The following is a 67,098-nucleotide window of genomic DNA, read 5'->3' as shown; positions in this document are numbered from 1 at the left end:
GAGAGACAGCAACAGCCTGCGGGCGGCGCCAGGCAAACGTCCGCTGCAGGTGTTGGGGCGAGTTCCGGGCCGGGAGGGAATCGACTCGCCTGCCGTTCGAGTCCGTGGCGTTTTGACCGGCCGTCACACAGTCGAGCGGACAGTTTCCGAGAATCTGTCTCTCTCGCACTCACGGGGCGTCCGGTGCAGGTGCGAGGGAGACAGCGACCCTCGGGAAGAGAGTGCAGGAATGCGCGTGGGCGAGAGCGGCCTTCACGTCTCGTCTCCGACAGTGTAGCGGCTGCTTCGCCTGGCTTGGCCTGCCTGATGAAGATGGAGGCCTCTAATTCGCTGTCAGTTTGCGGTCTCCAAAACGGCGGGGGGGACTGCAGTGCTTTCGTCGCTCTGTCTCTCTCGCACTCGTGGGGCGTTGCGTGGGAGTGCGAGAGAGACGGAGCGGTGTTCAGAATCCGTCTGCCGGTCCGCTCGGGCAAGTTCTGCGACAGTTCTCGATTTAGCCGGCGGCGGCTTCGGCCGCGTCGACCGCGCACCGCGCGCGAAGCCCGAACTCGTTCCGCTAGCAGGCCAAGGCGGGCCAGCGCCAGCACGGCCAGCACCAGGCGCAGGCCCGGATCAAGGATCGGCCGCTCCACTTTGACGGTCTAGTTGACGCACAGTGGGCCAGAGGACCTGTGGAGGCGGCCAAAATTCTAAACGCGGTTTCAACTCCAGGGTCGCTAAATGGGACTCGAACCGAACGTGTGACACCACCAATGGATTCCTCGCTCGAAGAGCAATCACTTTGTGGGGTCACACGGGGTCACCAATGGGTTGCTCTCAGAACAAGGAATCCATTGGTGGGGTCACATATTCGGTCCGAGTCCCATTTAGCGACTGTGGAGCTCAAAACGCGTCTAGAATTTTGGCCCCCACCACACCGTCTTCTGGTCCACTGTGCAACCCTTGCACCGTGGGAATTTCCGTCAACGCATGTGCCGGCAGGCAGCAGAGTCATTCCGAGAGGCTCTCGTCGCTCTGTCTCTCTCGCACTCAGGGGACGGCCCGCATAGGAGCGAGAGAGACAGAGCGACGAAAACGACTCTCGGAATCGGTCTAGAGAGAGGCGCCGCGACACCGGCTGGCTGCACACGGCGCATCAAGTCGGACGAGAAACGGTTCGGACAGTCTTCAGACAAAAGGCGCCAACAATAACAACAGCAACACAATCAAAGCTCACGAATCCGCGCCGTTTCCACCATTTGCTGCCAAGACCGACTTTCGTCGTTAGGACTAGAACAACAGCGAAAAACGGACAAACATTTCGAAAAGTAGAGAAAACCAGAACGAAAAGAGGTGTATCAACTTGGCCCCGGGCGGACTACCCCCTCTACTGCCAAATAGAGCGCGTGTGTTGCGGCGCGTATCGGATATTCACCTTATCTACCCCCCCCCCCCCCCCTGGCTCCCACTGTACCTTGCGGTGTATCGGAAATCACACGCCCTAGCCTTCGTGCGGCTGTGTGTGTGTGTGTGTGTGTGTGTGTGTGTGTGACGGCAGTCAGTTGTAGCGTAGCCGGACAATGCGAGGAGGGGGTGGGGGCGCATGAGTGGACTTGGCAGCCCTTGGCCGCGGCCACGGCGGTGACGTCCGTACGTCCCGTCAGCATGCCGTCGGCGAGCTGCGTGGCCCCAAGGCCCGAACCGGGCCAGGCAGACTGATTCCCAGAGTGTCGCTCTGTCTCTCTCGCGCTCATGGCGGGTCCCGTGTGGGGGCGAGAAAGATGGGCCTACACTGGGTGGAATCACTCGGCCGGGGGCTCGCCCCGTCTGGGCCGTCTGCCTCGCTGGGGAGGGGCGCGGCACAGTGGGCCAGAAGACCGGTGGAGGCGGCCAAAACTCGAGACGCGTAGCGCCAGAGACGCTAAACGGGGCTAGAATCGAACGTGTGACCCCACCAGTGGATTGCTCTTCGAACGAGGAATCCATTGGTGGGGTCACACGTTCGGTTCGAGTCCCTTTCGAGCGACTCTGGAGCTCAAAACGCGTCTAGAGTTTTGGCAAATTTCACCCTAAGTTTCACTCCTCTTTTCCTCGCAAGGAGAAAGACGGAAGGGTTGCGCGTTGAAATTGGCGAAATGTGGCGGCCTCGGTGCCGCCTGTCGTGGCAGAGTGCATCTGAGGGCAGTGCAGCAGACTGATTCAGAGATCGCTCTGTCTCTCTCGCACTCATAGGGCGTCTCGCCTAGGTGCGAGGGAGACAGAGCGACGAAAACGACTCTCGGAATCAGTCCACAGGGCACCACAGGGCAGTGCGGTACACTGGTCGCCATGGCTACCGCACCACTGTACCTAGCAACCCGGCAAGGGAAGCCATGCAGGGCGCGGCGGCGCTGCGCATGCAATACACCCACGCGTTTGAGGCACAGCGAGCTCCTCAAGCCTCGAATGGCAGTTCGGGGCAAAATAAATGGTCCCCTAGTGCCGGCCCGTCTCTATACTCTCTCCACCTCTCTCTCTCTCTCTCTCTCTCTCTCTCTCTCTCTCTCTCTCTCTCTCTCTCTCTCTCTCTCTCTCTCTCTCTCTCTCTCTCTCTCTCTCTCTCCCGCTCGGACACACACACGCGCGCACACACACACACACACAAGGACGCACTCATAAACTGCATCGAAGTGCACAGCAGTTGGCACAGATACCTCGACAGGGCTGTAACACACGTATTTATTTCCATGTCACTTGCTCTCGAATGGCCTGTAACCGGAGTTACGGCCCGGAAATGATGCGCACTCCGAGTAGCGCACTACCTTCTCCCACGTGCATGCGACGCGTTTAAAATGTGTGCCCGCACTAACAAACCTCCCCCAACCGAGCTGCTGCACAGTGGGCCAGAAGACCGGCGCAGGCGGCCGAAACTCAAGACTTGTTTTGAGCTCCAGAGTCGCTAAACAACAGGACTCGAACCGAACGTGCGACCCCACCAATGAATTCCTCGTTCGGAGAGCAATCCATTGGTGGGGTCACACGTTTGGTTCGAGCCCCATCTAGCGACTCTAGAACTCAAAACGCGTCTAGAGTTTTGGCCGCCTGCGCCGGTCTTTTGGCCCACTGTGTGCTGGCTCCAAGTTGACGCGCCGGAGCCTGGGCTTACTCCAACTAGCAGCCTCCGTCCCCTCCTCTCTCTCTCTCTCTCTCTCTCTCTCTCTCTCTCTCTCTCTGACGCACGCACACAAAGTCACACACGCACAAAAGCGCGCTAGCAAACCACTTAAAGGCACTTGGCTTGGGACTTCCCTGCCGCCGCCGCGTCGGGTTCACATCTTTGCATTGTGCGCGCCTAAGCCTGGAGACCTCAGCAGGTGTGGCCCTCCTCTTATCCGCTTAGACAGGCGGCTGTGCGACCGCGCACTCGCACGACCCACCGCACGGATTCATCCTGTCTACTCGCCTTCGACCGCGTCTCAAAGAAATTCAATCGCATCTGGGAAAAAGTTCTTGTTTTACAGGCAGAAACTCGGGGTGGTAAACAGGCGCCTGATACCCTGTACGCAAAAACTGTGTACGTGCAGTACAATATGCGAACGTAAAATCATGTTTGGGTTACATGGGCCAAATTTTGGTATTTTAAGGCCGTAATACACGTTTTATGCACAGCAATTGTTGTACTTTGAAAGTACAATAAATTCCTGATAAAAAATTTGCCAGGAGTTTGTGTACTTTTGTTGTAGTTTTTTTTTTGCAGTGTTGAAGTGGTTACCCACCACGCACCGCCAGAACGACTCCATTTCAGAAATGTTGATCTCCTAATTCAGTTGTCCGGCGCGTGTACGCCACGAGGTATCGAACAAAAAGTCGACCTTTTTTCGGGGCGGCATTCCCTGCCTTTGTGCGGCGCGCCGAGGCACGCCAAGGCAGAGCGGCGTGCCCACGGCGTGCCCACGGCGTGCCCATTCAGGGAGAGCGATTCATCATTTTATTTCTGGAAGCGTTGCCACTGTGTTGCCACTGTGTTGCGCGCCACACCACCGTTAATGCAGCACGAAGCGTGCATCACGCCGCCTGCACTGCATTGCACTGCATGCACGGCCATCGACCCGACCCACCAATCCCGACAGAGTCCGTCGTGCATTGCACCCGGAAAAAGAGTGCCTCACTTCCCCATTTTTTTTGTTTGTTTGTTTTTCGAGCTCACAAAAGTTGTAGACATACATGCACTCTCAAACATGTTCCTGTTTAGTTTTTTTTTTGTCCTCATTCTAATGTTTGCTATGTTCTGGTAACACTGGTGAAACTAAAGCGTAGTATTACCCTCTGTTTTCAAGCGTAATCAGTTTACGCTTGAAATCAAGAGTTACACACTCATCCGCCAAGATTCGCCCTATCTAAATGCATGGCGAAATTTACAGAGTATACTTCATTTCAAGCGTAACGTCTCCAAGCGTAACTCTATGCTTGACTCAAGCATCGAGTTACGCTTTAGTTTTACCAGTGTAGGCTGACCAGTGCATTGCACCGTGCGACGCTGCTGCACTGTGTGCCAGCCGAGCCACTCCACTGCCGTCGCTCTGTCTCTCTCGCACTCTTCGGGACGAGTGCGGACAGAGACAGAGCGACGGAACGGGCCTTCTTCCGACTCGGGACTGTGAGGACGGGCGAGATCCGAGCCAAACTAATGCGGCCGTCAAATGGGGCGTGTAACAACGCTCATGAACATGGCGAGCTGCTTGAAACTGCACCGACACACCACTACCACTGTTTCTTTGCACTCACACACTCACTCACACACACACACACACACAGACACACTAGGAGGAGCCACATGGTGTTTGCCGGCGGCCAATATTGGGACAACCGACGCGCTATAGCGTTACTTGTCGGTCCCGAAAGCGAAGGTCGTTTTTCGCCCCCCATCTAACGACGCCCGATGCCCGGCCGATCCACAGTAATCCCGTTAATTATTAAAATAGATAACAGGGCGCGTGCCAAGAGCACCGGCGGCGCGCAGAGACACACGACCCGATATATTAAAATAATAGAACTTCATACTGCGCTGTTGCCGCTATGCCGCAGGCCGACGTACACACACACGCGCGCGCGCGCGCACACACACACACACACACACGCACCAAAGCACGCACTCACACACACGCGCACACACACACACACGCGCACACACACACACACACCAAAGCACACGCAGGGTGTAACCCCGAGCCCCTCTGGGAAGACGTCCAATTTTTTTCTCGTCCCTTTAAACGCGGCCACAGGTGTGAAAACGATTCCTCATCGTAGCGACGGCAGACCGCGGCAGACTGGGGAGGAAGCGGCGAAGAAGCAAGGCACGGAAGCGAATTATTGTCCTGGTTTTTGTTGTTTGTTTTTTCGTTTTTACTCAAATAAACATTCGTCACTGACAAGTACAGTGAATGAAATAAAAAATAAGAAACCCAGGTTTTCTACTTATTTATTTTTTCCACGAGGAGGAAGGAACTTTAAAAAGAGACAAGAAAAGAAATGGCGGAAAATGGAAACTGCAACAGGGATGTTGGGCGTCGCGCAGCGGAGAGGGGGGAGTGACGCGGTGCGAAGAGGACCGCGTCAGAGGGACGCGTCGGGCGGCGCAGAGAGAGAGAGAGAGAGGGAGAGAGAGAGAGGCCTGCCGGTTACAAGTGTTCAAAAATAAACGACGTAATAATCCCAGATGTTGCAGTGGCCGTCAGTAGTGGGACAGTCGGACGGTAGTGTAGCCGGCCTACGACCTGGGCCGACCTGGGCGACGTGCATGGACCGGGCAGAACCACAAAGTGGATGGAACTTTGCCGCCAGCGCGACAGCCTATAGACGACGGACACAAAGCCTCCCCGTCGGGGTGCACGATGCACGACGCACGAAGGACGAGGAAAGAAAGAAAGAAAGAAAGCACATAGGCGGAGAATCGATGACAGCGCCGACAAGGTACCGTCAAGGTACCGCCACCCTACGGGCGCCACTGCATAGTTTGCCGCACCCCGCCCCACCCCGCCCCACCCCGCCGTCGCGGCGTTCCCTTAGACACACGTCGAGGCGACACACAAAGGAACGCCCCGAAGTAATTACACGCCGACTGTTTTCGCGGAAACAAGTTTAAACCGCGGTTGCCTTTCTGCGGCCCTTCCCGCCCTGCCGGCCACAACAATTTTGACCGCGAAAACGACCATTGTCTGGGCAGGTCAGACGCTTAAAGCTTATCTGCTGTTCTGGTCATTCTTCTTTGTGTTGTCGTGTTGCCTAGGGACCACAAAACTCCAAGAACTTATTCCTGGGAGCACCAGGGTCCCTGGATGTGCATGCGTTCAAAGCTCCATCAGTACAGAAAGTTTTAACTATAATACACTGTTAAAAAAGCCGTACATTTCAAGGAAAAGGGTACGGCTAGACCATACCTCACGATGTACAGAACAACCGTACCCAAAAACTGTGCTTCCCATAAGAGCCCATGTTATGAAAAACCGTACTCCGTACCCCAAAAGCCGTACTGGCTGAGTACGGTGGTACTTGGCAAATTGTCTTCCAGACTGTGCCAGTACCTTTTCCCGTGGTTTTTTTCTACCGTGTACCTCTCGGCAACGCAAACAAAAAAGGGACAAAATGTTTTCATATTTTGTTTAAATCAACGAACGTTAATGAAAGCAGATGATACTCGTTTGGTTTTCTTCTAGGTAGTTGTTCGGGATTAATTGTGTAAGAAATAAAATAGATAGCCCAATAAATAGACCTAAGCGAGCTGGGAGCTGGCCAGTGGTGCGAGCCGAGCTGTGGTTTGCGCTGCTTGCATCGGCTTGCACCCTGCACCGATGCGCCGCGCCCCGAGCTATGCCGAGCCTTGAGGCATTGTTGCTGTTCTGTGCGCTGTACCCGGGGAGGGACTGTGCGAGAGGAGGCAGGGCATTGTTGGCCGGTGCCGCTCGCGCTGTACCTGGGAGGGATTGTCGATGTTCCGCGCAGACTGCCTGCCATGCGACACTCACGATCCCGCCCGGCAGCCACCACCCTAATATTATTGTTAAGATACCGCTTGATTTCTGGATTTGGGAGTAAAAGCACGCTGACACCTTTATGTGTCTAATAGTTTTAGATATGTTTCAAGTGTAGTAAAGGTATCATCTGCTAAAAACCTACTTTTTTTAATTCTCGCAGGTTGACTCCATACAGTGTTACCCTTCTCTCTAGAGAGGAAGCTTCCTCGTCCCGTCGTCCCATCCAGGTGCGAGAGAGTGCAAAACGATCCTGCCCAGGCAATTAAGGAACCTCCTTCTTTGGTCCTCAAAAAAAAAAAATATGAAGGAAAAAAGGCGGCTCCGCGTCGTGCTCCTGGACGCGTGCCCGCGTGCGTTACGGCGCGTTGCGTCAAAGTGGGCGCGGAGGACGCGGCGCAGGCCGTGCAGCACGACGGGGAGGGGCGCGGACGTCGGCCACGTCAATCAGCCCCCGCCACCCCACCGCGGCACCGTGGGGCAAACTCCCGGACGCGTTTTGAGCTCCAGAGTCGCTAAATGGGACTCGGACCGAGCGTGTGACCCTACCAATGGATTCCTCGTTTGAAGAGCAATCCATTGGTGGGGTCACACGTTCGGTTCGAGTCCCAGCGACTCGTGAGCTCAAAGCGTGTCTAGAGATTTGGCCGCCTGCGCTGTTCTTCTGGCCCACTGTGCGCGCGCGTTCATCGCGTTTGGAAAATTCAGCCGCGCGCGCAAACTTTTCCGTGTTCCGGCGTGGCAGTTCCACCAGCCCTTTGCCGTGCTTTTCGAGGCCGATTGCAAGAGAGAGAGAGAGAGGGGGGGGGCGGTATGGGTAGTGCTGTGCGGGCGCTCGGGCCGCCAGCCATGCCCGAGGACGGCACCGTGTTATCGGACGAGTCGCAGTGTATCGACTGATGCCCACCGCACATCGGCATCGCCGCCCTTCCCTACACTGGAAAACGGAAAAGCCCCAGCCGGGGGGAGCCTTTCTGTGCGATCCTTCCCACGAGGCGCCACTGTCTAAAGAGTGTGTATCGCTTGTCCGACCTTCTTTATTGTGCGACCTGGCCAAAATTCACCTGCCGGTGAAGCGGCCAAAAATTTTGTCCGACCAGTTTTGTTGTACGACCTCCGTTTAGTCCGATCCGATAAAGAAAATTTCAGCGAAAGAGGGCACACCGGTGAACCGGCCCTCTTCCTTGCGGGAGTGGTGCTCAACAGACAGTTCCTCCATCTCACCTCAGGAGCAACCTTGGGGTTACAACCACCGCAGTGGTCCTCATTGGTCACGTCATCTGTGGTGTGGAGGAGTCCTCTCATAGTAGCGCAAGACCTTCACTCTAAATGTTGTATACTGAAGATTCTCTATATTATGGTGAAAATGATCTATATTATGGTGGTGCAACTGACTTCATAACATACCATTGAGAATTCACTGTATCTTATAGGATATTTTGACAAATTTTGTTTGTATTATGGAAAAAAATCTCCATCATATTATGGTGGTGCAGCCTTTCACCGTATGACCTTTACAGTGTTTCACTGCGGAAAATTCCGTAGTTTGCCGAAGACGGGACACTGGAGGAGAGCGGCGAAGACTGACTGCAAAGTGTCGCCGAGCAGGGCAGCGCTGCCTGCGCTTCATGAGTCGTGACACCCGCAGCGCCGCCCTCAAGGAAGCTGCTCTCCGCGGACTTGGCCCGCCCCCTCCTTTGCCCCGCCCCTCCCTGCACTTCTACTGCCGTGACCAACTTTATTTACACACACACACACACACACACACACACACACACACACATGGGAGGTCCCGCGAGCACGTTTTTATCCGAACGCCATGACGACAGACTGTGTGTACCCTTGGCGAAATCAAGTTCAAGGTGAAGGCATCGGCGGCGCCACCCTCGGCACGCCCCGCCCCGCCCCGCCCCACCCCCGCCCGCCCCGCCCCTGCCCCCCCCGCCCAGCCCCGCCCCGCCCCGCCCCAATACCATCCGGCGCATCGAGTGCCTGGACGGCGGCCCTTCCAGACTCCAGCGCCTCCAGCAGCGCCAGTGCGCCGCCTCCATCTCCATCTCTGTCGGACGGCTCCGCTCGGCCGCAAACGTGCCTCCCCGCCAGGCAGCCAGCCAGCCACTGCATTAGTTATGGAGACGTCGCGCCGACCTCCCGGCGCGCCGCGACGCGCCGCTGCTTGCCGGCGCCTCGCATCCAGGACTCGCCGACGGCACGCGTCTCTAACAACGCTTGTTTTTTGTTTTTGTTTTTTAAGGCACGAAGTAGCCTAATGGTATCCCCAGAATTCAGCCGGCGCGAGATTCAATTCGTGTGGCCCCTTATGCATTTTGAAAGTTTTCTATAACTCTTTAATGAGATTTTGCAGACTAGTAGAACTTTGAACGGTGATTCTAATGTTGAAATATGGTTAAAAAGTTAACGACCAGTTTCGAGAAATTTGCTTTCAAAATCGCTGTTTCCATGGCAAAACTCGACTTGTCAACCAAAAAGGAAGGGAGTGGGGGAGGGGAGCCGAGCCGGACTCGACCAATAGCAGAGCTTCTTTTCGCTTCTGTACAGCTTTCCCCAAAAACGCTCGCTTTTTTGGGAAATAAGGTATGATTTCCCACAACACCCACTGCCCATCATTTACACCTTCCCTCACTCACTCACACACACACACACACACACACACGACAGCGTGGTGGTCGTTGTGGCGGTCTCTGTCACCTGCCGGTTTCCGTACGTAAGTGCTTTTTCTACTGCAATTCACTTGCTCGTGTGTGAGTGTGTGTTTTTTGTGTGTGAGAGACAGAGAGGGAGAGACGCACAGAGAGAGCACGCGGGCTCGGCTCACCGCACAGAACCTTCGTCCTCGCTCCATTTCCAAGTTGCGCCGCTGCTACTCACTATTACCAACTTTGCAATCCACTATTCTGTCGGGACCAAAACCAGGCCGGCCAACGGCTCAGCAGTCCAGTCTCGGGGGACGTGACTGGCACCGCTGCCCTCTCTCTCTCTCTCCCTCTCTCTCTCTCTCTCTCTCTCTCTCTCTCTCTCTCCCCCTCTCTCTCTCTCCCTCTCCCTCTCTCCCTCTCTCTCTCTCTCTCTCTCTCTCTCTCTCTCTCTCTCTCTCTCTCTCTCTCTCTCTCTCTCTCTCCCCCTCATCCAGGGCCATCCGACTGTCCGAGGGAGAAAGGCGCCGTGGAGTCAGCCCGGCAAGCTGCGTACTGATTCCGAGAGTCGTTTTCGTCACATCACTGTCTCTCTCACACTCATTACGGGGCATCCCGTTGAAGTGTCAAGTTAACTGTCGACAGAGTTGCCCACCTGAGCATGTTTCGGCCTTTGCTCTCGAGCGTTGCCCCAGTGGGCAGGCTGAGGATGGCAACCCTTTCGATACTGGTGCATTGTGGGAATTTTCTGCCTCCTAATGTGCAGGCTCGGACTGGCCAGGGCAGACAGGCAGAAAAATCTGCCGGGGCCATTCGGGTTTGGGACCAGTAACGTCAGAAAGTTGGTCAAAGAGTCCTAGTATATATAGGACGAAAGTAGCCCTTTTCGCTGATTTTGGGCGGCCACTGCGTCCGATCTAATTGCGGTCAACGGCCTCCCTCGACGCCCTAGTATTCTTAAGACCCTACTCTTTCATGCCCTGTATCGGGAAGACGTTGACCACAACGATTTTGGCTTTGACCGCAACGATTTTCCGACCAAGTTGGTCAAAAAGTCGTCGAATCTCGGAAATTTGCTGATTTTGCTGACTTTGGGTGGCCACTGTGTCCAATCTAGTCGCCGTAAAAGGCCTCCCTCGACGTCCTAGTATTCTTAAGACCCTACTCTTTCATGCCCGGTATCGGGAAGACGTTGACCACAACGATTTTGGCTTTGACCGCAACGATTTTCCGACCAAGTTGGTCAAAAAGTCGTCGAATCTCGGAAATTTGCTGATTTTGCTGACTTTGGGTGGCCACTGTGTCCAATCTAGTCGCCGTAAAAGGCCTCCCTCGACGTCCTAGTATTCTTAAGACCCTACTCTTTCATACCCTGTATCGGGAAGACGTTGACCACAACGATTTTGGCTTTGACCGCAACGATTTTCCGACTAAGTTGGTCAAAAAGTCGTCGAATCTCGGAAATTTGCTGATTTTGCTGACTTTGGGTGGCCACTGTGTCCAATCTAGTCGCCGTAAAAGGCCTCCCTCGACGTCCTAGTATTCTTAAGACCCTACTCTTTCATGCCCTGTATCGGGAAGACGTTGACCACAACGATTTTGGCTTTGACCGCAACGATTTTCCGACCAAGTTGGTCAAAAAGTCGTCGAATCTCGGAAATTTGCTGATTTTGGGTGGCCACTGTGTCCAATCTAGTCGCCGTAAAAGGCCTCCCTCGACGTCCTAGTATTCTTAAGACCCTACTCTTTCATGCCCGGTATCGGGAAGACGTTGACCACAACGATTTTGGCTTTGACCGCAACGATTTTCCGACCAAGTTGGTCAAAAAGTCGTCGAATCTCGGAAATTTGCTGATTTTGGGTGGCCACTGTGTCCAATCTAGTCGCCGTAAAAGGCCTCCCTCGACGTCCTAGTATTCTTAAGACCCTACTCTTTCATGCCCGGTATCGGGAAGACGTTGACCACAACGATTTTGGCTTTGACCGCAACGATTTTCCGACCAAGTTGGTCAAAAAGTCGTCGAATCTCGGAAATTTGCTGATTTTGCTGACTTTGGGTGGCCACTGTGTCCAATCTAGTCGCCGTAAAAGGCCTCCCTCGACGTCCTAGTATTCTTAAGACCCTAATCTTTCATGCCCTGTATCGGGAAGACGTTGACCACAACGATTTTGGCTTTGACCGCAACGATTTTCCGACCAAGTTGGTCAAAAAGTCGTCGAATTTCGGAAATTTGCTGATTTTGCTGACTTTGGGTGGCCACTGTGTCCAATCTAGTCGCCATAAAAGGCCTCCCTCGACGCCCTAGTATTCTTAAGACCCTACTCTTTCATGCCCTGTATCGGGAAGGCTATTGACCGCAACTAGTTTGGGAGCGGTAGCCTCACAAAGTTGGTCATGAAGGGTAAAAACATAATGATGATCCGGGGCCTTTTGGGGTCTTATCCGCTGGGGCCTTTTCCGGGCCAGTCCGAGCCTGCTAATGTGGCAACACTGCGTTTCAGGGCGCGTTCCAAGTTCCAGGTCCAGGGACCAGGGGCCGCCTGCGAACTCCCGCGTAGGCAACACGCGCGCCTCTCTGCTCGGCGGGCCTGCCTAGCCGCTGGACCGCAGGGGCTCTGCGACGCTGCACGGTGGGCCAGAAGACATGCGCCGGCGGCCGAAACTCTAGACGCGTTTTGAGCTCCACAGTCGCTAAACGGGACTCAAACCGAGCGTGTGACCCCACCAATGGATTCCTCGTTCGGAGAGCAATCCATTGATGGGGTCACACGCTTGGTTCGAGTCCCATTTAGCGACTCTGGAGCTCAAAACGCGTCTAGAGTTTAGGCCGCCTCCACCGGTCTTCTGGCCCACTGTGCCTCGGGGCTGCCGAAGCCATCCGCCACAACAGCGATTGAAAGAGAAGTCCGTGCTCCCTGGCGGCGGCCTGGCCAAGGGCCCGGCGGGCTGGCGGGCCTCGGGGGACGCATAGACGGATGCGGACACCACCGCGACGACTGCGGGGCCGAGGGGCTTCGCGGCGAGACTTCCCGACGAGACAGTCGAAGGCCGGGACGACGCTAAAGAGAAACAGATGAAGCTGGCCCCGCGATGTACTGGTGTAGTAGAACTGCCGAGGGCTAGACCGAAGGGCGGTCGGGCACGCCGACCAGACTGCCACAACAACAGCAGCCTAGCAGTGTACTGGCCAGGGCTCGGCCGAAGGGCGGTCGGGCACGCTGCGCCCCAAAGGCCGAAAGCGACCAGACTGCCACAACAACAGCAGCCTAGCAGTGTACTGGCCAGGGCTCGGCCGAAGGGCGGTCGGGCACGCTGCGCCCCAAAGGCCGAAAGCGACCAGACTGCCACAACAACAGCAGCCTAGCAGTGTACTGGCCAGGGCTAGGCCGAAAGCGACCAGACTGCCACAACAACAGCAGCCTAGCAGTGTACTGGCCAGGGCTCGGCCGAAGGGCGGTCGGGCACGCTGCGCCCCAAAGGCCGAAAGCGACCAGACTGCCACAACAACAGCAGCCTAGCAGTGTATGGCCAGGCTCGGCGAAGGCGTCGGGCACGCTGGCCCAAGGCCGAAGCGACCAGACTGCCACAACAACAGCAGCCTAGCAGTGTACTGGCCAGGGCTCGGCCGAAGGCGGTCGGGTCTACGCTGCGCCCCAAAGGCCGAAAGCGACCAGACTGCCACAACAACAGCAGCCTAGCAGTGTACTGGCCAGGGCTCGGCCGAAGGGCGGTCGGGCACGCTGCGCCCCAAAGGCCGAAAGCGACCAGACTGCAACAACAGTTGAGACAGCGCGCAACTCAACTCGTCTTATTGGCACCATTCAAACAACAAACTCGACCCAGCGGCCCTCCGTCTGGCAGTCCGGCCGTCTGGCCGGGGGCATCGACGAGGCTGGGCCGGCCCACCTGCAGGGCCGGGCCAGGGCCTCAGCCAAACAGACCGACTCCGAGAGTCGTTCCCATCGCTCTGCCTCTCTCGCAAGGGTAAAGCACGAGGGGGTAACAACTGGTAAATTTCGTGTCAGCCGGATTACGGATTACCCCGGATTACCCCGGATTATCCCCAAATTACCTCCGGATTACAACCAAAATAATCCTGGATTACCCCGGATTACCCCGGATTACCTCCCAATTTGCTGTCAGCCGGATTCCAGAAGTCGTTACCCCCTCGGTAAAGCATCCCGTGTAGGTGCGAGAGAGACAGTGCGACGAAAGCGGTTCTCGGGATCACAGCCACGGCCTCGGCCAGCTTAGGTCAGCTGGTCTCGGTTGCACACTCACTGCACAGTCAGCCAGAAGACCGGTGTAAGCGGTCAAAATCCCGGACGGGTTTTGAAATCCAGAGTCACTAAATAGGACTCGAATACCGAACTTGTGACCCCACCTATGGATTCCTCTTCGAACGAGGGATCCATCGGTGGGGTCTCACGTCCGGTCCGAGTCCTTGTTAGTGACTCTGAAGCTCAAATCGCGTTTTGGCCGCCTACGCTGGGCTTCTGGCCCACTGTGGTCCATTTGCCTGGCCGCTGGGTCGCTCTCTGACGATCCCCGCCAAAAAAAAAAGAGTTTCATTCCGCTGTGCTTGTGGGGAACATCATCGCCGAGGCCCCGGGCGGACCTCTGCAGACTGATTCCGAGAGTCGCTCTCGTCGCTCTGTCTCTCTCGCACTCATGGGGCGTCCCCTCCAGGTGCGAGGGAGACAGAGCGACGAAGATGACTCTCGGAATCAGTCTGCTGCCTGCTGCCATCCTACGCGGGCGGGGCCAAGGCGGGGCCGCCGCCGCGTCGTCAAACGGAATGAGAAGCAAGGAGTGAGGCAGCGAGGCAGCGAGGCAGCTCAAAGGCACCAACCAACCTCCCTGACGGCCCAAAGACCGGTAGAAATGGATTATAAATAAAAGGAAAACCGGCAGGAATGGACAATAAAGAAAAGGAAAACACACGACAGGTTGCTTTTTGCTTTCTTTGCGGTGTCTGGTGGTTTTACCCGTTTTACAGTGCTGTGCCTCCTGTGCTGTAGCTAGTGTACCAACGGCCCGCCAGAGGCAAGCACCTGACACCGTAACGTTTCATAACGTTTGTCCGCTCAAGGCAGTTAACGCCCGTTAGCCCGTCGGTGAGAATGTCACCTTGCACTTCGAATCGCATGCCAAAGCTTGGCCGGGGATGGGGGGGCCACCCCGCACTACCAGTGCTCCCACGGCCGCAACAGCTGCACGGCCACCAACACCTGCAGAGTCGCTTTCGTCGCTCTGTCTCTCTCGCACTCGTGGGCGCCTCGCTGAAGTGTGAGAGAGACAGAGCGACGGAAACGACTCTCAGTCTGCTGCAGCAGCTGCCTGCAGCTCCGACACTGTCCGACACTCGGACATCGAAAGCAGCGAGGCGGCGAGGCGATCTGAACTGACCGGCGGGGCGGCGGCCTGGCCTGTCAGTCCGAGAGAAACCACTCTCACTACCGTCACCGCATCCCCGTCCCTCCCACTGCCACTCCCACCTGTGCCGGCCCCTGGCACGCCCCTGGCCCGCGGCCCGCCGCTCTCTTGGCGTCGCTCGGCGTCGCTTGGCGCCTCGCCGACGGGGAGCCCGTGGGGCCGGCGTGGCGCTGCTGGCCGCAGGCAGCCTGGGGCAGCCGCAGACCCCAGTCGCCAGGGCCCGCCAGGGCTGGGCCGGGGCCCTGAGGACGAGGAAGCCCCCGCAAGTAGCTACAAGCTCTGCGAGCTCTGCGGCCAGCCCCGCCGCCCCGGCTAGCTCAGGCGGCCAGTCAGGGCAGCCAGCCGCGGGCCGCCCGGCGGTCGACGCGATCCTTCACGCGGCGCCCACCGCCAGCCGAACACGCAGCCCGGGTCACGTGTCGTGTCGTGGAGCGGCCCCTACCTGACTTGCGATGCGAGCACGGCGTCGGCAAGCTTAATCCATGTGCTGGTGCCCGGCGGGCTGTCCGGCGGGCTGTCCGGTGGGCTGTCCACTGACACGCGCGGGGGTCGCGGACGACGGCCGGACCGCGCGCGCACGCCACTGGCGCACGGCACTGGCGCACGGCACTGGCACGCGACGCGGACGCAGCGATACGCCGGTGAGCCGGCAGACCCGCAACACAACGCCTTCCCTCGCCTGCCCCGTCTCCTCGTCCTCGGCCTCGTGCTCGCAGTGGCAGGACCAACGCAAGACTGAGGCGCGCGGCGTCGCGGCGGCGGCACCACAGCGGCGCCCCCGGCCCCCCGAGCCCCCGCCCCCGCCCCCGCCCCCGGCGCAGCGCAGCCAGCCCCCCACCCCCGGGCCGAGCCGCCAGCTGCAACCGCCGCGACCCTAGACCCCCCGCCGTGCCCCGCCCTGCCTCGCCGTGCCCCGCCGGGAGACAAGCGCCCCCCATGAGCCCCCCATAGCCCCCCACACAGACCAACGCCACTTGACCCAGTGACCCCGTGCGGGGCTGCCTGGCCTGCCTGCCGTACGGGGTGCCCTCCGGCGCGGCGTGGCGTGGCGTGGCGTGGCGTGGCTGGCGTGGCCTGGCGTGGCCTGGCGTAGCGTGGCGTGGCCTGGCATGGCGTGGCGTGGCCTGGCGTGGCGTGGCCTGGCGTGGCGTGGCCTGGCGTGGCGTAGCGTGGCCTGGCCTGGCGTGGCCTGGCCTGGCGTGGCCTGGCGTGGCGTGGCCTGGCGTGGCGTGGCCTTGCATGGCGTGGCGTGGCCTGGCGTGGCGTGGCCTGGCGTGGCGTAGCGTGGCCTGGCTGGCGTGGCCGGCTGGCCTGGCGTGGCGTGGCCTGGCGTGGCGTGTGCCTGGCGTGGCGTGGCCTGGCGTGGCGCTGGCCTGGCGTGGCTGGCCTGGCGTGGCCTGGCGTGGCCTGGCGTGGCGTGGCCTGGCGTGGCGTAGCGTGGCCTGGCCTGGCGTGGCCTGGCCTGGCGTGGCCTGGCGTGGCGTGGCCTGGCGTGGCGTGGCCTGGCGTGGCGTGGCGTGGCCTGGCGTGGCGTGGCCTGGCGTGGCGTGGCCTGGCGTGGCGTGGCCTGGCGTGGCGTGGCTGCTGGCTGGCGTGGCTGCCTGGCGTGGCCTGGCCTGGCCGGCGTGGCCTGGCGTGGCGTGGCCTGGCGTGGCGTGGCCTGGCGTGGCGTAGCGTGGCCTGGCCTGGCGTGGCCTGGCCTGGCGTGGCCTGGCGTGGCCTGGCCTGGCGTGGCGTAGCGTGGCGTGGCCTGGCCTGGCGTGGCGTGGCGCAGCGTGGCCTGGCGAGGCGTGCGCTCCACCGGAGCTGCAGGACGAGGACCCGCCACTCTCGCTTTTGTTAATATACAGCAGCCAGGCGGCATGCTAATTCGGGCGTGTGTTTGTGAATGCACATTTTTAGCAGGTGATGTATGAGATTGTCGAGAGAAGTATCTGCGTAAGTGGATCAGCTTTCAGGTGTGGTTGCAGTAGTAAGGAGACGTGACCAGCAACCACCGCCGTGAGACCGCCACATGATGCCAGGGCCTCAAGCCGAGGTTCAAGTACAGTGGTTTGGAGGGTGAAGAGTTTTCGTTGACCGGTGTTCAACTCTTAACGACAATTGTCCTCTAAAATTGTTCTTGTTTATCTGTTGTTGTTGTTGTCGTCGTCGTTGTTGTTGTCATTCTTGTTTATCGGTTGTTATTATTCTTGTTTATCTGTTGTTATTATTCTTGTTTATCTGTTGTTGTTCTTGTTTATCTGTGGTTGTTATTCTTGTTTTGTTTTTGTTTTTCAGCAGGTGTAACAAACCCTGGCCGTTCTTTCCGCACCTTCTTGAAGCCCTTTACTATTCTACTTTTTGAACGAACGAAGTAAGAAGAGTGGCGGGCGGTGCTGCAAAGCTCGTGCTGAGTGCGGAAGGCGTGGAAGGCACGGAAGGCGCGCTCTCCCCCAAGATGCCCGTGACCCTCGCCAACGACGCCCTCGACCCAGGCGGAGCCAGGCGGCCCGCTAGCGGCCAGGAGGCCAGGCGGCGTCACGGCCCGGCGAGGCTGCGGGGCTGGCCATTAGTGTAGTGGACCGCCTTCCTGCTGTCTCTCTCGCACCTCTTCGGGGCGCCTGGGGGCGCGAGAGAGTCGGCCCGACGAGAGCACTTTTGTTCGGCCGCGCCCGCCACCATGCCGCCACCACCGCACGGCGCCGCACTCAGCCAGTGTACTGTACTACAGCCCCTTGCAACAACAGACCCAGTATATTAAAAAAATGTTTTTAAAAAAATTTAAAAAAGTTAGTATGGGTTTACATCATGCAATTTTATCTACTTTTTTCGTATGTGTGTTTTTTTTTTATTCTGATGTGCTACAGCTGCTAAAATTCTCACGGCGCTCGCACAACATTCGTTGTATGGAGAAGCGGGACCGGAAGTGGAGTCAGTTGTCTGAACTGCGCGCTATGCGCGCCAACAAGTACACCAAGTACCCCTCCCCTTCGAGTCCAGCACGCAACACGTGGAAGTGAAGTGGCGCGGGGCGGGGCGGGGTGGAGGGACTTGGGGGTGTCCGTCCACCACGGCTGCATCGACGCGCGGCCTCCTGCCGTGCCCACAGCAACCGTGCCAAAAGCCTTGAAATTTTAAAAAAATGGAGGGAAACGTTTGGTAGGGTCATTGATCAGTGAGGTCAGAGGCCGGCTGCAATGATTTTTGTCAAAATGCTTGTTTCGGTCCACCAAGGTTAGGTTAGGTTAGGTTAGGTAGTCAAGTAGTATATATGGCGCGGGGAGGGGGGAGTGAATTTTTATAAGAAGCAATCTGACTTCTAAAATTATTTATTTGAGTGTCACTAGTTGACTGAGGTACATACTATTAATTATGAATAACTTAAAAGATACTTTACAAACGACTGGACGTCACACGCACAAGCACACGCACAAGCACAAACTCACACACATTTGTCAAAATAAATAAAATAGAGAGAATGACTTTTTTTAACGATAAACATAACACCACGAGAAATACAGTGCACATGAAAATCTTCACGATGAGTGAGAACGCACTGTGGAAATACTGAGAAAGTTGTCCGTTCAATGAAAACGTCATCTCCAAACGATCAAACCCCTGGTTTCGCTAGGAAAGGATCTTGATCCCGGAAGTATAACCAACTGCCAAGTCCCACCAAACTGTAGAACTCTTCTTAACGTTGCTTCTAGTCTCTGTGTCACAGCGGGTTGGCTCCACACTGTAAATGTCTCACGGTGAAAGGCTGCACCAACAATATTATGGTGGAGATTTTCTCCATAATATACCAACGAAATTAGTCAAAATATTTATAAGATACAGTGAATTCTCAATGGTATGTTGTGAAGTCAGCTACACCACCATAATATGGAACATTTTCACCATAATATGGAGAATCTTCACTGTACAACATTTAGAGTGCAGTCCTGGCGCCTCAGAGCGCGTAGCCCGCCGAGTCGTACTCCGAGGAGGTCGCCGTCGAGGCCGTCGTCGCGGTGCCCGGTGCGGGCGGCGGCGGCGCGGGCCGCAGCGGCTGCACCTCGGGATCCTGGAGCTCCTGGAGGTCCTGGAGGTCGTGGAGGTCCTTGCCGTTGATGCCGCGAATCTCCTGCTGCCAGTGCGGGCTGATGTTGGTCAAGAGGCGGCTCTGGCGCTGCACCACTGTCGTGAAGTCGTCGATCTGGGGCTCCTCCCGGATGCGGTGCTCCACGGCGTCGCCGCGCCGCGACAGCCGCATCTGCGCGCGGATCTCCTGGCGCGCGGGCTTGTTGAGCACGAAGATGAGGAAGGTCCACACGCCCTGCAGGCAGTTGAGCGTGTCCGTCACGTACCTGGAAGGCACCATGACGTCAATGAGCATGCTGCCACGAAGTAGGTTTATATCAACACACTGCGACGATGACGTCATTGCAAAAGATGCTCCCAAGAAAGTAGGTTTAGATCAACACACCGCGTTGATGACGTCATTACAAAAGATGCTTCCACAAAGTAGAAAATTCAAGTCATTATAGTTGTTTCTACGTTCTTTCAACGTTATTTCTCGCTATTGCAACCAAATTTCACGTCATTTCAACCTTATTTCACGTAATTTCGACGTTGGTTTAACGTTATCTCTCGATATTTCAAGGGAAACTGGTGGGAACATTGCAAAATGTTTGACTGGTTGGCATCTCTGCTTACCAAATGTAGGACGGGCCGCCCACGTAGAACGACACCACCTCCATCACCCAGTTGAGGCCCATCGCGAAGAACAGGCAAATGCAGCTCCGGAACCTGGAAACAGTGCCACAGCCACACACGGCGAAAAACAAATCAGTACTCAGTGCAATAGGTATCCGTGGAAAAGAAATGATCCCGACGCATAGTGGGCCAGAAGACCGGTGGAGGCGGCCAAAATTCTAGACGCGTTTTGAGCTCCAGAGTCGCTAAATGGGACTCGAACCGAACGTGGGACCCCACCAAAGAATTGCTCCCCGAACGAGGAATCAATTGGTGGGGGTCACACGATCGGTTTGAATCCTGTTAAGCTACTCTGGAGCTCAAAACGCGCTCGGAGTTTTGGCCGCCTCCACCGGTCCTCTGGCCCACTGTGCGACGCTACTCCGCGTGAGAGTAACGCCGGTAGGGGAAGCGACCCCGGCGCTACACCGCGAGCGAAAGACTCTCGATGCCGGCCGAGGGGACCAGGGTCGCTTCATGCACCACAGGTGTGGTCCGTAAAAAGAACAAGCATCGATAGTACAATCTTCACGCGTAAACACGACGCTGGCAGTACCCCACGAGCCTAGATAATCCGTGTCGGGTCTCTCGCGCGCGGAGTAGCCACGCAGGTCAAACACGAAACAACTTTGTTCCTTTTTGCAGCAGCATGCTTCGCGTTCGCGCGCATTACCAAACCACCAGGTGCAGCGGCGGCAAACGAGAGCGGCGCAGTGGGTAATGGCGCCACTCGTAATCCGCTCACACAGCCTCTCTCTCTCTCTCTCTCTCTCTCTCTCTCTCTCTCTCTCTCTCTCTCTCTCTCTCTCTCTCTCTCTCTCTCTCACACACACTCACTCACTCACTCACACAGGTACACTCGCAAACACGCTCTCACACACACACTCACGCCGTGTTGGAGTGGCGCTGGAAGCAGGTGTCACCGGTGAGCGGCGTGGCGCTGGCGTTGAGGGCCCTCTTGCGGCGCTGGTGGTGCACGGTGACCGCCGTCATCACGAACAGCACCGCGTTCATCACCACCAGGAACGTGACGGGCGCGTAGAAGTACGGCAGCGCGGCGCGGTCCGCTGCGCGCAGAGGCGAAAGTCAAGGTCGTCCGAGGGAAATGTCACAGACTGGTCACACCCCAAAAACACGAAACACTCACCGTGACGTCAATGTGACCGTCAAAATGATGTTGTTTTGGTCGAAATTTTGACTCAAAGCAGTCATATTGACAACAAATGACGTCACGGTGAGCGTTTCGTGTTCTGGGGGTGCGTACTCACTCTGGAACCAGCAGAAGTCGACGCCGAAGCGCGGCTTGACGTAGGACGGCGGGATGGTGGGTGTCAGGTCCATGACCAGGGTGACGCCCAGCAGCAGGCAGGGCAGCGACCACGCGTACATCGAGTACAGCACGAAGCGGCGCCGCTCGGTGCGCCGGCACCACTTGGCGGCGGGCCTGCCGCCGAATCGGACAGAGAGTCAGTGGTCGGCGGTGTCGAACACTGGCGACGCCGCACAGTGGGCCAGAAGACCGGTGGAGGCGGCCAAAACTCTAGACGCGTTTTGAGCTCCAGAGTCGCTGAATGGGACTCGAACCCAACGTGTGACCCCACCAATGGATTGCTCTTCGAACGAGGAATCTATTGGTGGGGTCACACGTTAGGTTTGAGTCCTGTTAAGCTACTCTGGAGCTCAAAACGCGTCTAGAATTTTGGCCGCCTCCACCGGTCTTCCGGCCCACTGTGCGGCGGTGTTCGGCTTTTCAAGTCAACTCACCTCCAGGCCATGTTGTACCACGTGTTGATGCACATGACGTTGAGCCACAGGAAGCAGGCCACGAAGGAAAACTGCACGACGCAAGCTGGAGACATGACAATCGTCCACCAATCAAATCTCACGTTATGTTTGCGTCTTTTTAGGAAACACCACACGGGTAAAACTAAGGCGTAACATGGCGCCTTTCATGAAGCGTACAGTCCATAAACTCTTCTCTTGAAGCGTACAAGAGCTCCTTTCCTCCTATCAACGCAACTACACTTCAGTTTTACCAGTGCATGTTTCAAAACATGAATGGCGTCATGCAAGCCAAACGCACCGATGGCGAAGCAGAAGTTGCGGTTGAGGTAGGCGCCCCACAGCTGCACCGAGGCCAGGGTGAGGTCGGCCACGGTGAGGCACACCACCTGGCACATGAGCGCCTTGCCGTGGACGTCGCGGAGGGCCGGCGTCATGGCGTACAGTACGAACGTGGTGACCAGGAAGGGCACGGACAGCAGCAGGCCTGGACAAACCACAAACCAAAGCTCAGAGGGGGAAGTCCGGAACGGGTATTACTATGACGCAACCGCGACAATTTGAATTGGAATGTCACGCCGCCGCAAAGACACAGACACACCCCTGAGGCCCTGAGGCCCTGAGGGCGAGTTCGTTATCCCGGCGGTTATCCTCCTTAAGAGTCATCCTCGTCACTGGCAGGCTGTACTACGAACGACGCCACTGCATTCTTGCATTCTTGCAGGCACTCGTGACGTAACGTCGTTGCTTATCGCGCGGACGGAAATACCCCGATAACCTGTTGTACCCTGGCCTCTCAGTGTTCCTCTGGTTCCTCTCCGCTGTGTGGGCCGGCTGGAATTCGGCCACGTGCGAGCGCACGCGAATGGAGCTGTCCGTCTCTCTCGCACTCATGGCGCGTCCCGTGCGCAGTGGGCCGCACAGGCAAACTCTAGACGCGTTTTTGAGCTCCAGAGTCGCTCGTCCTCGTTCGGAGAGCAATCCATTGGTGGGGTCGCACGTTCGGTTCGAGTCCCATTTAGCGACTCTGGAGCTCAAAATGCGTCCGGGAGTTTGACCGCCTCCACCGGTCCTTCTGGCCCACTGTGCCGTGGCTGTGCGAGAGGAGGCTTACCGATCGGGTAGATGACGAACTGCAGGCCGGTGCGCTTGGGGCCCTCGGGCGGCGGGAAGCAGACGAGCGGCAGCACCACCACGTCGCCGTTGTCCGTGTCCGGGAACACGTCCATGCAGAACTCCTCCGTGGCCAGGGCGCGGTCGAACAGGAAGGGCGCCACGAGGGAGCCGTTGGCCAGCAGGTAGAACTCGTCCCTGCTGTCCACCTGCGGCTCCAGCCGGAAGCGCCCGTACCTGGGGGCACACCGTGCACACACCGCGGGTTAAACACCACCAGGGTTCAGGGACCACCAGGGTTCAGGCACCACCAGGGTTCAGGCACCACCAGAGTTCAAGGACCACCAGGGTTCAAGGACCACTAGGGTGACGTCACATTCGTTAGAATGTGAATTTTGTCACTTCGTTTGAATATGATGTCACATCCGTTCGAATGTTGATCCGCGTTTAAACGAATGAGGCTCCCGCATCAGATGGCCGTGTCACGTTCAAACGAATGTGACATCGTACTGAAACGAACGTCGTGCCAAAATTCACAGCCCTAATCTCATGGCATAACAGCGCTGTTAGGATTGGAACGACAAAAACAAGCCCGTCGGGCGCCTCGGGGAACTGCGAGGGGAACTCCGCCTCACCTGCAGGGGTTGCCGACGATCATGTCGTAGCCCTCGGCCTCCGTGACGATGGTCTCCTCCGGGTACTCGTCCGGGGAGTCCTCGTCCATGTACTGCAGCGAACCGTCGATGGTGGCCTCGGACAGCTCCTCCTCGTACTCGACAAAGGGCGGGATGAACTCGAGGGGGCTCTCCACGCACTTCTTCTTCTCGCTGAGGACGCGCTGGCCCGGCGGGCAGCACTTGGGCACGATGGGCCGGAAGGGCGGGTCGGTGCTGTTCGTGGGCGGCGGCTCCGTCGTGGTCGTCCTGGTCGTCGTTGTTGTAGGCGCTGGGGTAGTCGTGGTGGTGGTGGTAGTCGTTGGTCTAGCGGTGGTGGTCGTGGTGGTGGTGGTGGTGGTGGTGGTGGTGGTGTCGTCGTCGTCGTCGTCGTGGTGGTTGCAGCGGTGGACGAGGCCGTCGACGGCAGCGTGTAGTTGAATACCTCCGCGTCCTCGTCCACCGCGAACGTGGTGGCGGTCTTGGTCTTCGGCACCACCACCCACTCCACGTCCAGCTTGGGCGACCGGGTGATCACCTCCGCCTCTTCCAGAGGCTCTGCCTCCTCGTCGGCGGCGGCCTCGGCCTCGGCGGTCTTGGACTTGCCATTGCCGGTCTTGATGCGTCTCTCCGCGACTGTCGGGCGTCTCTCTTTCTCGCCGGCGTCCTTCGGAGACTCGGCCGTCCCGGTGTCCTTGTCGCCGGCGACCTTGCCCTGCGGTGGCTGCGGCGGCGCCGGCGGCCCTTTGACGGGTGTGGAGGCGGTCACGTTGGCTGCCGCTGGTGGTGGCTGTGCCGGTGGCGGCTGGGCCGGAGGTAGCTGCCCTGGGGGCGGCTGGGCCGGAGGTAGCTGCCCTGGGGGCGGCTGGGCCGGAGGTAGCTGCCCTGGGGGCGGCTGCGCCGGCGGCGGCACCACGCTGCCTTGCTGCGGTGGCGGCGGCCGTGCGCGGTCCACCTTGTCACTGAGGGGTGGCGGCTGCGGCAGCCCGGCTGCAGCCTCCGGGGTCTTCCCCGGCGGACTCTCCACCGTCGAGGTGCCCGCCACCAGCACGGCTAGCAGCACCACCGCCACCAGGCGCGCGCGATCGCCTGCACCTTGAGCCATGACCGAGCTCGTCGGCGACCCACTCGGCAGTCCTCGGCCTCGGCCCCGGGGGATGCCGCACTGCCCCGCACTGCCGCTGTCGCGATGTGACGACACTTGCACCTACAGTGAGCCGCGACGCGTACAATCCAGGCCCTGCGTGCGTGCCGTGCCCCGCCGAACGTGTCACTAGGGCGTGCAATCCTGGCCCGGCGTCGCCCTGCGCGGTGCAGAGCCTTGCAGAGCCTTGCCCATCCCGGGCCTGCGCAGTCAGTCGCAGTCTCAGCCGCGGCCCCAGGCAGATAAGGGTCATGATAACGAGCCGGTGTTCGTGCCTCGCGCCTCGCTGCGTGTCGCGGGCACTCCCTGGCGCCTCGCTGCGCCTCGCCTGGTCATCGGTACGCGGAACGGCCGAATGGCCGGCAAGCGGCGCATCCTGTCTCGGAAGAAAGGACGGAAGGGCGGAAGCAAGGACACACTGTACACATCCGTCAAAAATTGCATTTATTCGAAACTTCATGCAACAAAAGTCAGTTCAGAGATAACAATACATCGCCGATAGGTCACCTTAATTCAACGACGAGTGCACTAACAACTAGGTATCTTGACAAGAAGTATAAATGCATAACGTAGAAAAAAACAATCATTGTTCTCTCTTCTTGCTATAAAAACCATCACATGAATTAGCATTACGGAAAGGACATTCGTCTGAACTGATTAGCATCCTCACCATTGTTTTGAACTAATAACAAAACGATTGACTAGGTAAAATCAAAACCTAGATACAGTATAAAATTTATTGAAATAATAATTAACAAACAGTTACCATACCAGCTGGTCTCATAAAACTATGCCTGTATTATCACATTTAATTAACATAGTACTTAATCACAGAAGCAATATCCAGTACACACAGAATACCTGCAGTCCAGTTACATAAAACTATTTAGTAACAATCAGATCAAAGGGTGGTACTTCAATCCTAATTACAAACAACATGACACACGCTAGTAGAAAATTGGCATAGTGGGTCAAAGAATCCAGCAGTCTTATAAAAAAAGAGTTTTAGCAGAAAAAAACTGGTAAAAAGAAACATTTACACAACAGAATCAGTTTTTCTCAGGTACCTCCTCTAAAGTTGAAGAAACTGAAAACCCACTAGAACTCAAAAAATTCCCGTTGGGGGCTCCATCACAGGAAGTGGGTAGATCCAGTTGCTGTGTGGCTGAACCGTTTGTTTGCTGCTGTTCATGTTGATCTCGAATTATCCAGCATTGGTCCCAGAAGTTCAGCAGCCTGTTGTTCTGGTTGCTACAGAATTCTCGGAAATCTTTGAGCATTTTGTTTTGAAACTGTTCATCTCCTGTGGCACTGTTTGGCCCTTTCCATCGGCGTGTAAGCATGTGATTCCAAGACCAAAGGAATCCAATCTGAAAAAGGATAAAAAGTAGTTAATATTTCTACAGCACTACATCTGTTTTGAGCAAATGAATAGCAGGAAAAATAAGAAATTCATCATGTCCTGACCTTGCGATCTGGTCCATATTCATCTTGGCTGTTGTTTCCACAGACATGCCTAGTTATGTATTCTTCATGGGGACTGGACACCATATCATGATGAGTTGGATATTCCACAGTCGGCTGACGCCCCATGGTCCGCCTCGACTTGCCATGTGAATTCATATCTTGAGCATGAGTGCGATGACATGGGGGTGAAGGTATTAGTAGGAACATATTACCAGTAATGTGAACATACTGGTGATGATGCCTCGTCTGTTCTTTATCAGCACGATTCATTCTGTTTGCCTGAGGGCTTGTTCCACGATTTTCCATTGCACATGCAATAAAGCCAAACCTCAATGCAATAGTCTCCTGGAAGAGTAAGAGACGCTGAGCCCAGGAGTCTTCCGGAAATTCTAGAAGTGGATAATAAAGCAACATAGATTAGAAAACAGTGTGTAAAATTAGGCCTCAGAAACAAAACATGAAAGATTAGAATTTTGCATACCTTGAAACAGGTAACTTTTGCTTCCCATCAAACACTCAGTGTCCAAGGGTACAAATACAGGGCCTCGCAAAGGATCTGATTTATGAGTGAATGGTAGGGCCAAGGGATCTGCAGGAATAGGTACCATCTGTAGGCTACAACTAATTGCCTTTCTGGCCCAACCTGCAATTATCTATTCCAAAAAATGATCAGTTAAACAATATTTGTTGGAAAAAAAATAAACATCACTGACTGGAAAAGATGAATAAATAACATGTGGTAATTACCAATTCAGCCACAATGGGCCCAGAGGCTGCTACCCATTGAACAACCAACTCATACGCCCTGTCTGGACGGAAAAGTGACTGATAGCGACAGTGACCCCATTCCACACGGTCACTTTTAGCATTAACATCAATCTCCAAATGAATATTTTTATACTGAGCAACTGCAAAGAAAGAAAAAGCAAAAGAAAAAACCATGTCGTACTAAAAGAGAAAAGTATTACTGCAGACAAGAATGAAAATTTATGTCACTAACCTCCATCTCCTTGGCACATTTCTTCCATTGTGTCATGTAAAAATTTCGGGAGTGGGGATAGTGGTGGGTATGTTGGTGGCAAAGTTGGAGAATTAGGTACATTGTCAATTGATCCTGTTGCGGACTGCACCCAGTTAGTTGGGTGTCTGACTTCCACTTCCAGCCACTCATTCTCAAAGCTCTGAATATCTCCTAATGGTGCAGAGCCAAAGTCACCATCTAGGAGAAATAATGAATGAGACAGACTATTATTATTATTTCCTAACCTAATGTTTTAAATTGAAATTTTACTTCATTATCAAGTGACAGACCTTTCTGTTGATCATAGTCAGGCACAATGTGGTATAGATAGAATCCAATCCTTAATGGGTGGCTAAAATCTCCTGACGCATGACAAATAAGTTTGTCAGTCAGCATTTTCTGAAACAGAATAAATATGAAACACATTCTTGACAAGTGTTCACAAAATAAAAAGCCATAGAGATCACATCACAAAGCTCTACTTCCTACATAACTAAGAAATGAGCAGTTCACATCATTTTTTTTTAAAAATACCTGAAGTACGTGTTCTGCTGCCTGCTGGTTCACAACCCCTTCAACATGTTTTATAAGCCACTGAACAGCGTCAGCACTCACAAAAGTCATGGCTGAAGTGTGGTGTTGAAGGAAGCCGACGCCTGTGTTTGGATTACGCATAGCATCTACAATATCACTGGTTGAAGCATTGCGACCAAGACGAGGTTCGGTTTGGGCAAGGCTGCGCAGAAAATACATTGTCAAATGCATGATTTTAAAAATTTTGTCCCCACAAAAATGATTTATGTTATCTCACCCATCTTCCAGCCAATCTTGGTGCTCATTGTTTCCAGTGAGATCAATAGAACCTTCTCCAGCAGGTGAAGCACGTCCTCGTTCCAGCACCTTTGATCCAGATCTTCAGAACAAAACAAAAAAAGAATAAGTTTTCTTACTCAGCATAACATACTTATATACCAGCTTTTATTGTACCCATACCTAAGAAATGACCTATCATAAAAAGAGAGAAGGTAAAGAAAGATTACCCATACCTTTATATTTTGTTACAAAGATCATGTTTCTATTTAACATAAAAACAGAGGTCATACTAGTATATCTGATTTTCTATTTCTTATTTTGCATGAAAATAATTCTAAAATATAACATCAAAAAAGGGCACAAAATATTAAACCATCTACAGTACGGAACTAGGTCTTTAAAAGCTAGACATTAAATCTTGTAAACGACTTGTAAATGAACAAGCTGCACTTGTGCTACAGTAATCAATAAATGAAAGAAAAAATGGACCTAGATTGAATTGGTTGGCGACAACCAACCAGCGATCCGCAAGCAAGTAAAAACATTGAAAAAATGGGAATAGTTTAAGAATTTTGTGAATGACTCAGAAGCACTCAAAGACAAAAAGCCAATATGCCTTAAGTCACAGTATAAGTCAGCTTTGCAGCCACACTGACCTTGGGTATAACCTTTCCACCAAACGTCCGGATGGGAGATGTTTGTCCTACGAAAAGTGAGCAGCAAGATGAAGAAACAAGCAAAGCAGGAAGTGATATCAGGAAAACACTATCAGTAACCAAATCACCATTATAAGTGCAAAGAGCTGTGCAGAAAAAAAAATAGAACCTTAAAAAAAACCATGCTGAACAATACACAAAGAAGAATGGGTGATAAGGTAATAGTCAAGAATGCAAATTGTTAAGAATTACTGTTGGTTTAATAGAATATAACGTCTAGCTTCTAAACTGAAGATACCAAGACTAATCAAAGGATAATTTAAGCAAGATGTTTTTTCCAGTGCTACAAATGGAACATAGGTAAAGCAAACACAGTAGATATTGGGAAAAAAACCATTAACAATTTGCAACCTTTTCCCTAACATTTTCTGCAGTTTCAACACACAGTTAGATAACAGAATTAAAGCATGTAAGTTGGTAAACCTTTTAGCATTAAAAACACAGCTCAAGATAAAGATGAGCATGCTGACTCTAAAAGAAAAAAATTATATGTACACACAACGGTATGTATAACTGGTAAAGTATATCCATGTTTTTGAAAATGTCCAATCATTAAACATTATTAATAGCAGGGTATCTAGTGAAAACAAAATTTGTGTTTGCAATCAGTGAACCATTGCACCCACAAGCAAAAAATACACCACCAAAAGAAAAATTTAGACACTGGAACAGGATGACTGCATGACATTTATTGATGAACCCCTTGGCCAAAGCTTTATGAAAGAAGACAAAAATAAAAATGGTATTTGAAGAGATTTTGTATTTTAAGGAAGAGATGATATTTTGAATGCCAAATCACATAAATGTTAGATGTGTATTGACAATGTTAGTGACAGGTAGAACAAATAATTTTGTTAGTGGTTTAAAGAGAAGAAACCACACAGGCTTCACATCTTAACCACAGAGAAATTTTAGCTTCTATGAATTTGGGTATAAGTTCTAACCCAATACTGGTTTGGACTTGGCAGAGCAAAAAAAAAAGAAACTAACAACTACGTAATTGCAAAGAAAATCGCACAGAACAGGCGACTAAATGACAGATAAGAAAAAGTGCTATTCCATGCAATCATGTTTGACAATGCACCCCTCATAATAACCGTAATACCAGTGGCTTTTACAAACAAAAGGCAATGAACGAAATTCCTTTCTCTGTTAAGAAAAAACAGAGTACACTTCACTGAGGACAATGAGTTATTCTGAGGGGTACAAACAGAAAAAAAGGAAGCCATTCTCGGGCAGCGTCAGTACAGCTAAATGTAATGCTTGAACACAAATGCACACACAACGCCACCGCAGAGGAACCAAAATTGGCAGCAACAAACCTCGGTCTGGGCTTGTCTGGTAGACGATTGCTACCAAGACGTTCTCGGAATGGAGAATTACCAACAATACTTGAGTGCTAAAATCATAAAACACCAAAAACTGTTAGGCACAAGTGGTTCTGGTGGAATGATTCCCTCGCTTGATCCTATTGGTATGAAATAAAGAACATAAATAGTATTTACAATTAATTCAGATAGCTATAAAGGTCACATACAAGATTACCTGACAAAATAACTAGTATAAAAGTAAAATGGTCATCATCAAATAAAAATACAACTACAAATTATTTGACACATCCATGCAATTAATACATGCAAACTTGAATAAAATTGACATATGTGCTACATAATACAGTCAACCCAACAAGAGACAAGTGTACCTTAAGACTGAAGATACTGACCAACAAATTGCTTGCAAAGGGCTGAGAAGACAAGAACAACATTTTTTCACAACAGAAGTAGGTACACACAAAATCGAGCAGGCTACTAAGAAAACAGAGTGAAGTTTGTCTCATACGACAAAGGAACTGTTCAATTTCAAGCTTCCAAGCAAAAAGCTTTGTGACAAAAGTGAAAAGAAAACATTGCCTGAAAAGCTAGTTTTAGAATATTTATCTGCATCATAATCTGACTTTTCAAAAAATATTTATATTTATAATTATCTAAACTTACCTTAACAGTAAAAACAGGTTCTTAATTTTAATTAAAAAAATCTAAAATATTCCATTTTTCTGGAAATCCCCATTATTCCTATGTAAAATAAGGTAACTAAGACTCTTCTCATGGGATTACCATAACTTATTAAATATAACAGTATGGTACAGCAATAACTGCCCATAGACAAGTGTTATACCTGAGACATGTTAGTTGCATGGTTAGCTGAACTACTATTGTGCGAAAGGAAAGTCAGGCTGGTGCTATGTCTGCGCCGAGTCAGGTGGCTCAACTGCAAGGGCAGCAGGGATACTTGGTCCTGTAACATGTATTTGGTTCAAAGATGTGTACAAGCAGAGAGAGCATGCAGTACAAAAAGTCATGCAGTTGAAATTGGAAATAAACATCACAGGCAAACAGAAAGCACAACTTGTATAAACAGTCAATGCCAGAGACATAAGTACTCTTTCATTGGAATGTTGGAACTCACTAGAAATAGCTTAGAACAGTTATATTGTGAGGTCAGTAGGAACATGTTCTTTTTTACAATTAAGTTACTAGAAATGAAAATATCACCTGCAGTATTACATTTGAATGTTTCAAACCAACGTGACCCACTTAGTGAGAATTTACACAGAACACTTACATGCTTGACAAAATGCATTACACTAGAAAAAAGTTACAAATTAAAATAATATAACAAAAGTTCAATACTGATGCAGCATGCAAAAACAAAACTACATAAAACAACCGTTTTAAAGGAAATCTACATCATGCTGATACTGTTTAGGAATGAATGCAAGTTTTTCTTTGAAAATGACTTTGCAACACTGATGTTCCACTCCAAGGCATGTTACTCTACTGAAAAATAAATCAAAATTCATTTTAAATTAGAATTCCAACCTTAACCAAATCAATACTTACTCGAGGTTTCTTGTGAGCATTTGGTCTTTTAATTCTATTCACAAATGTTTCAATAAAACGCAGGAAGTTTTTCACCATCTGTGACTGATCCTCAATAGAGGGAGGCACATAGATATCACAGTGCTCTGAGCCCTCTAATATCCGTCTTGTTGCCATTTGATTCACAGGTAACAAATAGACTCGGAAACGCCAATACTTCAATGCCTATGCAAAAGAGGGTAAGTTGACATCATCCAAAGAAGTACTCATCTTAAACACAGAGTGTAAATAAAACCAAAAAATGAACAGTACTTCAGCCAGAGCAAAATCAGTGTCCCCTCGAGTGCAAATGTAATGGTCTACATAGTTCCAATTGTAATTCTCCAACTTCTCTGAAGAGAAAGACACCCATGATACTTCATATGACTCATGGTCAGGGGCTTGGAAACGGTATTGGTACTTGAAGTTAAAAGGAGGATATGGATGCCTTAATAACAAAGATTTTCAGAATTATTTAACATTACAAGTGTATAATGCATAAATGTCATGATATGGAAAACGTTATACTGACCTCGGTCTGTAGCGTGTGACAGTTATACAAGATCCTTTCAAAGAAATTCGATGGAATACGCGGCCAATACTCAATAGGTACTCTTCACTTGGGTCCATATCTGTAGTCCGAGGGCCGACCACCAAGCTTGGGGTGGATGGAGCCTCTACCTTCACACCAGTTCCAACAGCCCCTGATGGAACACCATCTTTATTGGGCACTATAAGTTGAAAACCCTTTCCAAAAAAAGAAAAAGGGGTGTTAGTGCCACAGTCAATTCAATTTCTGGCAGCTATAGAGGTCTGAAGGTACCTGAGCCAAACGTTGAGATACTAGTTCTCTGAATACCTCCGAGGTAGTCAATGGTTTCTTGTAAATTGCTCTGCGTTGAGCAAAATCTGCATTTACATCGTCAGGTAAGAGATAGTAGTCTGAAACTACATAATCATTTTGGAGACTTCTTTTGTCAGGGAAATAATCAGTTGTTATCGGCAGACACGCTGATATGGTCAACGACTTCCAATCCACACCTGTCAAACACACATGGAATCATTCAGACATGCAGTTTTATTTGTGAGCAAAGAGAGGAGAGAGTTCATCAAGCTACAGCTACTACTTTCACAATTTTTTTGAATTTTTAGAGCCATGCAACATTACAAACCAGAACAGGCTCCAAGAAAAAGAAGGTACCCAAATATGTGTACCAGTATTTCATTCAAGAGAGATAATTTAAAAAATAGCAAATTGGCAAGAGAAGAAATTTTTCACTCCAATCTCATGTTAATTTTGTTCTGTCGCTCCTGACCTGGCATGCTTCAATGAAAAAAAAATTATCTAACATCTACCATAAAATTACCACAAAGATCTCCCACTAATCAGAGTACTAAACAAGAAAAACACACAACTGTGCATAAATTAATAGAAAAAAAAGAACTTTCCCAAGTCCCAGGTAAAAGCATATCTTAACTGGATGCAATGTCTGAAGGTGCTGAGGTATTGCTTGAGAGAAAGTTTGTGAAGAAAATCAAGAAAATGGTGCCAAATGCAGTACAATGCTTGAAGACTGATGCGTGTCATTGATCAAAACATCTATTGCACTGGCATGGTATGATTGTGATTCTGTGGTAAGATGAGGATGACGACAACATACCATAACAATCAGAATATAGGCTAAGTTTTGGGGCTAAAAAACAGCTGTAGTCGTACTGCCTACTTTTCAGGGTTATTTGCCTATAAAATTTGAGGGTACTATATTCAGATCATTATGGTAACATGAACACTATTTCAACACAACTACAAGATGACACAAAGGCCAAGCATAAAGGGTGATTTTTTTCTCCTTAAGTAAAAACCGTCCACCACTACTGCAGAAAAACCCTACTCCATTCGTTCTATACTAGAGCAAACTTACAATAAAACAAGCATGGAATGAACATGACCATTGAAGACTATCAATGACCTGGAATTTCCTGGTTAACTTTTATAGAAGCTCAAGTAGCTTTCAGCCTTTTCGATATAATCATGCTCATCCACTCACTTAACCCACCCCTCACACAACAGATGTAAAAAGGAGTACCCAAACATAAGGATGATTCTACACAAATACTAAATACATAACTTAAAAGCAAAGACTCAAACCTATTATTATTTTTCCAACTGATTTGATTCAGTAGACAGGCACACACGTTCCCATAGACATGGAAAGAAAAAATGAAAAAAAAAGAAAGAAACAATTACATCCACATTGTAAAATCTGCTGAACTGCACACCCTGAATGGGAACAATACAGATGGAGATATTAAGGCCAGCTAATTGCCTTAGCAAGTAAGAAAAAAATTAATTAAATTATAAAAAAATTATGTACATGGACAATTGACTTCATTGATTTGAAAATCCCCTGTTTCATAGAACAATAGCTCATACCTGTGGTTAAAGCTGGGGTCCACTCTTGTTCTCCTGTAGCGCCCCACAGTAAAGCCTTATTATTAGACGATGGGGCTATTTGGCATGGTAGCTGACTCCGCTCAGGCATTTGTGGCCTACCCAAATTTCTCCCTCGCACATCTAAATTAATAAATTTCAGAAGAATCAAAACTTTAGGTATACAAATTTAAAAATTTTAAGTCCTTGAAATTTAATGAAATCTACTCACGGTCTTGAAATGCTATTTGAGATGCTGATCTTGTCATACCTCCTCCTCTACTGTTAAATTTTAAACCCAAATCTGTGATTGGGGACGTGCTGCGGACTGATACCACTTCATGTGACTGACCATTCATCCCCTGCGACTGACCACCTAGCTGGACTGAATTTTGCTCTTCATTGGAGGTAAATGTTGGCACAGCTTGGTAGTGGTGTTGCTGTATTAGTACACCTTCTGGTCCTAAATCAAAGAATAAAAACATTAACTTGATTCTCATTACAAGAAGCAAGGGAGGAGAGCATTCGGAAGTACCTTTGGGAAAGATGTGTGTCCATCGTCTCCTATTGGATGTTAACTTAATGGTCACATGAGAGGGATCGAATGGATTTATGAGAGCACGGCCAGGCCTCAGAACAGTGGAGCTCTGAGGTGGAGATGTAGGCGAAATGGGTGATGTGGGAGAACCCATACTGCCAGCAATGACCCTCAAAGGAGGAGATGTCTCTCCTTCCAGCAAATCTTCCAATGCTCGATGCTTTCCTGAATTAAAAAAAGTTACATTAACCATTAAAAGGGGCTATGCATAATTTATTCTTTGTATTTTAGAGCAACCTACCCTTAGCTATATCGACAAACCCTTCACCATCATTTGCATTGACTGACAATGACGGTTGAGGGGAACTGTTGTTCGATCGAATTTGGGGTATACTGATTGCTGCTGACCGTGGAGTCAAAGATGACCCAAGAACAGGAGAAGACCCCAACAATGTTGACAACGGGCTTGCTGGACCCACACTAGGCCCTCCACTGATGAGCTTGGGACTGGTCATCATGTGGCTGTGCCCATTCGTGGGAGACCCAACAAGAATTGCCTGAATAGGAATTGCAAGATAAACAACAGGAATGAATGACAATGTGAAGAACCGTGTATGTTACTCTCAATAGACTATAATGATAATAGTAATAATACATCTCCATTGTTGATGTGATGAATATCTGGGTCAGATATTTTACGGCGAAGAGATTTTGGGTGGTGTTGCATACCGTTTCCTGTTATGCTCACGCTCACTCCACCATCGAGAGTAACACTTCCTTTCTTATGGCGGCTAGAGGCCCTTTGCAGTTGACGAGAAAATCTGCATGAAAATTTAGAGTGTCAATATTGGCAATAGTTTGAAACAAGAAAGGCTATGGAGAAACTAATCCAATGACTGAACCTTGTCGTATGAAGAGCAGGCAACTGAAAAACTTGGCGATCATATGCATCATAATCAAATGGGGACTCAGGAAAGTATTCTTCATCAACAAGCTTAGTTTTTGGAGTAGTAGGTGTAGTAGGGAGAGCAATTCCATCGCCTGGGGCACATTGAGACTGAGATGACTGAGATCGTGTTCTTACACGACGTGGTGGCAATTTTATGCGGGGCACAAAATTTGAATACGCCACCTTTTTGTTGGTTGAGTAGAAACTGGAATAGAAAATGAAAGAATAGGTCAAATGATTCCTGACAAAGATTACCCAGTAAGGGGAATGTAGAGTCCACTGTACCTCAGGTTTATCCAATGGGGCATACTGTAATTATCCACAGCACTGATAGATATATCTTTGTTGTGGAACTGAAATAATTAACAAGTTAACACAGAAAATCGCTATGAGTCTCTGAATGACTAAATATTTTGTCTAATCAATTCAAACTGAACTGCTACAAACCTTCAATAATGGGACAGCATGAAGAGGTTGTTCTCCCACACATACAAGATCACTCCCAACGCCATTATCAATTATACGTTGTTTGGTGATGTTGGTGAGTTGGCGATCTACCTCAAACACACCAACACCAGGAGTGATGACAACAGAAAGCTGCCCAGTGCGTTCGAAGCTACGGTCTAGGTAATGCTTCTCAAAAACTGAATCAAGAAAATTAAAAATAAATGAGCTGATTTTTGCGATGGAAAGATCCAACAGAGTCAAAAACATACAAAAGAGGAACAGTACCATTTAGAGACATGTTCAGAACTTCCAAGAAATTTCCTTGCGCAGCGGTAGAGTTAACTGCCTTGGGTATCTCAATGCCTGGTCTTTTGTGGTATTCTAAGACAAGCCTTTGGTAATCCATAAACAGCCTTCTCAGCTGGACGAGTGTACTACCCCAGTCATCATACCTCTCATTCTGGACAGCAACCCTAAATTGAAAAAAAATCAATTAAAAGGATACTTTTAAAATATAATTGTTGTGCAACTTAAATAATAGGCAGTGAGACATACCGATAAAAATCTTCATAAAATCGGCCTTTGTAGTCCTTCTGCAGGCAATCCCTCATGTGTTTAGGAAATTCATCTAGACTATTTGCTTTATAAAATGTTCTTGAGAAAAGAACAATGGTGACTTCATGATTACTTCCGTGTTTCTACAAAATAAAGACAAATTAGATGCCCCACTAAGCTACTAGACACTGTCTTCTTATAAATAACAATCAATCACAATAATTTACTACCTTCCATTTATGGAACAAGTCAGCAAGGAATCCATTGACTGCTTTCTCGAAGTATAGATCACCATGAATATCAAAATCCCACATCTCAGAGCTCATTTGCAGAAACAAGTAAACCATACTTGTTGAAGACCTGAAGACAATCTAAAAAGACCAGAAGACAGATTGAGATAAATCATAAACTTAAATATGGCTGGGAATGATTTCCAGCTTAACTTACTTTTGTGTTCTCCGTTATGACACCACAAGCAACTCGCACCCCCAAGGACCACATTTCATAAACTTGACAACGAATGTAGCCTCCACAAAATTCAATCTTCTTGTTCAGATAAATACAAGTATTGATCTGAAAAGTTTTATTTAAATTGTCAGATATAGGATAGAAGGAGTGAAGAGTGTATAATTTTGTGCTTCAAATTTCTTACCAGGCTATTTTTCAAGCGCCACATTTCACTTCGGCCCATATACTGGTCTTTAAAAGTAAGTTCAACTGAATCCAAGCCAACAGTTTCTGGCTCAACAATCCGCATACATACATCGACATATTTACGAAGTTGAAATGCTATGGCAATACTTGACTCCACACTGATTGTTTCTGAAACACGACAACAATATAAATAAAATTAAATTTACAATACATGTTACTGTAAAACAGGCACAATTTTTTACCTTTTCCTTGAAGATCTTCCTTGAATGTTGTAACTTGAAGAAGCAATCGACTGAACTCATCTTCAGGGTGATAAATCTCTACAATGTCACCTTTTTTAAATGACGGACAGTCTCTTGGATTTATGATCAAGTCCTCGGCTGTAAAATCAACAAAGATTAGGCGAACCAAATCAAAAACTCAAACGACCCTGTCCTAGCAGAAAAAAATTAAATACAATTAGAAATTTCTTCAGTGGTGAAACTTAAGACATTCATAAAAATCACGAACATTTTCCTATTGCATGAATGGAGATTGAGACCAGCTGATGGAAAGATGTGAGGTGTGAGGTTACCTGAGAATGTCTTTCACCTTCTCTAAGATAAACAAAAGCTATTTTACCTACAAAAATCAGTTTGAAATGATAAAGCAAAGAACTTACGGCTGAAAGACCTCTCGTGCACTATCAATTTGTAGTGTTTCATCGTCATGATTTGAGAATACCATTACAAATCAACACCATAACACCAACAAAGCAGCACGTAGCATAATTTGAGAACCTTCCTCGATTCAGTACGACACGGCCATCCCACCTCACCTCCCCCTTAGAACGTTTCCGAGTGTGACGTCTCGCTCTTTCTCTCTCTCTCTCTCTCGCATGACCGCGCGTTGCGTTTGAGTGCGAGAGAGAAAGATGCTGCTCGGATGCAGTCCGCAGGCTGATTCCGAACTCCCGAACACTACTTCGTCTCTCTGTCGCACTCATAGGACGTCCCGCACGAATGCGAGGGAGAAACCGTGTTCGGAATCGGCCCGGGCGCGGACTTGGTGCCGTACTGAGCTGAGGCACGTTCTCAAACTATGCGGGCGTCATCAGAAGACTTGACACTGTATCAAAATGGCAGACTGCGATAAAGACGAGTCCGACAATTTGGTAAGTTTCGTCATTATTTTTTACGAACGATCATCGACAACGTACCCCTAAAATTTTTAAATGCTCGTGGAGTAGTTGTATTCTGTTGTTGTACAGCCTCAGTGTAATTTCGAGTCCAAATGGCTAGCTGTGAATTCGCAGCAGACGAATTTTCCTTTTACATGTATATTTCGTGTAAAAGATGCTTGAAAAGCTATTGGCTGTTTTTCTTTGTTATATGAAAATATCTTGCCACTTTGGTTCCGTATTGTTTGTCAGTACGTCTGAACTTGCCGCTCCAAATGAGGTTAAGGTCCTCTGTCTTTTTCATGAGCTCTACTCCATGATTCATGTCATCCCCCTTGTTGTTTACTTGATAGATGTTTTCGTGTTGCTTTTAAAACTTACCGTGGAAAAAAATTGAAAAATATTCCAATGCCATTTCTGTTTTTTCTCCAATCCGTTCACGTAGTAATTTAAAAACATTTATTTTACTCTTAGCAAGTTGAATTTGAGTGGCTTCTTCAAAAGGAAGTCCATGCTGTCCTTGCTCAGCTTCAAAACATACTGCAGGTAAGACAGTATAAGTTTTAATTTTCCCAAGAAATTATACTTTTTTCAACAATTTAATATTTTCCATTTATATAGGAATGTGGTCGGCGTTTCCCTGTGCCATTATTTGGAGTTGATGGACCTCTGAAACAAGACAAGTTTGTCCTTACCACTCCTCCTGACCAACTTAAATGTATTGTGTCTGTGATGGGAGACAACATCTCCCAAGCTGTAAGTACCCTTCATTTTCATTATAAACACATATTTCAGAAATCAGCTTGTTCCTCGATAACATGATTACTTTTGCAGGAAATTACCTTAAAGGTTCAACGTCAGCAAAATGTCATTTATCGAACCTCAATCCAGGCCGATAGCCCATGGAAATTGCAGCAAGTTCAGGATGCAGGGAACCACTTGCAGCATGCCTTGCATCATATTGATAGTGTCGATGCTGATTATTCATTTCGTTCATCTGAAGAAGTTCTGCACTTGTTAGGTGACATCCTTGGATGTCTACAGCGAGGGCGCACAAGCTTGATTGTCCCACGCAAACGCACTATCGATGATCTCATGAAGAGCAGAAATATGGTAAGAAGTCCTGTCTGTCAGTTGGTACTGTACACCACAAATATCTTTTGCACTAAGTATTTGTTTTGGTTTTATTCACAGAGATCTCTTACTCCAACACTACCCGAAGATCTGGCAATCAGCTTCTACATTCAAAGCCACAAACTTGTTCTAGCTGTTTACCATTTAAGCAATGTGCACGGAAATTTGAAGTTTGACACTTTCCAAGCAGAGTGCTCAGTGCCATGGATAAGTGAAGTTCTTGTGTTGTTCACTGTAGCACTGCAGTTGTGTCAGCAGCTAAAGGATAAGGTAAGTCCTTCAAAATTATCTCTTAATTTTTTTCTTGCATGTTCTTAAAACAATTAATTTTTTTTTCAGATTTGTGTTTTTTCTCAATACAAAGATTTCTCTGCAACTGGTAACAACGCAGCATCTGTTGCATGGTGATTCTACCAGTCAGTATTTATATAGCTGCTACAGGTTACACTCTTGCAGTATTCAATGGTGCAAGCTTCAGTAGTTTGTTTGGTTCTGTAGGAATGGCTTATTTATATAGTTATGTTAACATTCATTTTTTCCTTTTTCTTTGAAAGAACAGATGCCCATCCGTTATTTAATGTTCTTTAAATTAATTTTGTTTGTGGGCAAAGGCCTGTTAAGATGGATTTCTCCTTCTGTTTATATCTGTACTTCGTGTAAATTATGATGCCCACTGTAAATATTTTCCCCTTAAAAGTCATATTTATTGAAAGTTGGTAGTATTGTTTTTATCAAGGCACAAACTTGATACTATAGTTGCCTTTACGTATAGTGATATTAATGAATTAACCTATGTATTTATAGATGTCTCCTTGGTCTTGCATAAAGCTCAATTTTGTATTTGGTGAGTAGACAGAAAGCCAGCTAAAATGTCTAAAATCTTGCCTTCACTTGTTCATATTGCATTCGGATTCAGTCTCTCATTGTCCTTAACATTCGTTGTACTGCCACAAAATCACTCTAGTCTTGTACTTTAGGGGTGCGAAATTTTTCTGCAAGTTGGCTTAATTTATTAGGTGTTGCATGCTAAGAACCATTGAGCTTGTCCTATTATTATAATTATCATCATTGTTACTGTTGTTATTATTATTATTGTTGTTGTTGTTACTAGTACTATTGTAATCACTCTCATCATCTTCATCGTCATTTTGGGTTGTTATTGTCACTTTTCTTTATTGTCATCTAACTTCAACTTGTAAGTAGTGTGCTATGGATATTTTTTAAACATGCATTTATTTGGTGTTACCCCCTGTCAGTTATCAGCCATTACAGACCAACTGAAACTGTGTAATGAAAATAAAATACTGTCTTTTTCCAACACACTTTACATAAATGACTGTCTTTGTAAGAGCTAAATTTTAGGTTGAAAATTTGTACTGTAAAATTGTTTAAAAAATCGAAAGGCATCAATATCTATTTCCAATTGTCTCCTGGTGTTTTTTGGAAAGAGTGATTTATTTGTGTTCCCTTGAAAATATTTCTTCATTTGTGTCTGTAAATATTGTGTGCAGTATTTTCCAGCTTGTAAGTTAAAAGAATGTCGTTCTGTTAGTCCATATTCTGTGACTATGTGTAAGTGAGGAATTTTGTCAATTACAATAGTCATCAATTACCTTTAATGTCATTGGACATTTTGGGTTCATGCAATTAAACATCCTGTATTGGAGATGACTGTTTTTGTGTAAAACTTTGGAAAGTTCAACTCGTTGTTAAGATCAATTATTTGTGTGTGCTGTGAATGCAAAATGTTCTTCAATTAAATCTGTACTAAATGGATAATTTGCGATGAGCAGGGTCTAACGTATCTATCTGTTCCACTCTTGTATCAAAAACCTGTTGCCATATAGTAGAGATTGTCATCAGGTTTTAAACATGGGAAACATTGTTGTGCTGTGACTCTGATTTAGTTTTAACGCATTTGGAGGGGTTGATCCTCAAATTTTGACCATTTATTATGCCTTGTGGTTTTGGCAATGTCCTTCGTGCGTCAATTGAGATCGAGTCCAAAATTGTCACCAATTTCATTGTTTGTTTTAAGCATGCAGGATGAGGATAGTTAATCCTCTATATAATCAAGAAAGGCATAAAAAATGTTTATTGATGAGCATAGATGATTGTGATCTGATAGGAACAAGGGTCTTCATCATAAGTTTTATTTGCCAATCACACTATGATTTCTTGCCTGCTAGGGAGTTGTTCCTCTAAGTAAAGACAATAAGTATGTATGGCTTTTCACTGTGATGGAGTGACTCTGTGTTTACTGAGCAATAAAACCTAGTGAGTATTCACAATCAGAACATTTTCATTCACCTTTACCCGTATTGAAAATGAAGTGGGGAAATAACTTGTGCCAGAATCAAAGTTTCTGTCTGAGCTCAACTTATCACGTTAGGCGCCAGCCGGCTATGCGCATGCGCACGGGGCAGGCGGGGGGAGGGGGGTTGTCTGTCTGTCTACCCACGGAGGCGTGGGTGTGTGTGTGTGTGTATGTGCTGCAGACAGCAGCCGACAACTGGCTGCGTAGTCTTTTCAGAGTTTTTCTGCTGTTTAAACAACATGAAAAAGAACATATTATAAGTCCTCGTAATCGAATTAATATGCTAACATATGAAAAACTCTATTGATCTCTCTTGCATCTTCGTTTTCTTCATAACTTATACCTATAACCTGTGGTATGTTGACTTCTTTTTGACAGGTGACATTTGTTCTATGATAATTTTTCAATGATCCAGGTCAGATAAAGTATCCTGAAGGTGTACTCAGATTTGTTTTTACAGTTTTTCCGTCAAATTTTCTGTTGGCAGGTTGATAGATTTGACATTTCAGACACCATCTGGACATTAATATTCGCAATTTAGTTCAACATATCTCGATTCAAAATGAATTGCATTTTGGCTGTGAAGATGTACATTACCAAAATGACCGATGAGAGTGGTCCTGGCATGAAAGTTCTCTTGATGGATAGAGAAACCGTGAGTTTCCCATGGAACAATTTTGACCTAATGTTGATATACAATACAATGGTTTGTTTTGTTCATTTCCAGACTAGTATTGTGAGTATGGTGTACGGTCAGTCAGAAATCCAGCAAAGAGAAGTTTATTTATTTGAGCGCATTGATGCTGGGAATCAAGAGCCCATGAAACATTTAAAATGCATTGCTTTCTTGAGGCCAACTAAAGAAAATATCCACACGCTTGCCATGGAGTTGCGTAGACCACGATATGGCTCATATTATATATGTAAGCTACAGTTTTAAAAAAGATCTTGTCAGTCGTATTTTTATTTTTCATGATCTTATGCATATAAATGTTGCGCCCATAATTTTGCAGACTTCAGTAATATAACTCCTAAAGCTGATATAAAAACATTGGCAGAAGCTGATGAGCAGGAGGTTGTGAGGGAAATACAAGAATTCTACGGAGACTTTCTAGCTATGGGTCCCCACTTATTCTCATTGGGGATCCCTATCATGTATCAAGGTTGTACCTGCTGGATATAATGTTTGTTGCTGCTGAATATTCCAGGTTACTCACTCAATAACTAAACAACAATTTTGCTTTCCCTTCTTGGCAGGGAGTGGTTGGGACCACGATATTTTGACTCGATGTGTTCAGGGAGTTACCTCAGTTTTGCTGTCACTTCAAAAAAATCCATTTATTCGCTATCAAAGTAATTCCAAAATGGCTAAGAGATTGGCAGAAACAATTCGGGTAGGTCTTCAAGAACTTGAAGAGGTTAAATCCTCTCTGATAATTACGTGCTTTGCATTGATTTCTTTTTCCTGCAGCAAGTATTATCTAAAGAGTCAGAGTTGTTTGAATTCCGACAAATGGGCTCACCTCCACTACTGCTTATATTGGATAGAAGAGATGACCCAGTGACGCCTCTGCTAAATCAGGTAGAATATTCAATTTATTATAATAAACAAATTAAATTGGACATTTTAGTATTTTTTAAAACTGTTTTCTCTTTATTTTAGTGGACTTATCAGGCTATGGTTCATGAACTCCTGTCCATCAATAACAATCGAGTGAGTCTGGGACATGTACCAGGCATATCCAAAGAACTGAAGGAGGTGGTACTTTCTGCCGAACAGGATGAGTTCTATGCAGATGTAAGTATTTCATTTCTATATTTTTTTTTATTTTTTTTTTATTTTTTTTGTAATTTTAATTTATTAAAGGACTTATTTCTCAACCTCCAGAATTTGTACCTGAACTTTGGTGAAATTGGACAAACAATCAAAGAGCTGATGGATGACTTCCAAAAACGTGCCAAAAGTAACAGGAAACTTGAAAGCATCCAGGACATGAAAAATTTTGTTGAAGCTTATCCACAGTTTAAAGTAAGTCTTGGTTTTCATGCTAAGCTAATGAAGTCTGTGCCAGCACTGCACAACATTTTAAATTTTACTGCAATGTCATGTTTTGCAGAAAATGTCTGGCACAGTCTCCAAACATGTGGTGCTTGTAGGTGAACTAGCATCATTGATGGAGCGCCACAATCTCCTAGAAGTCTCTGAGACAGAACAAGAACTAGCATGCCAAGAAGCCCATTCTCAGCATTTACAGGTGGGTCTCCTTAAAAAATGAAGGACATTCTTCTATTGTAAGAAGTAACAATCAATGAAAATCAATCTTGTTCTGACATCTTTTGCAGCATGTCAAAAGACTCATAGCGAATGAAAAAGTACGCCATGAGGATGCAGCCAAGCTTGTCATGCTTTATTCATTACGCTATGAAAACCATTCCAACAATGACACAAGTGGTTTGATAGAATCATTGAAACGAAGGGGTGTGTCCGATAGACTAGTTAAGGTATATGCTGGTGGTGAAGGCACTTACTTTGTCCTATAGCCTTAATATTTTCTGTTATTTTAAGAAATATTTTCTTTGAGCAGATGGTTAGGAATGTTATTGAATATGGGGGAGCTCACGCTCGACAAAGTGATTTATTTGGCCAGCAGGACGCTGTAGTACAGGTCACAAAAAGGTTTTTTAAGGTAACCTTGTGTGCATTCACATGAAAAAAATATTTGATTAATCCATTTTATCATGGGTAATTGTAATATTTTGTTTGATACAGGATCTTCGTGGTGTTGAGAATGTTTACACTCAACATAAGCCATTGCTTGTTGGAACTTTGGAAGACCTAGCCAAAGGACGAATTAAGGAATCTGCCTTTCCATTCCTAGGCAACAATAATAATGCTGCTACCAAAAGGTACACAAACAAAGTGCCAGGGTGTTTCGCTGTACATTATGTGTGCATTTTTTTATAGCTGAAATATTCTCTAATCCTCTTTCTTTAAATTTTTTCAGACCTCAAGATGTTATAGTCTTCATCATAGGAGGAGCAACTTATGAAGAGGCCTTATCTGTTCATCAGATGAATCAAACTTCATCACTAGGCATTAGAGTCATTCTGGGAGGCAGCACAATTCACAATTCCACTACATTCTTAAATGAAGTTGATGCTGCCAGTACTAAAAGCCGCAGCCAAAACTTGTAGAAAGAAAATGAAAATTATATTTTACATTCTATTTCAAAATATATAAAGAGACTTTATTGAACCTATTATTACTATCAATTTGCTTTAAGTACTGTGGCTTAATGATATATATCACCATCTCTTGCAACTTCCCCATCTAGAATACACTTCCTGACATTTCACCTGTTTAATGTCATATCTCCAAGAGTCATTAAAGATTATTGTTAAATAAAATCTATAAATAGTTGCTTCCTTTTGTTCTTGTGAGATCCCTGCCGCATACATCACGGTGTTGCAATCCTGCGGCGCGGGTCGTGGGTTGCATCTCAGCACTATCAGAGTAACAGACCTGGCTAACGCCTGTCACTGCTGTCAGCTCACGCAAATCCCGGAGGACGAGCTTGGGCCTTGCACGGCAAGCGGGGAGGGGGGCCTACCCTCGCTACCCCTCCATTCGCATTCCCTCTCAACGCTGCGGAGCGATTCACGCGGTCTATGCCGCCAGTTCTGAGCCGACCGGCGGCACGGACACCCGCGTCGACTCCAATGGTGGGAGGTTTCCAAGCACTCGCATCTAATTGTATTAGGTAGGTGTAGGTGGTAGTACATTGCTTTGTTCTCATAGTTCTATTGTTTTGTTGTCTGCTTAAGCAGTGCACGACAGAACGGACGAGATAAAACTTGATGGTGGCAACGCAAGAAAGCGACAAGGTCCTGTGGAGTGCTCCAGCGCCTGATTGGTGGGCCAGCCGCCAGCCGTGTGTCACCGGCGTGGCCTGGGCGTGGGCGGTCTGTTGTGGCCAAAGAGCGACCTGTAGCCGAAGGCGACCTGACTCTCTGCCACTCCTACTGTCCCACAGAAAGTGCGACAGAGGCATAAGACAACCGCTGAACCACGACTTGGAACGCACGAGAGCTAAACAACGAAGGGGCGGGGTAGGCCATCGCCATCGTCCTCGCACCGTTGCGTTGCGGGCCGGCCTGCCTTTCAGGCGCTACAGGCCGACAAGCATGGTGACGAACGAGCGTTGGTGTTCGTCTGGTCTACGCACCGATCCACTACCGACTCTTTGTGACGTTCTAGCGCAGCCGTAACTCTTTGACCAAAAAAAAAGCGACGTTCAAAATGGTACAACCACGGCATGTCAGTCTGCCTGGCCCGCTGGCGCACAGCAAAAGAGCGTCGGACGAAATCGGCAGCGACGCGAGGCCACCGAGACCCACGGCGCCGTGGTGCAGAGCCTGTTCAAGGTTGAGGACGCCGTCGTCGACGAGACGGTCGTGAACCGGGGGAAGGGGAGGGGGAAGGTCCTCTTCCATCGATTCTTGAGATGATGAGGGATCCGCGGCGCGAGGCAAATGAGGAAGTATGTTTGCGCGCGCGCGTGTGTGTGTGCGCGTGTGTGTGTCGGTGCGAACCGGTAATTTCCCGAGGACGGAGAAGGAGGTCGGGATGAGGTGACGACCCCTTGCCCCTGTGGCTGCTGCTGCTGTTTGAATCAGAGAGGATAGAGAAGACAGAGAGGACGGTTTGAATCGTGCCGTGCCAGCGCGTGCGGACAGGAAGCACTGCCCCAGCAGCATCCGGCCGCGCGCATCCACCGCGCCGCGCCGCGCCGCGGCCCACCGGGCCATGGAAAGTAGTGCAGGCCGCGGATTCGAACCCGCGACTGTCGACACGGCGGGCAGACTCGACTAACCGCATGCTTATTATTGCGGCCGCACGTTGCAGCAGGCTGAGCAGAGCCGGGCAAAGGCAAGGCGAAGCACAGTGAAGCGGGCTGCGCCGGCCAGATGGATCTGGCGGCCACAGACTGACTCCGAGAGTCGTTTTCGTCGCCCTGTCTCTCTCGCGCACCGCGGGACGCCCCATGAGTGCGATAGAGACAGAGCGACGAAAACGACTCTCGGAGTCGGTCTGCAGCGTGTGTGTGCGCGTGCGTTTGCCTATCTGCGTCTGTGTGCGCGCGTGTGGGAATGGCCGCGGTGGCGTGCGGTGGCGTGTGGGGTCCACTTTTCATGGACGCTGGGTCGGCAGGTGCCGGTCACATACGCCCCCTCCCCCTTCCCCGGAGGGTCCTGCTCCCCCCCCTCCCCCCCGCGCGGACTTTCGTTTTCGTTTCCACAGCGACGGCGGCTGCCTGGCGCTCCGCGAGTCTTACGCGTTTTTCCGCGCCTGGCCGAGTGCACCGAGTGCGTGGAGTCTGTGGGCTGATTCCGAACGGTGCTTTCGTCGCGCCGTCTCTCTCTGTCTCGCTCGCACTCGTAAGGCCTTGCGCAAGGGTGCGGGAGAGACAGCACGGCGAAGCTGGCGAAGCCTGCTGTAGACTGATTCCGAGAGTCGTTTTCATCGCGCTGTCTCTCTCGCATCTACGGGACGCCCCATGAGTGTGAGAGAGACAGAGCGACAGAAACGACTCTCGGAGTCAGTCTGCTGGCGGGGCGGCAGCTTTTGTAGTAACTCGTGTACCGCTGCGGCGTGCCGGCCGGGCCGCTCAGATTGCGTTAGGACTGCACGCGCCGTTGGGCCGTCGGCCAGCCCAGGCCCAGGCCAGCCCGCCCGCATGCCGTACACTGTACGGCAGACTGATCCCGAGGGTCGTTTTCGTCGCTCTGTCTCTGTCGCACGCCCACAGGGGTCGCCCGATGAGTGACAGTGACATCGGGGGGGAGTCTTTAGTACGCAACTCTGCGTTGTCTTTGTCCACACAACTCGCTCTGTCCTTGTCGCCCTCCTCCGAGAGGATGCTGGAGGCACTGCAGGGAACAGGGACTTCCCTTCCTGGCTCACTCGAGACGTTTGAAACGCGCGCGCGCCGCCCGCTCCGGCTCCTGCGCCCTCTTCACGCCGCGACAGGTTGTCAACACCGCTTTACAAGGCGGTTGTTTGTCCAGCGGCAGACGAAGATGGCGGCCGTCCCACTGCAGCTGCAGACGCAACAACGGGCCGTCGTTCTGACAACAACTTGATGTTTTTGTGGCGTTTCGCAGTGTGGCCGTCCGTGTCGCCCCTCGCCGACGCAGCCTGAGTGCCCGGAGGCTTCGTCCATGCCTGGCCGGCCCGTGTCCTGAGGCGTTCGCCGGTGGGAATCCAAGCATCCGACCCGCGCCAGAGACACTGGCAGGATGACGAGGGTTCGTGAGTGGGGCCTGCAGGACCGGCCCCTCAACACGGTCAACTTCGAGAGCCCCTCGCACACGGGCACCCTGCTCAGCGGCCTCAACACCCTCAGGGCCAAGGGGCTGTTGCTGGACGTGACGCTGGTGGCGGACGGCGAGGCGTTCCAGGTGAGGGAGAGAGGTTAAAGCTGGCCTACTTCAGGTCCTGCCAGGACAGCTGCAGCATGAGGCTGCAGTGACCCACTTTCTGAGAGTGGCGAATTTGGTCGGGTTTTGCAGCGGATTCTGTCCAGTGTCGTGCATGTTATTCGCTCGGAGGGACTTCCCTGACCCCATTGCATCATTACGTGTCAGTGGTCTCGTCAAAATTCCTCCCATAATTAATTTTCTTTTGTGTTTCAGGCCCACCGTGTTGTCCTTGCATCATGTAGCGATTATTTCCGAGCCATGTTTACGGATGCTATGAGGGAGTCACGACAAAGTAAAATATGTCTCAATGGAGTGAGTGCAGCTGGAATACGGCTGCTTCTTGATTATGCGTACACATCGCGACTTGCCTTGAACCTTGCCAATATTCAGGACGTTTTGTCTGCTGCAAGTCACATACAAGTTGTGGCAGTTGTTGAAGCTTGCTCAAATTACCTGCAGGTTACTATCTTTGGTATGATTCATACAGTTCATTGTTTGTTTTGAAACTTATCTTATATGGTTTCTTTCCTGAACAGGCCCAGTTAGATCTTGAAAATTGTGTAGATATTGTCACTATTGCTGAAACCTACTCACTAAGTCAGCTCAGACGACGTGTCTACCGATTTATGTCTGCACATTTGTGTGAGTTTTCACAAACTCCAGATTTTCATAGATTAGCCCTCCAGCAGTTTGAACACTTGCTGGGCTGTGACTTTCCCGTGGACTGCCCTGAAGTTGATGTCCTTCGTATAGTTCTGCGCTGGCTCCAGGGCGTTGATAATTTGAGGTTGGTTCAAATAAGGGCGGATACTAGATCTGAGTGTTCTGTGAAATTTACATTCTTCTGTAAAACTTCTGTATTAAGATCTTAAATGTATTTATTTTAGTCATACTCAAAGAGTGAACTGTGTTCAGAGACTCTTGAGAAGAGTCCATTTCTCTGAGATATCTGCATGGGAAGTTGAGACACTCCTTGCTAAAATGAAGCACAGTCCTGTCGAGCAACAATTGTGCCGACTTGTTGTGGCAGAAGCTTGTCGACAAGGTCGTATCAGAGCCTCTTCCGTGTCAACCAGCGGCTCAAATCCTTTAACTCCTTGTGCCTTGGCTGTAACTTCTCCTGCTGGGCCCAGCAACCTGGTCAACTCAAGGGGCATGGAACTAGCTGTTGTCAAGGTATGCTACTTTCCTAAAATGACACTTATTCTGAATACCTAATGTACTTCTTTCTGTTTCAATAATTGTGCACTTTTACCAGGTTGGAGGGTTTGGTCTTGCTGGAATTACAAATGAGATTACATATTTTTTGCCAAGTGCTGGTAAATGGAAACACCTCACAACAATACCTCATGTAGAGCAATGCAACTTTGGAACTGCAGTTCTAGATAATGAACTTTATGTAGTAGGTGGATGCTTCAATCAATCCTTACAGGTACACAAATAAATGTCAATTTTTAACATTTTAACCAAAGCTTCACCTTTTTATTATCAGCAACAATAATAATAATAATAATAATAATAATAACAATTTAATTTGTTCTTGGGTTCAGGAAAACATTCATCCTTTTGGCTTTCGATATAGCCCTCGTTCAAATAAATGGACTACCATGGCTCCTATGCAGCGTGAAAGGTGCCGCTTCTCTCTTAACGTAGTCCTAGGAAGACTGTATGCTATTGGCGGAGCCAGTGAAATGGATGATGAGGTGGCAGACGATGAGGTACATAGATGTTACATATTTTTCATTGCTTTATTATTGTATGCTGCCTGCTTGGAGATGGTATTATGTTTGCCTCTACTCCCATTTTCAGGTCAGTGCCTGTGAGTGCTACGATCCTGAAACTGACAGCTGGGAGAGTGTATCGCCCCTACCTGGATTCAGGACTCAGCATGCAGGGGCTTCTTGGTCAAGACAGTCTGAGAATCTGCATTGGCTGTTTGTATCAGGCGGTTTGGACCGTGATGTTGTCCTTACGTCAATGCGTAGATATGATGTATCCTCTGACACCTGGGTGTCCAAAGCACCCATGTTAACACCACGAGCTGATCACGTAATGCTAAGTATGGGTGAGAGAGTGTTCGTTTGTGGTGGATGGTATGAGGACACCGAAACTGGAAACAGGTTCGTTTTGTCATTTATATGTTTGTCTCTCTGTCTGTACGCTTTGAAGGTAGTCAACATGGTGGAAAATGTGGCAACTTGTTTTATTGTTTCAGAGTTCTTGCTGATACAATTGATGCATATGATGTCATGAGTGACACATGGGAAACCATAACAAATGTTCCTACTCCTCGATACCATGCTGGTATTGTAGGTGTTGACTCCAAGATTTTCTTTATAGGTGGATTTTTAAGTGATGCAATGTTTGACAGAGCAACAGGTAGGAAAATGGAGAGATATTTAAAAGGTTCATGGTAACGAAACAAATTCTAATCTCAATTCTTATTTTCCAGCGGTAATTGAATCATATGATTTAGATTCAGATACTTGGAGTACTGGTGAAAAATATCCTCAAGATATTTGGGAGCATACGTGTGTAACATTATACATTCCAAGGTGTAGAGATGATATGGAAGTCATGGTGGCCAATCATGGCCGTTCTTAGACTCTGTAACTCAAAAATGTTAAAGTACTCAGTCATGACATCAGTACTCGGAATGTTACTTTAAAATAATAAGATGACAGTTGACACATTCTTTTGTGTCTGTGTTGTTTGGTTTGTTGGTTAGGACTTGTGGGCGTAAGTCAGAGTCAGAGGCCAAGAAAGGCAACTGGAACTGGATAAATTTCCGGTGCCCATGAGTTCTCAAGGTCGGAGACCGTCACGAACCCTGCATCACAACAATGCCCACATGTTTTCAAGCAAATGCACTTTATTATTATTTGCATTTCTGTTAATAAGGCTGTGCCATTGTAAATTCTGCTGAATGTTTCTCTTCTCTTGTGGCCTGGCATAGATAAAGATCTGCAGCAATTTTTCTGAAGCTACCCGCATTTTCATAAAACCTGTCAAAATTACCGAATTTTGTATTGAGATGTTAAGTTTTGTATTGTTTAGTGATAATTTTTGTTACTAAGTGTGGATTATGTCCATGAATCTTGTCTCATTATCTAATTGTAAGCAAGTTGATTGTGTGTTTTGCTCAAATCCTGTAAAAGGGAATTTTTCTATACTCTTATTTATTTAATGCCTTATTTATAATTTAGAACTATCAGCATCCTTATGAAAAGGAAACTGTATTGTGGGCCGTAAGGCCTTAAGGTCTTATAGACAGTCCTAAGCATAAGTAGTGAATTCGTTTTTCTCCTTTGAGTGGCCCTTGATGCATTTTCCTATTTGAAAGCTTTGCTGTGAGGCTATGAATTGATACTGTGTTGTAGAGACTGAGGGATAGAATCTTGCGCTTTATATAAAAACCATGATTTAAAATGTGGATAAGAGCATATACTTGAAACCTTTCTCTGCCAACTGCCTTGTAGAAGACTGAAGATGGTTTTTGTTTAAAGCTATTTGCAGCCTTCTATCCCTTTTGTGATTCATTTTTGTATGAGCAGCACTGTTTTGAAATGACGACATTGTCCGATAATTTTGTATTGTTGTACAAAGCCAAACTGAAACGTATGCAGTTCAAGTACCCTTACATTCTTTTATCATTCGTTTTCGTTTTTTGGATTTTAGTTATTTGATCTAACAAGTAAAAAGAAAGAGAGAACTTACAAAATAGTTGTGCAGTGTCAAACATGTTTTTACAAAAAAGTTAATGCACTCGACTGCTGTTTTGTTGATTTGGATTCCTAAACTAACTCGTAAAACTCCTGTTCAATCCACTTGCATAGTTTTTACAATACTTGTAGTTTCAGGCAATGAAACAATCTTATACTAATAATTACTTATATTTTATGTACTGATTTTGTCAGTTGAGAGCAAGTTATGCTTAAAATACCATGCATCTGTTTTGCTGGTTCGTTTGGCTCACTGCCATTTTCTCCACTTTTGTTTTTCTATTACATTCTGTAGGGAAGAAGTCTTTTCTGTTTCATTAACTTTAAAAGCGGAAGCCTTCTAATGTCTCCAGTCCAACCTGTTGGTCAATGCCTGTATAGCCATTGTGATATTTATTATTCATCAATTTTATTTTATGTTTTTGTTTTAATAAATCACTGTACGATTAATGAAGGTGTTGTGTCATTGTCTTCATGAAATGTAGCGATAAGAAAAGTTCCACTTATGGGCTCCCCACCTCCCTTAATATTAAAGAAATTGTTTAAATGATGAGAGTAGACTCTTTTCACATCGATTATTATTTGTTAGTAAAGACACCACATTTTAGCACTATTCAATGGTCTCATTAAATAGCTACCGAACTGGTAAAGATAAACTATGCTAACAAAATAAAAAATGCATCTGTAAAGTGAAAGACAATATAAATGATTCATAAACAAAATTGTAATAGTGTGACATCCGAATTTCATATGAGCTTACAGGTCTTGGTTTAACTAAGGACAAAATCAACAGGTCAAAATAATGAATATCAAAATATACAACATTTGTTAGATGATCATTACTAAGAAAAACACTGTACATTTAGTATAACATCATGCTACGACATGTGGAGAATGCATTCAATGGGACAAGAGAAGTGTTTGTAAATTGATTTGAAGCATAACAACAATGAAAACCAAAACAAAGAAAATATCGGTGTGGCAAAGAAGAGTTACAACCTGGTAACCAAAAACGACTCATGAGGCGATTTATTCAGTTCAAAGGACATACTATACACACCATTCATGTTCTATTATTGTCTCTTACTGCAAAAATTATAACAAGTACAACATAATCACTAACATATGAGCTGTGAGTTAACATCAAATCTCAGGTATAACAAGCTTAGCATAAATCACAAACATATTTGGGACAGATTGTACTTCCATAGGTTCTTGGTCACTATGCACAACTATTGTGACAGAACAAAAAACAAGAGGTACTCACCACAGAGTATAGACATAATTTGTACTCTTGCCATAAGATCATATAGACAAACTACAGTCTCCTCAAGAACAGATTAATTTAAAAGTTTATTAACATACATACTTGAGTTTTTTTAAAATTATGTGAAAGTTTCCTTTTTTCAATTTTAGAGGAACCCAAGTAGGAGATTCTTTTTAGCTTCAGCTAATATCCCAATATGCTCGCCGATTCACAGAGATTCCTCCACAATTTCCAAATCCACATACAATAGGAGCTTTTCTGGCTTTTCATATCATCTATTGGTTTATTCAACAGGGTATAGAGGCTGATACCCATATCCAACTTTAATTTCTAATTTGGAATGTTAATACTTGGTTCAAACATATAATAGGTATTTTAATCCGAGGAAAACGTCTAAATAATTATTTAGGAGATTCAACACAGCACCTTGATCGACTTTACGTCAGTATGATATTTCTTTGTCAAGACCATCACTTTCTGTCATGAAGAGAAACTGTATACGGACTGTTGTGCATCTTACATAGAAATAAGTCTTACATATACATGTTTGACAAGTCTTACGATTTCATCTAATGTTTAGTTGAAAATGAGTACTCATGAATAAGGCCAATGTCACTTTAATAAGATTGAACTTGGGACCTTTAACAAGAAAATAAAAGCAATAATCAAATGAAGAACATGGTTAACTATGTGGACTACATGTGTAATCTCAGAGAGCAAAGGAAGAGGAATGAGAAATTTACAGCAAATATCCAAAGATTTTATTTATGAACGACTGTTTAAACAGTCTTCTTTGATAACCACTTCACACAACATGATTAGGAGTCTATGCATTATTGACCTTTATCATCTTTCTCATGCCTTAATCATCTTCAGAAACAACTGTCACACTAGAAAGCCACACTAATTGCATGCCATTTGAATGTGGCAAAATATTCTGAATGAATGAAACAGCGTCAAAATAGAGGAGTCATTGTCATCCACATGTACTCCGCTCCTGACAAAAATAAATGTACGTAAAATAATAATGGCAGAAGATAAGACTCGAGTACAAAAGAGAAACCTGTGATGCCAGAAATACAATGAAACATGATTGAGATAAAACAACTGTGCTCACATACAGGGTGGCCTACAATTCAGGCACTTTGAACTGAAAGAGCTTACTTTGTCAAGAGTTGACTGAAAAATTAGGCCAAAGCTCAAAACACACATAACAGATGCTCAAATTCTGTAGAAAAATATTCCCAATATTCCGGTCACACCTGTGACCAACGAAATTCCAAGGCATTAATTATGTCTTCGGCGCTATGTATGTTTACAGTGCAAATGTCAATATTCTCACAGCTGTTATTGAAGCCTAAGCGTTATTGTTTTTTGAGGCAACCATGCCATGTGTTTTAAGATATGGACAAATCCTGCACTCCACTTTTTGCCAATGTAAACAAATGCCTTTCAAAGTGTGTGAACCATGGTTGGCTCAGCCATTAAAAGCACCAGACAATATAACTTCTTTAAAAGAAAAACAGCAACAAGACATAAAAGAGATAACAGCAAAATATTTTGGAAGGTGAACAATCTGGTGCGAGTAAGGAAGATTCAACTGCAAAAGTTTAACTGATCCACATTTCCAACAGTGAGAAAACTTCAACATTATTTCTATTATGAGATTTGGATAATAGCTTTAGACTGCATAGTCTAGCAGTTAGTCAAGATGTGGGAGCTGATTGCAATGCAACTTAATGTTAAGACTCTAAAATGGTCCCTTTGACAACATTTCTATGGGACAGAATAACATTTGGTTTCCGAGTGTCAACATTAAAACCAGAAATCAATTTTGTCAACCTCATAAAATATGTAATATTTAATACTTAATACTTAGGTCTTAAATAAAATACTGTATTCTAATGGAACAAACTAAACCTGCTTGTGTTCATTAAAATACCTTTATACATAGCCCTTAGGGAACATGTTTGACGGTTTCAAGTCTTGGCCCATTTTTTAACCCCTATTCAATAACCTACCAATAGGTTGAACTAATGAGCGGATTCATTTAAATGACATTTTTCTATTTTCTTGTAAGTTTTATGGCAGATTTTAAAATTATTTAACTTGAGATATTGACTACTAAAAAAACTTCAGTGAATGGAATCCTCAGTAATTCAGATTTATTATGAATCAAATCCATTGCAAAATGTAACAATGTTCACAGTTAATAATAAAACATCTAAGGCAAACTTTAACACACTCTAGTGAGTCACATGCGTCAAATTTAACTAAATTCATTTAAAAACCGATTGTTATTATTTGTGATCAAAATAACAATACATAATTCCGAATACGCTAGCCAAAGCCATTTACCAGAACACACTTTGATGGTGAGGTAGCGGTGGCTGCACGTCGTCCTCTGGTCCAAAGAATGAAGATCCGTCCAGAGGGTCGTCCTGGTAGAAGTTGTCTCCGCCCATGTGCCTGGGCCTGGGCATGGGGGGCATGGGGGGCAGGGGGGGCAGGGGAGGCATAGCGGCGCTCCCCCGCCCGTTGCCGCGACCCACAGGTGGACCACCCTGGGGTGGGGGTGGTCGCGGCCTGGGACCGCGCACAAGAGACGGCGGCGGGGGCCCCAAGGGGCGCATCGGAGGCCTGGGGCCGCTGGGGCCGGGAGGGCCCCGCAGTCCCAAGCCGGGTCTCGGGCCGGGGCCCCTGGGGCCGCCGAGGGGGCCTCTGGGCCCGCCAGGGCCAGGCCGGGCGTGCGGGGGCCCAGGCCGCGGGCCCATGGGAGGCGGGCCCAGTGGAGGGTGCCCCATGGGCCTGGGGCCGCGCGGTCCTGGACCACAGGGACCCATGGGGGGCCGCGAACACATCGGTGGTCCCGGCCCCATCATGGGGGGCACGGGCAGCGGCAAAGGCCCTGCCATCGGCCCCATGGCGCCATGCACGTCGTACTTGAGGGGGTCCACCCTCTCCAGCAGGACCACCAGGCAGCAGTGCAGCGTGTGGGGCGCCAGGTCCACGGGGATCACCCGCACCGGGACGAAGGGCTTGCTGGGCTGCTTCGTGAAGAAGCCTGGCGCAGCAAACTCCATGAAGTTTTTGTGAATCACTCGTTGGCTGGAGACAATGTAGACAACCTTCGACACTTTCTGGCATTTCCGTAGCTCAGCTACAAAGGTAGGACCTGGGTGATGTAACAGAGAATATAAATGTTTCAACTCGACAAAATGATCTAACTTCCAGCCATGGTAAAATTTAGTGTTTACTTACCTAAGCCATCTCTTGGTGGATCTACCACTGCTACTATCTTCTTCCCTGTAGCCTTTTTGAGAACTGAAGGTAACACTTCTTCAGCACGGCCAGTCAAAAACTCACATGTGCTTGCATTATTTTTTTCTGCATTAACTTTAGCATCATTAACACTTGATTCCACAACATCAATTCCAAACACCTCTTTGGCTTTCTGAAAAAAAAAAAAAGGATGGTTGTAATCAAAATTTTATAGTTGTTTGGTTTAAACAGTTGTGGTGGAAAGAATTGTAAGATAAAATTAAAAAAAGAGTTAAAATTTTACCTTAGCAAGAGTGAGAGCAATTCCACCAGATGCACAACAAATATCAACAACGCTTGTGTCTGAGTCAATGTGAGCAAGTTCAGCAACAGCACTGTACAATTTTTCTCCAGCACTCTTGTTGACTTGGAAGAAGCTTGTTGGGCTTATGACAAAGGAAACACCCAAGTCAGACAAGACATCCTCAATATAGTCCTTGCCCCACAACTTTTCAGGCGGTTTTTCAGACTCTGGACAGTTTCTGAGAGAAAAATTAAATGAAAAAATAAGCAATTGCAAGGAGGAGGTAACCAAATCAGACAAAAAAAGGAAGATTCTTACTTGTCAACAGACAACGAATACAACTTGAGGAACAGAGAGACAACACCACAACCTTTGCCCTCTCGGTTCACAAAAAAATCTACAAGATCTGCTCTAACAGCATCAACAGCTTCTGGGGATAGCTCTCTTGGATGAAAAACCACCATGACCAAGATTTCCTCATTTGAACCTACTCTAACAACAACATTACGCCAGTGGCCAGAAGTAGAAGTGGATGGAGCGTGTTCTGAGGCCTTAATGTAACTGTCAAAAACCTAAAATAAAAAAGTTCATGAAAAGAAAAGAAAAAAACAGGACAACCAAGGGTTAGTTAGAATGTTTTCATTCCTGTTTTCTCAAACCATGTGGTAGATAATACTTGTACTCACTTGAATTACATTTTTCATGCTTTCAGGGAATTGCTTAAATTCATCACCAGGCTTCACAGAAATGGCAAAATCAGATTGGTAATCTAGTTTTAAACCAACCACTGGTTCCTTAGAATCTGGATCTAAACCTGGAATTTTAAAAATATGTTAAGTGAAAAGGCAAAATGTGTTCCAAAAACCCAATATGCCAACATCATTTAAAATTACCTATTTTGAAATCATATTTATTGCGATAGCCATCTACAACAGGAGAACCAACTACTTTTTGCAAGAGTAGTGCATCACCCTTGTGCTTTTGTAGTTGATTGTGCCACCATCCAACAAGTTCCGGATTATGTGAAACTAGTACTTCACCTAAATGTCTTGTTCCATTTCTGGCTTCTTCAAAAAGTTGTGATATCTAAATAGGTCAGAAATAAAATAAATAAGCACAAGAGTTCAAGTATTGGATGAAACTTAACAATTTAAGAGATACAGGACCTGGTCCTTGTAGGGTAAATGTTGGTTTGAACAGTTGAATCTGAAAACTTTTTCTCTAGGTGTTAAGTGTCTAGGTTTCTTACCACCAGCTTCATCTACAAGCCTATCATTGGGTTTTCGTTTAAAATCTGAAGGTGATGCTTTCTAGAAATCCAGAAAAAGAAGAACAATTAAGTGCTTTGCTCACTGATCTTGTATGAGAGGCTGACGTAGGTACACAAAAAAGCAAGAAATGTAGTAATGGAAAATTGAGTTGCAACTTACAACACACGATATTTCATTTCCACGCCATTTCTGATTACTGATGGACTCAATTGCAAGTTTTAGTTGTTCTTCTTCAGAACAAGTTAATACTACAATGTTCGCTGCTGAAGGTAACACAGACAACTCAGCAAAAGTTACATGTAGCTCTTCACATAACCATTTCCTAAAATCCTGTCCAGAGAAAAAAAGCAGAAAACAAATTGGATAATGTGACAATATTTATCAGGTGACAACTAAACAGCGTACTCTGCAAGAATCCATTTACCTCAAGGCAGTATGATGACGGAAGGCCTGTTATCTTTGCCTTAAGATTTACCACAGCGTTGGCAGGCACCTTTCCATTCACCATGTTTTTGGTTTGATTTTGATCAGTACCATTGGACGTATTACATTCTCCAGCACCAGCGGCCATACTGTCTGTAAAGAATTCAATGACAGGTAGTTAAGAGTTCCAATAACCACAACGGTCCTGGCATACCAATGAAGGTTTACACATGCTGGCAAAATGCAATTAAGGACATGCCTATCCATAAACTGGAACTTCAAACACAAATGTAACTTGGGTTTTCAACATTTTATGAAAAAGGATAGGTTGATACACTATGATAAGGAGTGATTCACCTAACCTCATCCTCTTTAAACGTCAGCACAGTGTTGGTCATTAGAACATCAAGGAACATCATACTTTTGGCCACTCGCGAGTGAGGACATTTCACCGACACAAGACAAGAAAATTGGCCAAAACTGAAGGTTTGAAAGAAACTTGGTTTGGCTGTGGCCCTAAATCTAAAACAGCCGGTTCTGATTCACTCAATTCGTAATTCTTGAAAGATTCGACAACTTGAATCAGAGACTGCTGATTTAAATATGTATTTTCCAAGTCAGTTATCAAATGTTGCTCGAACAAAATTTTTGAGCTTGTTTACAAGAGATCATCGGCGGACGACCCACATCACCCATCGTTTTTTCATTCATAATTATCAAAGATTTTTCGGCTTTTCACCTTAACTTTGTGGATGTTATCGTCTTTTCTAACCTTGATGCAGTATTGACAAAAAAAATAAGACCAGACAAAACTATAAAAATGCAAATAATGACGCTCACATCAACTTAGTTCATCCATGAAATCAACAAAAAACAACAACATTTTTACAGGTTAATGCTTTCCAAGCGTGCCAACATCAGAAAAGTTCACACAAATGGTGACCACATCGACAGTGATCGTCACGAAGCTTCATAGTTTACATAGAACATGACTGAAATTGCGATTCTATTTTCAGAGTGACATTGTCGTTGCAACTTATATGTTCTCCCGTATTTTGCGATTTTGCTGTGCTGGCAAAGAGCAGACGACGAAGAAGGGCTGGCCGTGTTTGTTTTTGTTTACGAACATACCTAGCCTAATTTTCCCATCGTTTTGAAGAAATTGAATGAGGGACAACACGAGTCGGTGCTTCTGCTATCTCCACAGTTTTCCATTTCCTAAATCAGAGAGGATCAATTACTGTCATTGCTGCCTTGCTAAGAAAACAAGATTCGCTGTTAACAAGAGAGGTTATGTGATTTCTTTATCATGTTTCTAAAGCCGCAATGTCTTGTACTGCCACAGAGGAGCCATGGAATAGTACGATTCTTCTCAAGAAACCAAGACTCTTCTGTTTCTGAGGCTCGCAGAGTTGTTGTCACAGGGTTGGGGACCATTTGCCCAATTGGACTGTCAGTAGCAGAATCTTGGAAGAACCTTTTGGACGGAAAGTGTGGAGTCTCAAAGCTTGAAGAGGAAGAATTCAAGAACCTCCCCTGTCGTGTTGCTGCCAGAATCAAACCCTCCATTGATCTCTCTAAACATTTTTCAAAATCGGAACTGAGGACCATGGCTCCTGCAACTGCGTATGCCCTTATAGCGGCAAAGGAGGCTCTTGAATGTGCAAAATGGAATCCAGAGAAAGATGAGGAGAGAGAGACTACTGGTGTTGCAGTTGGTATGGGTATGATTGATTTACTTGATGTATGTGAGACATCGGAAGCTCTGAAACGAAGTTATAACAGAGTCAGTCCATATTTTGTGCCACGAATTTTGACAAACATGGCTGCCGGCCAGATCAGTATCAAATATGGCCTGTGTGGGCCTAACCATGCTGTGTCAACAGCTTGTGCCACTGGTGCACATGCTATAGGAGATGCGTTTAATTTTATTCAGCATGGAGACGCAAATGTCATGGTGTGTGGTGGGGCTGAAGCTTGCATAAGCCCCCTAGCCATTGCTGCATTTTCTAGAATGAGAGCACTAAGTACCTCCTTTAATGACAGTCCTGAGGAAGCATCCCGTCCATTTGAGAAAAGTAGGGATGGTTTTGTTATGGGGGAAGGAGCGGCAATTCTGGTTCTGGAGGAGCTTCAACATGCTCTAGCAAGAGGAGTGAAAATCTATGCAGAAATTCTTGGATATGGACTTTCTGGAGACGCCTCTCACCTGACATCTCCCAGTGAAAATGGTAGAGGTGCAATCTTGTCCATGTCAAGGGCTCTCCAATCTGCTAAAGTCAATGCAAATGAAATTGGATACATCAATGCACATGCCACTTCAACACCTCTTGGAGATGCAATAGAGATCAAGGCTATTGGTTCTGTGTTTCAAGAGCACTGTTCTAAATTAGCAGTTTCCTCCACAAAGGGTGCTCATGGACATCTTTTGGGATCAGCAGGCAATTTGGAGACTCTCTTCACAGTCCTCGCTTGCAATACTGGATCGATTCCACCAACAATTAACCACAAACAGTGTGACTTAGGTTCAAATTTAAATTTTGTACCCAACAAATTTCAAAACTGGAATTGCAACTCTGATGTAAGAAGAATAGCTCTGAAAAATGCATTTGGCTTTGGTGGTACAAATGCAACACTTTGTATTGGTGAATATAAGGCTAAAAAATGATTGCTTCAAATATTAATACAATAAATTTAATGACTTGGATTTTGTTAAACAAGGGTTGTTGCGCTTTCATTCAAATTCAATATTCAGACTTATTCTCTAGTTCCCCAATATAACACAGATCGTACAACAAACAAGAAAACCTTCACACTAATGTGAAAGAGTAAACTAATTTGTTCCCAGTGATTATATCAAAATAATAACAAATGGCACATATAAATGCATGGTCATTAAATTGTACATGGTAAATATTGCACACAGTAGAGTCCAGCTCTTGGGTATGAAACAGCAATTACGCTATTTCAACTTTGCTTATATACATTTAAATGAATATTCAAGTGCTAAAAACTAAATAACATTCATAAAAAAAGGAGCGCAACATATAAAGTTTCTGATTGACAATAAGCTTGATACTAGAAGCTACACACAGACAAAAACAAGCTATCTTATCTTGTCTTTCAATTGTGAACAAACAGCTATTATAAAAACACAACAAAACATAATTAAATTATTTGTGAATCAGTGGAAATCCATATGGTTTCTATTGCTTCCCATGTGACTTGATTTTGAGCCTAGAAATGAAGTCTGCATGTACATCCTCATTTGATCCAGAAAACTTCTTCTTGAGGTATTCTGTAGTTCGAACCTGCAAATTAAGTCGAACAATGTCAAATTTTTTCTTTGAAATCTTTCAGATTTGCCAAGAAAAACATTTTATCTTATGTACTTACAGCCAACTTAATATCCATACAGCCATGCTTTTGAGCCAAGTTCCACAAATTTAGAGCAAGGGTAGCAAGGTCTGGTTTTGATAGATCAGCCTTCACTGCTATACGGATAAGCAGTTCCAAAGCCAAAGAGGACTATAAAAATGAATATTAGAAAATTAGAGTAGGTATGACAGTGGTGTCTCAAATATAAGTTCATCATTTGATAACACAGTACCTGCTTCTGATAGTGTTCATTGGCTCCCAAATATTTTAAGTGGTTAAGAATTTCTTCCACGACCACAGAGCACATTCTATTTAGCTCTGCAATAAATTTGGGATCTGAACCATACAACACGTCATTTGAATCCACTGAAAAAAAAAAAAAAACAAGACAAAAATCTAGTTAGCTAGAAGCATGTTGGAAAATTGTCATTTGAAAATTATGAAGTGAATACCCATATCTATGTGGTATGGATAGGACTCTTGAGAAGCAGCAGAAAGCATATCCAGAACTTGAAGATACACTGTGGATCGAGCATTGCTCTGGTGGTCCCAACTGTAATTTTGTATGACATTCAGCAGGCCTTTGGTTAGGTAAAGCACCCCTTGTTCTGGACTATCCTGTAATTATAATAACAGTACAGCCTTTACTACTTGAACAAGAAAAGAAAGTTTACAACTCATCTAAGCTTTACTTACAGGAACAATTAAGAGAGTTGACAAAAAGTTGCAGATGTATGAAACAATGTAAGGTTCAGAGCTTCTATGTTTCCCATCAACTTCAATCATCTTTGGAACATCAGAAATGAGATTGAGGGCTGCTTTTAAACATGCATCAGCTGTCAGAGGAAAGAAAGAAAATTACTAGTGGTAAAAGATGAAAAGTAAAAAAGAACAGAATATTTAATGTTTTAAGTAAATTTTAAAAGACTATAAAAAAATAAAATTATCTTACCTTGTCCTAAGCATTGATTTAACAATGCCACTTGCCCAGAAAGCAGGTACAATTCCAATCGCATTAAAACAGAAGTTATTGATGGAATTGTGATGTAACAATATGCAGCACAGGCATGAACAAACGAAGCTGTTTTCCTTGTGTGATGACCTTTTACAATGCATCTTGTTTCCACTGCAAGCCTATTCACACTTTGCACCAGCTGTGCATGGATAACATCAAGATTTGTGAATGATGCTCTAGCTTCCACAAAAAATGACAACTGTTGTTCAAAGTCTCTTCCAAAATCTACTCTCTTGACAAAGCTGCAGATCAAATTTCCTATTTGTCGCTTTTCGTCCTCGACTGTTAATGCATTTACTGAGTCATGCATAACACGACAAATGAACATCAGAGCATTTGTGATTACAGGATCATTTGTAGTCTGGTATTGATATGTCTTAGTATAGTGCAGCATGATGCTCTTACACACTTCTACTTTGACACTTTCCTTCTGAAATATATCCAGCATTGGTAGAAATTTGTCCATTGTTAGCAATGTTTCGAAGTCATTTGCATGAGCAAGCACTCTTTCCATGACTGTTTGTAGAGAAGCATAATGATTCTCATATGCACGGCCTCCACTCATATGGTTGATTATGTCTCCAAGGAATGTGTTTACCTCACGTGTGGATAGATGCTTTGCAGCATACTGAACCCAAACTTCAGCACAACTAATGTATTGTGCAGGGTCATTCAATTTTGAAACAATCTTCCAGACATCATTTAAAATTTGTAGACAGTGCTCAGTTGGAGGGTCAGCTAATGTAAGACATAGTCCCAGAGTCCTGAAGAGAAGATACTTGGGGAACCCTTCATCATCACAGCTAGTCAGAAGCTCCACAAACTGAGTAGCTCTTGCAGCAATATATGCAGGCTTGAAGGCTGCCATGATGGTATTGAAAAGTAAAGCACTATTGCATTTTTGCTTACATCGGTCAAGTATTTCTGCAAGGGTTTTCTCAGTTGCCTCATGAGCAACACTTTGCAGGATGTAATCCAACGCTGGTGTGTACAAAGTAAGGTAAGTGGAGAGGTCTACCTTTTGCAGCGACAGGTCCAGTCGGATTGAGGGCGAAAAAAGTTGAGTATATGTAGCAAGAAAATCGTAAAAGTTTTCTCTTAAATATACTCGGTCACTTGAATTGATGCTTAGACCCACTCGGCATAAGTAACATCGAGCATAAACAGCCACAAGAGGATCACCTATGCCTCTTATCATTTTTGTCAGCCTCAATAAAGCTTGTGAAAATTCTCCAGAGGTCAAAAAGCTGTATGATTTCAAAATTGCCATCTCAACATATAAACGTGGAACTAGTTCCCGTATGGAAGCAATTTTATAAAACCAATTACGACAAGTTTCTTTGGCAGATTCTGGAACCATGTCTGCAGTAAAATTTTCAGGCAGACAAGTAGGGACTTTGCTTCCAGGGGCGTAATAATCAGACTTGGTCCTGAGCCGCTCATAAACAAGTTTTCCAAATATATCCAGAATGTCCGTGATAAGAACAAATTTGCTGGGATAAAACTGAATAACTGATGTATCAACAAGCAACTTAGAACATTGAATTGCTATTTTTAAAGCCTTCACTCTTTGATCTTGATGCCAAGCTTGAACTAGCTCTGTATTCAATTGCTCTATTCTGCCCACATACTCCTGTTGCGACAAATCTAACATTTGCCGAACAGAACCATCTTCGAAGTCATCCAGTTGTTCCAGCCGTGTTCTAACTTTGTCAACCATAGAGCTTTGTGCTTTAACAACAACTTTTTCTCCTCCAGACAAGAAACTTGTCACAATAGACAGCTTCTCTGATGTGGTGAATTTGCATAAAATTCCTGCTTTTCTTGATGACCAGGACTCTCGTAATCCATCATCCATAGCAACGCTGGTTGTTACATTTTCTTTGCCTCGTTTTCCCTCAACAGGTTCAACCCACTGCGTAGTAGACAAAATACAAATTAGTCAAATGAAGAATTGAAACTTAAAGTTAAAAATCAGGTTTTGCTGTCAGACTTACAGATTCTGCTGCCATTGCTGACAATGGGTCCAGCTTTTGCTGGTTTGCTAGTTGGCTGAGTGGGTCAGTCCCCTCCAGAGCAGCTCCCAGTGGGTCCATTAAATATGTGGTTGAGCTCTGAGTTGGTGTGGGAGTAGAGGACCTGGTGCTACTGGTTGTACTTCCACCAACAGTTCGTAACTTGACAACACGGGTCTCTGACATCTTTCAGAAAATAACTAAATTATGGAGGAGGTCAACTAATGAGAGGAAAAAGATAAATGACGAAATTACCGTGACAACTAAAGGCTTCAATGGATGGTCCAATACTTCTTCAAAAGGAAGTTGTTTCTTAAGGTTTCCTTGCAGCACATCTCTAGACTTTGACACCCTAAAAAAGAAGGAAAAAGAAATGGGATATAAACCATAATATTTTTAACAAGAAATGGTCAATTTTCAAATCAGATCACACAAACTATTTGAAAGAATTAAACAGTGTCAAGAGTGTGTCACAAAACAATCCCACATCAAGGAAAGAAATATAAAAGCTCTCAAAGAGAGCACATTAAAATAATGACAAACTGGTAAATCAGATTACCTAAATTATTCCCATTGAATGCACAAAACTGACAGCAGGATAGGGTTAGGTAATCAGTTTTGACACTTACCAATCGCACGATAAGCGAGGAGGGGTTGCGCCAGGCATTGCGACTAAATTTTAGACAAGCTCAGAAAATGAAGTAACTTTAGCACGAAAGCAGTGGTTACACGGAACTATTCATTTATTCATTGTGACAAAAAGGTGGTCTGTTTGTTGACTGACAGGACAGGCCGTGTTTGTTTGGTTAGGTCGAATCGAATCGAAATGAATATCGAGAGAAGTCGATTGTATCGAGCACACAGAGGCGCGAAATCTGAACAGGGCTGGACATATTCTTGGTTCCTCGGCTCCTTGAAATTGCCTACATTCAGGGGACAACATACAGCGCTGCGGCACGGACATAATGCGAACTACTGATATGGCGGGAGATTTTGAACTTGGAACATATCAAACAAGGTTTGGGAAGTGAATTTTGATCCGTATGACCTAAATTTCAATGAAGATGCTTCCCATGATTAAATATTGTGGCCTAAAGTTGATCCCAGGCACATGATTGACTACTTTTTGGTGTTCCCAAGAGCTCGGGTTGGGGTGGTCCGACTAAAGCTTTCTCGACATCTTTTATTTTAGACCTAATGTTTTTTCTTGAATTATTGATTGACTATTTTTGTGTTTTGTGATCACTGATCATGTTAACCTAATGTTTCATTAGAACTTCAATGTTACTTCTTCTTGAACAATTGAGTGAAAACTTATTTATGCAGCTCCTTTTTTCTTTGACTTTTTTTGTACACAAATGAAGTGAAAAATTAATGTTTAAAATTTGTATTAATTAAATCTTAATATATACTAACAAATCGTTCACTTGCATGCCCTTATTATCACAGTTAAGAGAGAATTATGGCTGTAGTGTCGATTTCTTTATGAACTGTGATAAGGGCGAGCAAGTGAACGACTGGTTAGTATATATTAAGATTTAATTACTACAAATTTTAAACAAAGGTGAGGAACATTAATATTTCACTTCATTTGCGTACAAAAAGTCAAAGAAAAAAGGAGCTGCATAAATAAGTTTTCACTCAATTGTTCAAGAAGAAGTAACATTGAAGTTCTAATGAAACATTAGGTTAACATGATCAGTGATCACAAAACACAAAAATAGTCAATCAATAATTCAAGAAAAAACATTAGGTCTAAAATAAAAGATGTCGAGAAAGCTTTAGTCGGACCACCCCAACCCGAGCTCTTGGGAACACCAAAAAGTAGTCAATCATGTGCCTGGGATCAACTTTAGGCCACAATATTTAATCATGGGAAGCATCTTCATTGAAATTTAGGTCACACGGATCAAAATTCACTTCCCAAACCTTGTTTGAAATGTTCCAAGTTCAAAATCTCCCGCCATATCAGTAGTTCGCATTATGTCCGTGAGGTAGCGCCACGGGTCGCCGATGTTAGCAGCAGGCCAGAGGAAGCTAGAATTCCAGAGCTGGCAGTCAGTCCAGTCTACTTGACAATGGACCAGGACCTCGCCACCACTGTTTCATTTTGAGTCGTTATTATTTTCAGATTTTCTGGAGAGCGCGATGCTTGTGTTACCCCGCCTCTTTCCCTTCCCTCCCTGGACCCGGTGCAGCCGCGCTAAAGCAGCCAGCCAGCCAGTCGTCTTGACTTCAACCTCTTTGATTTCTGAGGCAAGTCAATCACGGTCTGCGTGGGTGGCAGCACTGGCAACCTACATGCTGGTTCCACTGATTCTGAGCAGCACTTTTGTCTCTCTCTAACTGATG

At 46.6% G+C, this 67,098-nt stretch overlaps 8 protein-coding genes across 18 annotated transcripts; 4 read left to right on the top strand and 4 right to left on the bottom strand.

The window, feature by feature from the left end:
- Window positions 1–18,370: 18,370 nt before the first annotated feature.
- On the bottom strand, window positions 18,371–24,650 carry LOC117645105 (probable G-protein coupled receptor Mth-like 3). The gene is given in 9 exon segments (XM_034385023.1): window positions 18,371–19,408; window positions 19,758–19,850; window positions 20,686–20,863; window positions 21,065–21,240; window positions 21,561–21,645; window positions 21,880–22,065; window positions 22,693–22,928; window positions 23,327–23,720; window positions 23,723–24,650. Coding segments are annotated over 9 exon segments (2,472 nt in total). The 5' UTR covers window positions 24,450–24,650; the 3' UTR covers window positions 18,371–19,011.
- Window positions 24,651–24,915: 265 nt separating this feature from the next.
- LOC117644818 (GATOR complex protein Iml1) lies at window positions 24,916–37,819 on the bottom strand. 6 transcript variants are annotated; one of them, XM_034384451.1, is made up of 30 exons: window positions 37,659–37,819; window positions 37,240–37,377; window positions 36,996–37,165; window positions 36,791–36,916; window positions 36,574–36,714; window positions 36,344–36,486; window positions 36,074–36,261; window positions 35,789–35,985; window positions 35,627–35,694; window positions 35,295–35,546; window positions 35,048–35,213; window positions 34,694–34,949; window positions 34,390–34,617; window positions 34,087–34,317; window positions 33,858–33,998; window positions 33,573–33,590; window positions 32,247–32,464; window positions 31,956–32,170; window positions 31,697–31,871; window positions 31,406–31,609; window positions 30,681–30,800; window positions 29,828–29,904; window positions 27,788–27,889; window positions 27,511–27,712; window positions 27,267–27,375; window positions 26,956–27,174; window positions 26,703–26,863; window positions 26,437–26,608; window positions 25,956–26,344; window positions 24,916–25,858 (listed from the first exon to the last, which is right to left on the bottom strand). In XM_034384451.1, the coding sequence occupies exons 1-30, from the start codon at window positions 37,705–37,707 to the stop codon at window positions 25,538–25,540; spliced, it is 5,196 nt and encodes a 1,731-aa protein (XP_034240342.1). In that variant the 5' UTR covers window positions 37,708–37,819; the 3' UTR covers window positions 24,916–25,537. The 6 variants fall into 6 exon arrangements, with proteins under 6 accessions (XP_034240342.1, XP_034240344.1, XP_034240345.1 ...); XM_034384453.1 differs by lacking the exon at window positions 29,828–29,904 and adding an exon at window positions 28,446–28,492; XM_034384454.1 differs by lacking the exon at window positions 30,681–30,800.
- A 185-nt stretch (window positions 37,820–38,004) lies between these two features.
- Window positions 38,005–41,581, top strand: LOC117644825 (protein rogdi). The gene is made up of 6 exons (XM_034384468.1): window positions 38,005–38,150; window positions 38,631–38,702; window positions 38,778–38,912; window positions 38,991–39,269; window positions 39,351–39,560; window positions 39,630–41,581. Exons 1-6 carry the CDS (start codon window positions 38,115–38,117, stop codon window positions 39,696–39,698), a joined length of 801 nt encoding a protein of 266 aa, XP_034240359.1. The 5' UTR covers window positions 38,005–38,114; the 3' UTR covers window positions 39,699–41,581.
- Window positions 41,582–41,744: 163 nt separating this feature from the next.
- On the top strand, window positions 41,745–45,030 carry LOC117644823 (vacuolar protein sorting-associated protein 45). Of its 2 annotated transcripts, none has more exons than XM_034384466.1 (13): window positions 41,745–41,962; window positions 42,095–42,262; window positions 42,335–42,530; window positions 42,621–42,770; window positions 42,865–43,001; window positions 43,079–43,189; window positions 43,271–43,405; window positions 43,496–43,636; window positions 43,725–43,862; window positions 43,951–44,109; window positions 44,193–44,294; window positions 44,378–44,514; window positions 44,613–45,030. In XM_034384466.1, the coding sequence occupies exons 2-13, from the start codon at window positions 42,170–42,172 to the stop codon at window positions 44,800–44,802; spliced, it is 1,689 nt and encodes a 562-aa protein (XP_034240357.1). In that variant the 5' UTR covers window positions 41,745–41,962; window positions 42,095–42,169; the 3' UTR covers window positions 44,803–45,030. The 2 variants fall into 2 exon arrangements, with proteins under 2 accessions (XP_034240357.1, XP_034240356.1); XM_034384465.1 differs by having other exon boundaries at window positions 41,745–41,985; window positions 44,613–44,802.
- A 2,877-nt stretch (window positions 45,031–47,907) lies between these two features.
- On the top strand, window positions 47,908–52,262 carry LOC117644822 (kelch-like protein 26). The gene is made up of 9 exons (XM_034384464.1): window positions 47,908–48,069; window positions 48,304–48,549; window positions 48,627–48,877; window positions 48,978–49,266; window positions 49,349–49,522; window positions 49,641–49,808; window positions 49,900–50,210; window positions 50,306–50,469; window positions 50,543–52,262. The coding sequence occupies exons 1-9, from the start codon at window positions 47,908–47,910 to the stop codon at window positions 50,692–50,694; spliced, it is 1,917 nt and encodes a 638-aa protein (XP_034240355.1). The 3' UTR covers window positions 50,695–52,262.
- A 111-nt stretch (window positions 52,263–52,373) lies between these two features.
- On the bottom strand, window positions 52,374–59,433 carry LOC117644821 (tRNA (uracil(54)-C(5))-methyltransferase homolog). 4 transcript variants are annotated; one of them, XM_034384463.1, is made up of 10 exons: window positions 59,179–59,433; window positions 58,340–58,487; window positions 58,075–58,245; window positions 57,811–57,954; window positions 57,538–57,730; window positions 57,331–57,458; window positions 56,963–57,216; window positions 56,645–56,882; window positions 56,341–56,533; window positions 52,374–56,254 (listed from the first exon to the last, which is right to left on the bottom strand). In XM_034384463.1, the coding sequence occupies exons 2-10, from the start codon at window positions 58,484–58,486 to the stop codon at window positions 55,434–55,436; spliced, it is 2,289 nt and encodes a 762-aa protein (XP_034240354.1). In that variant the 5' UTR covers window position 58,487; window positions 59,179–59,433; the 3' UTR covers window positions 52,374–55,433. The 4 variants fall into 4 exon arrangements, with proteins under 4 accessions (XP_034240354.1, XP_034240351.1, XP_034240350.1 ...); XM_034384460.1 differs by having other exon boundaries at window positions 58,340–58,491; window positions 59,179–59,432; XM_034384459.1 differs by having other exon boundaries at window positions 58,340–58,491; window positions 59,078–59,362.
- A 96-nt stretch (window positions 59,434–59,529) lies between these two features.
- Window positions 59,530–61,086, top strand: LOC117644824 (3-oxoacyl-[acyl-carrier-protein] synthase, mitochondrial). The gene has a single exon (XM_034384467.1). It carries the CDS (start codon window positions 59,648–59,650, stop codon window positions 61,004–61,006), a length of 1,359 nt encoding a protein of 452 aa, XP_034240358.1. The 5' UTR covers window positions 59,530–59,647; the 3' UTR covers window positions 61,007–61,086.
- Window positions 61,017–65,799, bottom strand: LOC117644819 (VPS35 endosomal protein sorting factor-like). Of its 2 annotated transcripts, none has more exons than XM_034384457.1 (9): window positions 65,376–65,799; window positions 65,002–65,098; window positions 64,729–64,932; window positions 62,669–64,646; window positions 62,413–62,552; window positions 62,169–62,334; window positions 61,949–62,082; window positions 61,735–61,866; window positions 61,017–61,649 (listed from the first exon to the last, which is right to left on the bottom strand). In XM_034384457.1, exons 1-9 carry the CDS (start codon window positions 65,411–65,413, stop codon window positions 61,545–61,547), a joined length of 2,994 nt encoding a protein of 997 aa, XP_034240348.1. In that variant the 5' UTR covers window positions 65,414–65,799; the 3' UTR covers window positions 61,017–61,544. The 2 variants fall into 2 exon arrangements, with proteins under 2 accessions (XP_034240348.1, XP_034240349.1); XM_034384458.1 differs by lacking the exon at window positions 65,376–65,799 and adding an exon at window positions 65,306–65,327.
- Between the last annotated feature and the right edge of the window lie 1,299 nt (window positions 65,800–67,098).

This window comes from Thrips palmi, unplaced genomic scaffold (assembly GCF_012932325.1).
Source record: "Thrips palmi isolate BJ-2018 unplaced genomic scaffold, TpBJ-2018v1 HiC_scaffold_18, whole genome shotgun sequence".
Classification (NCBI taxonomy): domain Eukaryota; kingdom Metazoa; phylum Arthropoda; class Insecta; order Thysanoptera; family Thripidae; genus Thrips; species Thrips palmi.
This window is presented reverse-complemented; position numbering and strand designations above follow the sequence as displayed.

What these genes read in the sequence shown, in the direction of transcription:
- LOC117644818 (XM_034384451.1), bottom strand. Translation starts at nt 37,707, where the DNA reads ATGACGATGAAACACTACAAATTGATAGTGCACGAGAGGTCTTTCAGC. An exon ending in GCACGAGAGGTCTTTCAGCC is followed by an intron (nt 37,378 to 37,658) that starts GTAAGTTCTTTG and finishes TTGATTTTACAG; the next exon opens with CCGAGGACTTGATCATAAAT. An exon ending in TCTGAACATGTCTCTAAATG is followed by an intron (nt 35,986 to 36,073) that starts GTACTGTTCCTC and finishes TTCTTGATTCAG; the next exon opens with TTTTTGAGAAGCATTACCTA.
- LOC117644825 (XM_034384468.1), top strand. Translation starts at nt 38,115, where the DNA reads ATGGCAGACTGCGATAAAGACGAGTCCGACAATTTG. An exon ending in AAGACGAGTCCGACAATTTG is followed by an intron (nt 38,151 to 38,630) that starts GTAAGTTTCGTC and finishes TTTTACTCTTAG; the next exon opens with CAAGTTGAATTTGAGTGGCT. An exon ending in AGCTTCAAAACATACTGCAG is followed by an intron (nt 38,703 to 38,777) that starts GTAAGACAGTAT and finishes CCATTTATATAG; the next exon opens with GAATGTGGTCGGCGTTTCCC.
- LOC117644823 (XM_034384466.1), top strand. Translation starts at nt 42,170, where the DNA reads ATGAATTGCATTTTGGCTGTGAAGATGTACATTACCAAAATGACCGAT. An exon ending in GATCCCTATCATGTATCAAG is followed by an intron (nt 42,771 to 42,864) that starts GTTGTACCTGCT and finishes CCTTCTTGGCAG; the next exon opens with GGAGTGGTTGGGACCACGAT. An exon ending in CCCATTCTCAGCATTTACAG is followed by an intron (nt 43,863 to 43,950) that starts GTGGGTCTCCTT and finishes CATCTTTTGCAG; the next exon opens with CATGTCAAAAGACTCATAGC.
- LOC117644822 (XM_034384464.1), top strand. Translation starts at nt 47,908, where the DNA reads ATGACGAGGGTTCGTGAGTGGGGCCTGCAGGACCGGCCCCTCAACACG. An exon ending in CGGACGGCGAGGCGTTCCAG is followed by an intron (nt 48,070 to 48,303) that starts GTGAGGGAGAGA and finishes TTTGTGTTTCAG; the next exon opens with GCCCACCGTGTTGTCCTTGC. An exon ending in GCTTCAATCAATCCTTACAG is followed by an intron (nt 49,523 to 49,640) that starts GTACACAAATAA and finishes TCTTGGGTTCAG; the next exon opens with GAAAACATTCATCCTTTTGG.
- LOC117644821 (XM_034384463.1), bottom strand. Translation starts at nt 58,486, where the DNA reads ATGGCCGCTGGTGCTGGAGAATGTAATACGTCCAATGGTACTGATCAA. An exon ending in GAAATGAAATATCGTGTGTT is followed by an intron (nt 57,955 to 58,074) that starts GTAAGTTGCAAC and finishes CTGGATTTCTAG; the next exon opens with AAAGCATCACCTTCAGATTT. An exon ending in TAAATATGATTTCAAAATAG is followed by an intron (nt 57,459 to 57,537) that starts GTAATTTTAAAT and finishes TTAAAATTCCAG; the next exon opens with GTTTAGATCCAGATTCTAAG.
- LOC117644824 (XM_034384467.1), top strand. Translation starts at nt 59,648, where the DNA reads ATGTTTCTAAAGCCGCAATGTCTTGTACTGCCACAGAGGAGCCATGGA.
- LOC117644819 (XM_034384457.1), bottom strand. Translation starts at nt 65,413, where the DNA reads ATGCCTGGCGCAACCCCTCCTCGCTTATCGTGCGATTG. An exon ending in CAGCAATGGCAGCAGAATCT is followed by an intron (nt 64,647 to 64,728) that starts GTAAGTCTGACA and finishes TCTACTACGCAG; the next exon opens with TGGGTTGAACCTGTTGAGGG. An exon ending in CAACTCTCTTAATTGTTCCT is followed by an intron (nt 62,335 to 62,412) that starts GTAAGTAAAGCT and finishes TTATAATTACAG; the next exon opens with GATAGTCCAGAACAAGGGGT.